This window comes from Necator americanus, chromosome IV (genome assembly GCF_031761385.1).
Source record: "Necator americanus strain Aroian chromosome IV, whole genome shotgun sequence".
Taxonomy (NCBI): Eukaryota; Metazoa; Nematoda; class Chromadorea; order Rhabditida; family Ancylostomatidae; genus Necator; species Necator americanus.
In genome coordinates, this window is record NC_087374.1 from 5996432 (window position 1) to 6054061 (window position 57630).

General features: G+C 40.6%; 5 protein-coding genes across 11 annotated transcripts; 2 read left to right on the forward strand and 3 right to left on the reverse strand.

Moving 5' to 3' along the window:
* Window positions 1–478: 478 nt before the first annotated feature.
* On the reverse strand, window positions 479–13101 carry RB195_000477 (uncharacterized protein; the record flags this gene model as incomplete). 2 transcript variants are annotated; one of them, XM_064196852.1, is made up of 15 exons in its annotated part: window positions 479–493; window positions 569–731; window positions 799–804; window positions 2275–2402; window positions 3218–3305; window positions 4188–4283; window positions 4337–4494; window positions 4573–4720; window positions 4884–4955; window positions 5949–6094; window positions 6165–6248; window positions 7996–8059; window positions 9166–9256; window positions 12936–12995; window positions 13050–13101. In XM_064196852.1, 15 exons carry the CDS (start codon window positions 13099–13101, stop codon window positions 479–481), a joined length of 1371 nt encoding a protein of 456 aa, XP_064052732.1. The 2 variants fall into 2 exon arrangements, with proteins under 2 accessions (XP_064052732.1, XP_064052733.1); XM_064196851.1 differs by lacking the exons at window positions 479–493; window positions 569–731; window positions 799–804; window positions 2275–2402 and having other exon boundaries at window positions 3134–3305.
* RB195_000478 (uncharacterized protein) lies at window positions 9712–10122 on the forward strand (the record flags this gene model as incomplete). Its single annotated transcript, XM_064196853.1, has 1 exon — window positions 9712–10122. The coding sequence occupies one exon, from the start codon at window positions 9712–9714 to the stop codon at window positions 10120–10122; it is 411 nt and encodes a 136-aa protein (XP_064052734.1).
* A 682-nt stretch (window positions 13102–13783) lies between the features above and the next one.
* RB195_000479 (uncharacterized protein) lies at window positions 13784–31360 on the reverse strand (the record flags this gene model as incomplete). 3 transcript variants are annotated; one of them, XM_064196855.1, is made up of 39 exons in its annotated part: window positions 13784–13973; window positions 14715–14884; window positions 15013–15109; window positions 15170–15258; window positions 15311–15433; window positions 15496–15588; window positions 15735–15815; window positions 15990–16157; window positions 16235–16333; window positions 16408–16523; window positions 17228–17335; window positions 17635–17713; window positions 17869–17973; window positions 18030–18098; window positions 19069–19161; window positions 19297–19384; window positions 20650–20774; window positions 20837–20953; window positions 21019–21218; window positions 21292–21454; window positions 21522–21580; window positions 21641–21753; window positions 22607–22759; window positions 22814–22936; window positions 22994–23155; window positions 23275–23421; window positions 23496–23598; window positions 24547–24655; window positions 24717–24863; window positions 24920–25081; window positions 25153–25323; window positions 25382–25459; window positions 25567–25707; window positions 27307–27392; window positions 27491–27641; window positions 27697–27807; window positions 28045–28136; window positions 30786–30826; window positions 31338–31360. In XM_064196855.1, 39 exons carry the CDS (start codon window positions 31358–31360, stop codon window positions 13784–13786), a joined length of 4545 nt encoding a protein of 1514 aa, XP_064052735.1. The 3 variants fall into 3 exon arrangements, with proteins under 3 accessions (XP_064052735.1, XP_064052736.1, XP_064052737.1); XM_064196856.1 differs by having other exon boundaries at window positions 19246–19384; XM_064196854.1 differs by lacking the exons at window positions 30786–30826; window positions 31338–31360 and having other exon boundaries at window positions 28045–28107.
* A 1080-nt stretch (window positions 31361–32440) lies between these two features.
* On the forward strand, window positions 32441–32797 carry RB195_000480 (uncharacterized protein; the record flags this gene model as incomplete). Its single annotated transcript, XM_064196857.1, has 1 exon — window positions 32441–32797. The coding sequence occupies one exon, from the start codon at window positions 32441–32443 to the stop codon at window positions 32795–32797; it is 357 nt and encodes a 118-aa protein (XP_064052738.1).
* A 3561-nt stretch (window positions 32798–36358) lies between these two features.
* RB195_000481 (uncharacterized protein) lies at window positions 36359–49255 on the reverse strand (the record flags this gene model as incomplete). Of its 4 annotated transcripts, none has more annotated exons than XM_064196860.1 (14): window positions 36359–36429; window positions 37244–37313; window positions 37981–38096; window positions 38168–38244; window positions 38356–38533; window positions 39300–39465; window positions 39598–39696; window positions 40552–40650; window positions 40713–40842; window positions 40904–41035; window positions 41273–41355; window positions 46687–46799; window positions 48767–48789; window positions 48854–48867. In XM_064196860.1, the coding sequence occupies 14 exons, from the start codon at window positions 48865–48867 to the stop codon at window positions 36359–36361; spliced, it is 1371 nt and encodes a 456-aa protein (XP_064052739.1). The 4 variants fall into 4 exon arrangements, with proteins under 4 accessions (XP_064052739.1, XP_064052740.1, XP_013300821.1 ...); XM_064196859.1 differs by having other exon boundaries at window positions 40904–41041; XM_013445367.2 differs by lacking the exons at window positions 48767–48789; window positions 48854–48867 and adding an exon at window positions 49237–49255 and having other exon boundaries at window positions 40904–41041.
* Window positions 49256–57630: the final 8375 nt, after the last annotated feature.

The window sequence follows — 57630 nt, forward strand, 5'->3', positions numbered from 1 at the left end:
TAACGGCAAGTTACAAGTCCACTGAATGGAAAAGTTATCGAGTCTGTCACTCATTCTGATAAAGTCAAACCGTTATGAATAATAGTTACCTTCCAATATTCTCCAGAACGCAGCATAAAACTTATGTCATGTACTGCAGTAGGCCTGCAATAGGAACCGCCATGACAATGATTTAGTACTTGTCTTCCAAAGTTGAGCCGGACACAATGTTGCTATAATCTATTATTACTGGCTTTACGTTTCGGCGAGTTCGCCTTCTTCAGGTCCTAAGAAGGTGAAATCGAACGTGATTTATCCGATCAAACGGGTTATCTACCCAAGAAATAAAATCCCAAGTCTATTGTTGAATCCCATAGCAAAAAATGGAATCAAAGATCGTACCTCAGGATCTGGGGGTTCTCCTCCCGGTGTTAGGTACTCGTAGGGAGATGACTAGCGCAGTCGAGGGCATTGGAGAAGTTCGAAGTGAGCTGTTACGCTAGTGTTTGAGCAGCTGAATTAATACTAGATTTAAGAACCGAGCGATCCTGCTTGTAGAACCTCTTACAAAGCTCATGATAGGTCTTACCGTGAACGTTGAAGGATCTTCAGAGGAAAGATCGCCAGCAGAGGTCAACTTTTGTGTTTTTCTTTGAAGATAAAAGACACAAACACACAGGTAACTCTGTTTTAATGCGAGTTTTGTCCAGAACGCGAAGTAACACTTAGTCCATGTACAACATTCCATAAACCTTGGCATGTAATGATGTAATGTGAGGGACTCGTCTAGATGACAAGAAATGACTACAAAGTCCCCACCTTAGCCTCAAGTAGATAATCTGATAGCTTTTGACTTGATAAGCTCACAAATTTCAGAGATTCTAAATCGTAACAGATTTTATTTAGCTCAGAGAGATTGAAATGAAAAGAAAACCAACTTTGATTGAAATTTGTTAGCAACTGGATTGACAAGAAAAAAATGAAAAGGACACCAACTAATTTGGTCGAACAACTTTATTTATGTGTCATCAATTGTGTGAATTATGTACACAACGTGTGGGGCACCGAGAAGAACATGGAAAAATTCCAGGAGTCAATTAATTACTTACTTTTCAATGATGAAAAAAATATTTATTTGTTACATAATGTAATACAATAAATCACAATGGTAACCCAACATACAACGTTCACTCGACAACGCTTGCTAGAAAACATGCCTTATTTTACTATTTCACGAGAGTAAGCCATTACAAATATATCCTTTTTTAAAATTTACTACAAAAACAGTATATTTCTCTTTTCTCAATATGGTCTCAATATGGTCGCCCTGCAATACACTCCGCCCGTAGTTGTACACGTTACGTGAAGCCCTCAGAAAAGAAACCCTTCACATAGGTAGGAAATTTTCTACGCATCAGCTTCCTAACTTCCCGGGCACCTCATCAACATCGCTCATTTTTTTTTTGGACCTTTGTTTTCCAATCTGTGGAAAAAAAATGAATTTTCAATCCAATTTTTTTCAGTCCATTCGTGCCCACTCCGTTCTCATCAGTTGAGATGTCTGCGACGGATTTTGGTGGTCAGTGTACTTCCAGAGAGCAAAACGATGGAAACGTACTTTTGAAACCTGTTCTCTCTTTTTTTTTTTGAAAGAGGGAGGGTGGAGCGGTCATAGTTGCTCAGTAACAGTAAAGCAACAAAAACAAAAAAAGAAGGGACAACAAAAGAGAAGGACAGGAGGGAATTTCAACGAATAAACCTTTTACAAGTGGAGACGAATACTGATATTCGTGTGCAAAAAAAGCACAGAACGACGCATACAACGTTTCTATTGAGTCTTTGCAAATCTTTTTCCTCACTTTTGAGGAAATTCACATTTTTTTTTAAATTTTATTGGTACACATTAAGAATCAAAAATGAACAATGAAGAACAATTATCAACATTATCAGCAACATCTAAACACATGGTGGACGAAGTCTCAATGTCCTTCTCCCAGGGGAAGAAGGGCTGCGACGATAAAAAGTCGTTGAGAGTTTGATTTTTCTTTAAAGGTTCTTTTTTAACGCAGATGTCATCTCAAGCCCCGGAACAGGTGATAGTCGGGTGTGCCGAGGTCCGGTCTATAGGGACAGCGGGGCGCGGCCGTCCAGTCCAAGTTCCCCAGGAATTGTCGTGTGAGGTCTCGGGTCTCATGGAGCAGTGGGTCTACGAGACGTTGTTCGACGTTTTTTGCGAAGTGCATCGGCCAACTTCTGGAGTTGCTCCAGGAAGAGATTGGCTGATTGTCTGATTACCCTTTAGCAGCTCCCAGAACCATACATGCAATAGTTAGAGCCTGTGCTCCAATCCTGTTCATTTTTGGACGGTTGGCGAAGGGACCTCCCTCACTTGTGGGCTGTTGGCGAAGGGACCCCTTCCACTTCTGAACGGTTTGCGGAGAGATTCTCATTGCTTGCGCTGGCCCCCCATAAGCTAGGCACTCCTCACATGAGAAGGGTCCGGCTCCTCCCTATCGCACTTATACCCAGAACAGAACATCTGCGAATCCCAAAAATAAATTTAAAAAAATCAAAAGTGGGGAAAAAGATATGCAAAGACCTTATAATTTACAAACCTACGAAGATAGGGAAGATAAGAGTAAAGATACTTATTGACTTATTCTCGTATCTACAAAACCTGCAAGTTGAAGTTTCTTCAGATTCGCTCTGCAACAATTGCAACAACGTCAAAACTTTACCTACTTACAGCTTTTACTCCTGCTACAAGAGTCACTGCTAGGAAAAATCACAAACAGAAATGCTACGAACCTCATACTATTTGAGGTTTGAAAAAATTTCCCTTACTTTTTGGGCATATGTACGACCGTACCCACCTTTTCCAAATAAACAACGGTTTTCCTAGCACTCACGAAGAACTACATCGAATGGTCTATACCTTGTCATCTATCAACATCTGCTAAAAAAAACTCCTTAAGATGTCTTCTTAATTCTCAGAGAGAATTAAGAAGACTTAGAATCTTAGAAGGTGTATACCCTCCGACGTTCCGACCAAGTCCCTTCCAAACAAGTGGAGAGCAAAATCGAAAACCACAGTACATAAATAATGCTTGCACTGAACGGAAAAATGACTGATAGAATTATACTACGATAAACTTTACAGTTTTTTGAATTTTTCTACCAATCCTCTCAAATACTGATTGAGATCGATAGATTCTCCGCTGACCTCCACAAAACGTACATGTCCACAGTCAAAAATTGAGATCACTAACGGAATGTCGCCGGAGAGCTGGTTGATCGTGGCGCAACTCATCGTACCGTAACGGGAACTGAACATAGACAATAAATACAAGAACATCATCTACAATAGTTGACAGTAAGAAATTGGAAGCAACGCAAAAAAAGGTTCACCAACTAAAAAAGGAAAAATAGCAAACAAAAAGCCAAAAAAAAAAACAGGATTAAAATTGAAACTGGAAGAGCAATAGACGTTACTACACAATCGACATGTAGACTGATCCATTTCCAAAAAAAAGCGGAAGACCCTTCCTGACCCAACCATCATGCCCAAAGCTTTATGTAATATAGCAAAAATATGGGAGGTTAGCTTAGGTTATAAGAGGATCTTCTCTCTACGCTCTGGAAAGTCAGCATTTGCATTCTGGGCTAAAATAGTCTAGAACCTCCACTGACTCCTGGAATTACGCTTTGCATAAACAGCACAAAAAAAAACTACATTTTTGACTACTAGCGCAGCACAATGCCTTAGAATTTTAGTAGACGACAGATCTGTGACATATCTACCTGTCCAGCCCTTTCAACTAGTAAAGTATTAAATAAGCAGTGTCTCTAATGGTACGAAAACTCCATTAAAGGCATCCACGAATCTGATGTGGTGAGGAATTCCGCGGGAAAAGCTTGAGATGGGGTTGTAGATTGCGAAATCCGGGGTAATTCCGCTCACCTCTTCCTGATCGTCGTATTATTAAGGAGAGAGGGGAGAAACCACACCGGATCCTGCAATTTGCAACACCATCTCTAGCTTTTCCTGCTGAATCCTTCACCATGTCAGATTCGTGATATGCTGATTTTAGTGAAAAGCGTATTAGATATTAGTAAATGGTCCACAACTCTCTGAAAACATTTTTCTCTTCCAATCTGTAATTAATAGTGTCAAGATACCCTTAAAAAACCACTGAAGAACAGCTTACTCGACACAATTGATCCAAAAAACAGGTTTAGAAGGTTGGCTATGTCGGAAATGGTCTGGCAAAAACACCTCAAAATCCGATTTATGTTCGTATTCGCTGGAATGAATTCATAACTAATACTGCCATTTGTAGAATCACAAAAAAGGAACCTCTTCGGGAAATTGTGAGGAGGTGGAGCTGTGCGTTTGGATTCGATGAGTTCTCTTTTGAGTCGACCAAAGTGTTGCCAAGTTGAAGCTGCGCTACGTATTTCATCAAACTCAGGCCAGTAGCGAGGTCTCATTGCTTTGTGAAAACTACGTTGGGGCTGCAATTTAAAAGAAAAATGTTGCAAGTAGGTACAGGGACCTGTTATAGCATGATGAGAGAAATTTTATTATCTTACCCGTCGTATCTTAGCGAAACCGCGATAGTTGATTTTGAAATCACGAAGATCTGGAATCGGAACGAACAATAGGTTACGGTGAAGATGAGGCATGAATAGTTGGCGGTGTTCCAATGAAGGGAAGCAGTCGAGCAGATGTTCAGGATACCTTAATCAACAAAAAAAAGTCACCTAATGAAGCCCTAAGAAAAACCAGATCAAGAATAGAATCGAAGCTTCGAGCCAAAAGCGGTGTTAGTTGGGCCGCTGGCAAATGATTTTTGACCCGTAGAACTTAAACACAAATTCAAACAAAAAGCTTAAAAGCTCACCTTTCACACTTGGATAATTGCTGTGGGACAGGCACTTTTTGGGTCAAGAGAAGAGAATGCACAGAAGCACGACTAAAGTGGAACAAACGAGTTCAACAGCTCTAGGTAATAGTAATAACTTATGTTTAATGGGAGCGTTATCACGAATCTGATGTACTGTGGAAACGTGATGGGAAACATAGAGTTCAGAGTGAATACTACAAACATGAACGTCGCTTCCCTCAATTTCCCTTAATCGTCCTTTAAAAAACGGTGCTCGTTCCTACGAGGTGAGTTGGAATGCGCCACCCTTATGCACGTGCTGCATCCACGAGCGAGCGGTTGAGATATCCTACACCGGAGCGTGTAAAATGGTGTGCGTTCTAACGTACCTCGTAGGTACAAACGTTTCCCACACCGATCCCTAGATATTCAGCACGGCAGGGAGAGAGAGAAATTGATCGGAACCACGCTCATACTCCTAATCTACATCCTGAACTCTAAATTTCCCACGAAGACTCCTACATCATCAGTTTCATGAGATGCTGCCTTTGTCCCCAAAATTCGAAAAGACCGACCTATGTCGATACGTATGCCCAGTTGTTAATATAGCGAACATTTGGAATAGGGGGGTTAATGTTTATTCGCTCATTTCATACATCATAAGATGTGCCATTTATTAATGAAGAAAAATATGCGGTATCGGAGTCAAAGCACGGTGAACCTCACAGGAATGTGAAAAGCAGACGAATCATGAGAACTGTGTGATCAATTTACGGGGCAAAGCAACTCCTTACACTCATAAGATTGTCATACCAAAACCGCGTGGAGTGAAATAGATGCAAAATCCCGCTATGAAGTAACTAATTATATTGCACAAGTAACGAGAATCCACTTTATGTGGTTTCTATTCGTCAATGCTATGACTTAAAGGCAGAGTATCACAAAAATGACGATCTTGCAGTTTCGCCACGATCGCCACTGATATCCAGGAGTGGTTCATGATTATTAGAAAGGTAACGCTTATATCCCCCAGTAATACAGAAAAAGGTGTTGCGCGGGCGGGAAAAAGGCAAACGAACTTACTTTGGACGTAGCACCACGAATCCTACTTGCCGAAGAGATGTGTACGCACGATAAACATGCATAGATATCCCACATTCACCGAGAATACGGTAACCATCGTGGAGAGTGAGCAGACGACCATCTTCGGTACCGCACGCATTACAGTGCTGAATAGAAATACAATAGAAATATAACAGAACAAGCAGAAAACAGGAATAAAAACGCTACTTCCCTCACCTCAATCAGAAAAACGGCCTCTTCCGGAAACAGAACGTGACCACCATTCTTTAAAGGCACACCCATGACAGCGAGATAGTTCTTCTGAAATCACAGACGCACATCTACAAAGTCGACATAGCGAATAAATAAGAAGATAACTCATCACGAATTACCACAGCTCATATTTCCTAAATGGTGACATTAAGTTACACTTGCTTAATCTTTACAAACTTCTAGTATTTCAATATACTGCCTTTGTCACAGCTATAATACATAGCTGCGTTCATGAGAAGAAACGTTAATATACTATGAAAAAGCAGCATTGGAGGAGAAGATCCATGAAGTTGTCTCGAAATCTTTCTTCTCCGCTTACGCCTACATAGTAGAGGGAGGGGGGATAGTTGTCTCAAAACGACATGAAGGACGTACGCAATTGCGTACGCCGCTCCTCTCGAGGCGCTTCGGTGGAGCGTTGCGGCTAGGAGCGTGGTGAAACCCTTGCTGGCACCGCACCACCTATCGCTGCAGTTTGCGACTTCCCAACTCAGTTCCAACTGCTGCCTCCACCGTCCCGTTTCGAGGGCGTAAATGTACCGCTAACACACGTGATTCATGTCGTTTTGACCCGACTAGACCGCAATGGTAGGAAGTCATCTCTAAGAAGTCTTTGGTGATGTCGATGGCTTGACATATTCATAGACCAACCTCTAATCTTCATCAAATTTTTCATCCTCTAGGACTTCGTACAAGTTTTGTCTAAGAGAGCAAAAAAAAACCCACTTTGATACATCAGGTGATCTCCGAAAGTCATTGTATAGGCTTCATCTCTGTTCATAAACTGGGATGTTTGTAAATTAAAGTAGAACGCATTAGTACATTACAAAGGAACCCCTTAACACCAATCGTTTATCAACACGTTTGCTGAATTAGTGCAGCATGGGCCAAATGGTCACAATCATTACTGAAAAAGCAGCAAAAAATTGTGACGGAGAGCTCTTTTTTATATTTTCTGGCGAGGAGTTACAGTGGGTACAGTAGGTTCCCGCTATTCCGAAAATTACGAAGCCAGCTGTGAATTTTCTGTTGAAATATCATGTTATTAACTTAACTAGCGTTACTAAAGGTTACATACACATAGGGGCATAATTTCGAGGCACTTACGACGGCAAAAAAGATCTCGTGGCCTAGAAATTCGGAGCGTAGTCGACAGTAACAGAAAACTATACCTGAACGTGCACTTCCATCCTCGTGTGCGTTACCGCAAACATTTCGGCGTCTATGTACTTGAGTAACAAAAAAAAATTAAGGAAAAGAGCGTCTTTTACTTGATTTCATGTTGGCTACAGCTCCCTTCTCGAAGCAGTTTCTTTACTCAATTTTGAAAAATTTGAACATGAAATACGCCTAAAAGACAGTTTTGTTCACAAAAGAGAAAACGTATCTATTTTTACTCGGTTCTTTAGGACATAAAAGGTGGAAAAAACACCCTCCCATTTTCTTCTTTGACTTGTGATTTGAAGAAAAAATAAGACTTCATCACAAGCCTTCCTGTCACTCGATAGAATGAACATTCAACACAGTTTTACAATTGTCTATCGAGTAAGTGGGTCTATCAAATTTAAAAAATGTTTTCATGTTTTTCATGTTTGTTTCTCAGTATGTTTTGTTGTTTCTCAATAGAATTTCAAGTAATACTTGATTCCTTTTCCAATTCAAAAAAGTTTGTTTGGGTATTTCACCAATCAATAATTCCCTAATGCAAACCGTCGAGTTTGTAATGCACCACCAATCAGCCAGGAATGGTCAATGTATGAAAAATTAGAGTAAGTAAATAGCATCAAATGCTCACACTTTTCTTTGTCACCTCGAATATGGAATGTTGTCGGTTGAAGACCATATGTATAAGACCAGCTCTGAAAAGTAGCTTATGATACGTACATGCAGTCGAAGAGTTCGAGTGAAATTAACACTAGAACCATTCGAAAACTTATGTTCCGGATATAAGCAGAGAGTTTGAACCAGCTGCCCAAATGGGATCCCAGTGAGGAGAGGCTAGGAGCGAGCCAAGCGACATAGCCTAGTTAATGAATTTTTCAGCTAGAAAACTAGACAATAGTGGTAGCATACTGGGTTTTCGCAGACATTCGGGTTCTCTTTCGATAACCTCTTTTTCTGCATTTTCTTTTTCTGCGTGTTTTTTGTTATGACCTGCTGACATCGGAATCTGGACGTTATCCAAGGCTTCAGTACATTTAACCTGGTGAAGATGAATTTCAATCAACAATGTCGACAGACTACGCCATAGGACAAATAATTCTTCTTTTGCGAACAGGAGCTATCGAGGTGGAAAGGAAAAATGGCAGGCATTATTACATGTATGATGTGTAATGTCTAACGAGAAGAATGAAGGGAGTTGAAGATTTGGATGGAGGGAGTAGAAGACGCAAATAATATGGATTGGAGGTGAAGAAGAGCTAGAGAAGAATTGTTTGAAGAAGTAAATATTATACATTAGAGAAGTGTTTCATTTTGTAGACTTCAAATGATATTTTGAGTGAAAGGGCAGATAATTTTGTACTTCCTAAAGTAGAACTGAAATATGTTCGTAACCTTCACATATGTCCTACCGGTAGTAAACTACTGAATAAACTGGTAGTTACACTAACTATCCTAGCAACCCAAACGTGAAGTTTACGAAAATATTTCAGTTCTGCTGTATAGAGTACGAAAATGACTGACCCTATGCTCAAATATCAATTCGAGACCAGAAAATGAGATAATTCACTTTTGCATCCTACCAATTCCACCCAGTTGTCAGCAAACTCAAAAAGTGACCGCTAAGCTCATGCGACACTGCGCTCGACATCTCTACTTGAAAAATATGAAGACAATTTTGACAATGGCTAGCTGAGGATGTAACATAGTATATCCGACATGTGGATTTCACAAGAGATGTGATAGTTCTCCGCTACAGAGATCAAAGGAGACAGAGGAGAAACTTTTATGAACTTAGACTTACGCCAGACGTCTGCATTCTCCCTTTGCTGAATGCTCGTCAGTATTTTTTCCTTTCGATTCCCTGCACGTGCTTTCATTAAGCTCACATTTTCCTGAAATGAAAGAAGCACCAATGCAGATCTACTTAAATAGGGATCTGGGTGAATAAACAAAAATACCGTTAGATGATGGTAGAGGTGGCTCACACTAATTACTCCAGGGAGCTCCATAGCATGCGTAGCGTCCTAGTACACGCAATAAATCCGTCCGGAGAACACCTTTGAGCCAACACACAAAATCCCAAGCAAATCGGGTTATTTGTGCAATTCTACTGCAGTCCTTCCAAAATTTGCACTTTGATTCATTTTCCGAAGTTCATACCTGCCTGCACGTGGTGGCTCTGCTTACATTACACACAGTTCAGCATCGGAACCTTGGGAGCATGCAAGCTATATAACTCGCACTGTTATATAGCGCAATTTCCCAAAATATTGCAAAAATGTGCTGTCCTGCAACACACTTCTAGAGTCCTTACCCTGGTAAGTCAAATTCTTAAGGAGAAGATGGAATGTTTGGCAGGGAACACCCGCCTCATAGCGTTGAACTACCTGTAGGTGTTGAGGGAATTTCAACAAAATCTTCTGTTCAGATTCCTATATGCACCGTTTGCACCATTGCAGGAAAGACACATCGAAGTTCGCTCCTTCACCAGTATCGAAAACTGCTACTCATCTACTGCGGCGATGCCGATGAGAAGAAAATAGAAACCTGCGTAGTGGCTGTGAGGAATGGTTACAACCTGGTAGAGGACCACGCCGCCAAAACGCACCTTCTGTACAATACGGAGTCGCAGATAACTCACACTCTAAATCTTGACTGCTCACGAACCGTTGAAGACTACGACACTGACGGCTTTTATGATGAACCTGATAAGTTGATATTCAATATGCCGAGCCATTCTCCTCGAACGAGACGGTGAAACGAAGAACCCGTATAGAATTATGATACAACAGCAACACCCACCAGGCGAACCTAATTAGTGTAAACACTACATGAATTATGATAGTAATACTGTGCAGAGGAATCCACAGCTAGAGCTGAACTAATTAGTGACAGTGATGTGGTGTAATTCCTATGGTGTCCTCCATTGGATGACTCCCACGTCCAACATAGAAAAGAGGTTTTTTGATATGTAATTTCATTTTTACTCCCAATATAATCCAGAAAGACACTCCCCTGCTCGTTCCATTGTAGGTCACGAGTCCCGATGAGGAAATCACCAGACGTTCTTCTGTATTCACTTGAATCAAAACCAGTGATCTTGTATAAAATACGGTCTTCTCTGTAGAACTCCTCCATGTCCATATGGTTTTGCTTCGACTTCTTCCTCTTCGTAACTTGATGTTGAAGCGTAAGCGTCTAGTCAAAGCTGGAGTAGAACAACATCTTCTCATCTCACTTCGATTCGGGTCGGAAATATATCTACAGAGAAATAGTTCTTGTTCTTTGACATATTTGTGCAAACAGCAACTCCACTAACTCCTCTGTCGCTTCCTAAGAACAATTCTTCTTTTGTTTCATATATGGTGTTCAGTGATTGACGTTTTCGCACCTCGGTCAGTCCGATGATGTTGTACTTGGTCTTCCTAACTTGCATCATCAAAACCCGCTTCCGGTGCAATCGTTCGTGTGTTGTATGTGCAAATCGCCATCCTACCTCACCTTTCGTGGCACTACCGTACCAGGATTTCCTCCGAAGTCAATAGAACCTCTCTTATTACTGCTCCCTGTGGATTATTTAAAAACCATTGGGGATGGAGATTGCTCGTCTCTAGTCTCACAGGATTTTGCGAGAATGTCACATTTCGGAGTGGACAAAATGAGCTTATTTGTTGGAACCCACTTCAAACCGTCTCCCTTACACTTCTCACTCACCTGATTGCAGGTTTTGGCCGGATAGACGTGCGCGATGCAAGTGTATCATGAGTCGGTTTTGGCACGACAGAAACAGGGAGTCCATTCCCTAAATCCACCTGCGCCTGAGGGCAGGCACAATGGAGCTTTCCGTCCGAGAACACCCCCTTAGAATGCCCTCTGCAGGCAGCCTTACCCGCCATTTGAGGATCGACCACACAGCCTCACAACTAGATCGCTGTGATCCATCTAATAAGAGAAATCCATGGCCGTAGAAATCTAAATGGTAACTAAATGTTCACTCAGTTCGATGTGATATTTTATCGGTATGGTTGCGACGTGTTCATCATTATTAACTAGCACAAGTTATGAAAGAAGCTTCATTCTCTACTTAGGCTACCCGCAGAGTCCCATCGGCACCAAAAAACATGCTCAAGTGTGTATCTAATTGACAAATCTCGGCAAGTGAGCCAGCGGCCAGGCCAAATAGGCAGGAGGACGAGTTTGCAGTTGTTCGTGGACGATGAGACAGAAATTTACGTATACACCGATTCTCTTAAGTTACGCTGTGCAGCTGTCAATTCTCTCATCGGCTGCAATGCACGTCGATTCCCCCCTTCCCCACGAACTGAAGGACTCGTGGGCTTGTTTCGCAGCGTTGGCGCCGTGGGTAGTCTTAAGAGAACAAATCCGAACTGCTACAGTTTCAAGGACTTGAGGTAGGAGGTCGGTTTCGAATGTATTCAATCTGTAATACTTCTTTCTTGTTAGGGAATGCAAAATCCTTGCCAGAAAGCTTGCCAGAAGCATTTTTCTGTTGCACGAAGCCAGACGTACCCTTTCAAATCAAATTATTAAACTGGGTCCACTTTTGCGCTGAATCAATCCGTTACGCCACGACAGCTACTTAATCAAATGTGATTAAATAATTCGTTTCCAAGTCAAAGAGCACTAGACTCCACGCCATTTCGACAAGCCAGTTATGGTATCAAACGGTCGTCTTAACAGAAGCTGCTGTCCATGATGCTACATCTCTTCAACAGGCTGCCATTGTCTGATTATGGTATGTATTAATCAGAGTTAGGTATCTTCATTAACATTAATTGTCACTTTTCATCTTTCATTGTTTCAGCAATGTCCCCGCAACTGTTTGCTGTCAAAGGGTTATAGGTGAAGCACAGAGTCGAACGTCAAATAATTCTTTCCGAACGACTAGATTATGGTAATTCTCTTCCTCCCCCACATTCTTTTAGTTGTCATGATGCACTCTTCAATCAATCGCTGTAATTCTATATCAATGCAGGATACTGCGTTGATATCCGAGCATCCACAACAACATTTTGGGCGTTGTGAAAACTATACCAAAGATTTTGAGATAGTAATAACAGAGCCCATCGATTATTTGGCGAGGTGTGTCCTGGAACATAGTTCTACTCAATCTTCTCAATCACCAAGAAGAGAAGAGCTTGGAGGAAATCTGTCCATTCCTCTCTGTTACAAAGGGTGCGAATTGTCTATCTACACCGGGTGACTGACGTGCCCTCAAATCGACAATATCAGCGTAATGAAACAGAGTTTCTACCAAACATTTCATGCTCTCTTTAAGTATTTGACCGATTTGTGTTAGGTTTTAGCTGTGCACTGAACTACAGCGCCTTTTTGCAAGGACTAGGTAACTTCCACGCAGAACTGTGCAAGTTATACAGCTCGTACGTGCCTAGGGCGTGCACGTATATGTACCGGACTCCATTTAGCACCAGCCGAGCCAGGTTGCAACCAGACTCGTAGACTCATCTTATCACAACAATTTTTTACATTTCTTGCATTTCGGTTCCCAGAAAAAAAAGTACGCCCGTAAACTTCACGTGAATAGCTTACGCGAATCTGTCACGGTGCTTGTGTCCAAATGTGGTTTCTTCGCCACATCTTCCAAAGAGCCTAAACACGGTCGTTTCAGCGGTGCTCCTGAAGAGTTCCTCTCTTGCGTCTCACAAGTAACGGAGTTGGGCTCCTCAGTAGTGCCCTGAGGTCCTCCCCACATCATCTCAGGAACAAGTACAAATCTTGTAGATTAAAGTGCGCCTGGATCTGAAATTCGGTGCTCTTCAAAGGGAAATCTAGTGCTCTAGTAAGAAATGTTGTTCCATAGAATTAAGATTTTAATTTTGTCCATTAGTTGTTAATTAATGTTCTAGTACAGCATAACGGCAAAAACGTTAGTGACCTGGCCGTCCAGAAAGCAATTTCATTCGTTTATCACAATAGAACTGGTACAAATAGAAAGATAAAGTGTAATAATAGCAACGGAAAGAAACTACTGGTAAGGAAGTGAAGATGAAGTCAAATTTGGAACAGAAACGACAACAAAACCACAACTATAAGAGACCAGAGAACTAAATCACAATATGACGGGAACATCTCCCTCTACCAAAATATTCCTGCGCAAAAATATGAAACACGCACTAGAATTAAGGACTAGGTGATTATTAAGACAATTGTGCAAGGAGAGGCTAGTCTAGCAGCATAAAAGTCATGCATTGGAAAGAGATTCACAAGATTGCATGAAAATGAAATCACAAGAAGAGAACCAGCACCATCACCAGTCAATCAATAACATGTATCATCAAATTATCAAATGTTCAGATCCTTTATGGAAAAGCCATAGAATCTAACGTGGCAACTGGTAAACCGTCAGCGGGCGGCTGTTGTTGGAAACCCGTAGAAAATTAAAACAGATCCAACGGAAGGAACACTTTTCGACATACACGTTGCACCAAAGTTTGCGGTCGGTCCTGGTTTGGCATAATGCACATAATACGCGGTGGTAGCTTGCTGTGCTCCTCAGCGTACTGCTTGTCGAGACTGTCTCGCAACAAGGCCCTGCCGAACATGTCCAAACTCGCAAACTGTATGTCCCTGGAAAAGATAACGGGCCTAGAAATCATTGATGCAGCAATTCTTTTCAATCAATTTTAACACTGTCCACGCTGTCGCGCAGAATATTACGAAAGCGCTTCTTAAAATTCACAAAACTTTGCACTTTTTGTCAGAAACAATGACGCGGGCACAAGACAACGACTTAGTCCGAAATTTTTCTCAAACAGGGACACTTCGTGCAGAAACTACTCTTTTGTATTTTTGGAAAAGAAATGCAAAAATGAATACACGAAATTGACAATTTGGGACCTCTCCACGAATAAGCAAGGCAGTAGTACACGAGTATGAGCGTGATCACACTCAATTCCCCTGGTAGTCCAGGTAGAGGGATTGTGACTCCCTCAATATAACTCAAATAAGATGAAGAAACTGCACTAATCGCAGCACGGTGGTACACGCGTTACCGATTGCCTTCTTCAATCATTGTGGAGGCGGTATTACACAAGACTGTTTTTCACACCTTTCTACAAATTCTTAAAGAGAATTGAGTTTAGTCACCTTCGTGCTCGTGAACAACACCCCTGCTCCTATCTATTAGTGGAGAGCTCAGAAAACCGTACGTTATTTTTAAGGAAGGATCCTGTTACAAATGTTTCACTGATATTCCATAGACTCAGTAAGCGCTATAGTAAATCAGAAACCACAGCCTTAGCAGCTTTCTGCACCAAGAAAAAGAGAACAGCACAGATCATATCAGAAAATGAAGAATATAGGCTTTACCTGAATACAGGAAAATGTGGTCCGAGAGCAATCTGGCCATTATCTGTAACTCTTCTACTATCATTAATAAGAGTTTGTATAGCAGTAAACAGCTTGTTGTCCTGTACAGATTGAGTTACCGTTCGCCAAACCCCCAAAGAGCGGCTTGAAACCTTCTCCGAGGATATGAACTAAAAGGGCAAGATGGGTTAATGTGGAAGAGGTAAATGAAAATTGGAAGAAAAGATTCCTCAATTCCGTTCTCGACTGAAGCGCTGTGAATTCCACAATCAGGAACAAAAATAAAATAAAAACTAACCCTGTGATTAGGATTAACAAGGTACAGTGGCGTGGGTCCACTGTGATCCAAAGGTCGATCGTATACACATCTCACATGGTTACGAGAAGATATCCAGCTGAAAACGAAACATTTACTTTGTTTCTGCAGAGAGTAAAGAATAGTGCAACTTTCGTACGTGTACAGATGGGTTGGCAAGGAAAGTCGTCGAAGGTAGTACACTAGATTCCAGAAAACCACTGGGTGTGTAGTCATAAGTTTAGGATCCTAGAGAAAATGGAGTTCTCCGATTCAGTAAATAAAAAAATCTTACTAGTACCTTCAGTGCGTATAAATCAGCCGCTAACAGAGTCTCCACTTCACGACGGAGTACTAAAGGGCTTACGTAAGAAACACAAACATCTTTTATTTCTGAATCTGAACCATTTGTAGTGTTTAGTCTCTGAAATAATACAAATATAGAGATTGTTTATTGTTTTTGTATAAGGATAGCAATCAAGTCACCTCTGAGTCACCGTCAAAAATAGTAGGGTTGTACCAACTTGCAGAAGGCCGATCTCTCCACTCCATATGAACCGTCAACCTAGGAGCGAACACCTGAATAAACACACAGATTAGACATTTTATTGTCTTATGATATCCTCCCTGTAAATCCCAATAATAATCTCCAACTTTAGCAATGAATGTAAGAAAAAAAGGAGATAACGAACATATTCTTTCAAAAACAATAACTGAAGTCTTACCCCTCTCCTTTCCGATTCATGATCTGGTTCCTCAGGAGAAAAGCAATAAGGACAGACCGTGTTCAAGTTCTGATCATCTACCTGGAAATTTCACCAGTAGATACGTAGTTTCTAGGTATGTGCACAATATCCCACATTTTTGCTGGAGAAACAACGAAAGTTTTCTTAAAGACAAACACAATTAGTATCGAAAAAAAGTCTATATAGCTCCTATCTAAGTAAGCCGCACTACTAGCCCAGATTTGTGAAACATACCTTCCAGCCAGACATTATCTCTTCGTCATAGATCATTGTTCGACAACTTGGGCAAGGGGTACAAGTGGAAAGTGTTACGTCCATAACCATGGATCCAGAAGCGAAAGGTGTTTTCGACGCATCTGTTTCAACTTTTCGCATCTCATTTCGACGTATTTGTAAGAAAACCTATCAAATATTACTTAGGTGAGGAGGAAAAGAAGAAACTAAGTTCGCTGTAAACAAAATAAATTTTTGAAGCGAACCTCCTTTAACCACCAATCATCACTAAGAATGGAGTCCGCTTTGCCACAATCGAGCTGATATGCAGGATCGTCTTCATCTATATCAACAGCTTCGTCATCCTAAATTAACGTTTTTTTACATTGAAAGTGTCAATTTTTTGCAACCAAAAGGCAAGAAGACGTGTAACACCTACAGAATCATCGCCGAAGAGCGTGCCACTGCCTTTTTCGCGATAAGATCGCGATAGGTTCAGACTTTTGACCTCTCGAACTAATGACGACACTCCCAATTTCAACTTCGAAGATACAGCTGAAAAAGGGAATGTCCGGTAAGGCGCTTTAAAAACTAATTCCGTAATTAGGGCATGCCACAACTATAAGGATACCTCAACCCCTAATCACAAGAACTCTTATAACATAGTTTCAAGAAAAAAAAAACTGAAGAACATCTGTACTCTCATAGGCATTTGTGCTCATCATCAACAGTTTTACAAGGAAAAGTTCACAAAAATTGGATTGTCAGTTGAAGGATTCATCTTTGTTTCCCGTCACCACAAATTACTCAGAAAAGGTACTGCAGGTGATTATGTTTAGCATTATGCAACTTATTGTTGTCATAGAAGCAACCGAAAAAATACTCTCCTCACAAGTTCCGATAGATTCAAATCTGTTTTGTAAACATGTCAATTCTAAATATGAACGTTTTGGTGCAATTCATTTGCCCCAAATTTACTGTGGGTCCTTTCCCTTGCAACTGAAAGCCCTTTGACATTCTCGAACCTACAACCGACCCTACCCATCCACATTCAGAACCACCCCACCTTTGCTAGTTGTTGAGGGCTTTGAAAAAAAGGGTTGCTTCCATTTTAGCCGAACAAAAAAATGAAAGGGGTTTTATGCACTTGATGAACTAAAAGCAGTTTCATCTTATGTTCGAAAACATATAACCTCCAAAGAAAGGGCATTTCTTACGCTTAGTTACAGTCATTGTTTGCTAGAAGTGTCAACACATACCATCCATGCGAACATCGTCGTACCCTTTCCAAACTTGATTGACCAACGAGTGAAGACTGGGACTCATCGCCAGATTTTGTGGATCATTCTCCATTGGTTTCGGAGTTTCTGAAAACAGATAGAAATGGAACAGAAAAAGAATCTTTTGAACACAATAAAAAATTAGACAAAAAGCATCAGTTCTCGCCATAAACGACTACATTATTTCCAGTCGAAACTAACTTTGCAGGAGGAATCTGCTTGTGGCAGTTCCATTTCCGCGTGATTGAAAAGCATGAGAGAAACAAAAAAGAGAATTGAAAACAAACACTAGCAACCAGCAAACAAGCAAAACATAAACAACGGACCCTTGCGAATACAAGATCGCTTATTCTTTTTTTTCAATGCTGCTCCATATATTAACTAACCAAAGGTTTGACTGCGGATCATCTTCATTATGGGGCTATTTGTTATACCCTTCAGCCATCCAAGTGACTTGTTTGGTGTCTGTAACCAAGAAAAGACTTCCACAAAAAAAGTCACACAAGAATAAAAAAAACAAGAAGAGAAATGTTAGTTGCAGTACAGAAATTAACAAGGAAAAATCTCACAATGAAATAAATGTCATACGTTAAGCTTAACGGAAATGAAGCAAAACTTACTTTGTTTTCAGTCTTTGAGTTGTATTCATTTGCAAATGGTGTCGATTCCAAATCTGCCATAAATTTTGCCCTACTAGGGCTCATTGGTAAGTGGTTAGGAGTAACCTAGAAGTTCATTCACTTATCTCACTCTCACTTATGTCACTCACTTAAGAATTTACCTTGGGAGTCTCGCATGAGGATAAAGCTCCGAGAGGATCCAGAGGATTGTTTTTGCTCAATGGATCTTCCTTAATAAATCAGATATTTAAGTCGAAAAAATAGTAGCACCAGAATGCATTATTGGACATTTCGACTAGAAAATTTCTCTGGATATTTGAATCTCTCACGTCTTCAAACCCAAATCTTCAAAAATATGTCGAAAGGTTGATCTACGTTAACCCTAGATGTCACTCAAGCAACCATCTTTGCAAGAAACGACACTGAATAACCACGTTAACGTTTCTCAATTAATCTTGACTCCTTTACCTCATGCAACAATTAAAAAATAAATGTTGAAATAATTACTTCAGGGGCGAAACCCGACCAGCGAAAAACCTGGTTGTGGTGGGTCAAAACGACGCGAAACACGGTGCAATTACCTAAGCGGCTGCGGTAGAAGCGGCGCGGAAAAGCTACCGGTCGGGATCGAGTTGGAACCATCAGGAATTACGACTGTAGGAGGCGTTTTCAAAGAACCTCCTCGATGTCCCCTTATGTCGTTTCGTCCCGACTATATAATAGCATTAGTTGCTGATAATCGAAGCTCTATAAGTAGGAGCTGCAGCGCGAGTTCTAAAACTAATCCAACTTTGAAACAACTCATAAAATCATTTTCCAAAATTCCTTTCCTTTTTAGAATTTATATTTGCTGGAACTTCCTTCGGGACTTAACAGTTTCACTACTTTCTAGTCATTTTTCTTCCATAAGAAGTAGAACCTCGTTTATTTCTATTTCTTCAACGCTTGAATTTTTTGAAATTCCACGTTTTCAGCATTTAAATCCCCAGGTATTTCAATTTTCGAGATTTCGAATCACTCGGCAGAAGCTTTCGATTGATCGGATGTCTGGCAACTGTTCAAATTTCATCGTTTGCTTTGCGTTTCCATACAGATCTCCAAGAAGCATTGTACAAAATTATATATATATATTTATATATACGCATATATACGTGTATATATATATATACGCATGTATAAGTACATATATAAAAACCTCACATCGTTCCCGGAAGAAAGTACATCCTTTTCGCTGTTATCCTGGAGAGCATGGTACGAGATTACATAAGGTTTCGTTTCCAATTCCAATGCTTCCTTAAAAATGAACCTAATTTCATAACACCGGACTCAGTTCCAGAGAATAGTTTGAGGTGCGCAACAAATGCAGGTACAGCCCACCATGCGTTTTTCCTCAGCAGTTTTATCACTGTGATATCCACCGTCGCTTACCGAATGAGAATCTGTTGATACAGGGCACAGATTCCTGGAATCCGTCCGTAAAGATGCTTTGAGTTTGGCAAGAGCATGTACGAAAAGCCTGGAATGAGAGCAGTACACACAGATTTAATGCTTTCTGTTTCATTCCGCTAATTAACCAATGTTTGTATTTGGAGATAAGTCTGAGCAAACATTGATGAATCCTTTCAGTGGTGCGAGCATTGGAAGATATAAACTCTCATGAATAAATGAACAATTTCATGGAAAATTTCTAGATGCTTTGCAAAAAGACTTCAAAAGTACGAAAATTATGAGTAGATTCATGAGTAGATTTTGCAAAACGAGCAAAAAAGCATTTCTTACCAGAAAATTCGAAAGCTGCTTGGAAACCAGCAAAATAGCTAGAACTGAGGATAAAGAAGAAGGACTCAAAAGGAACTCCAAACATTTCTTCCACAATTCACAACAAATGCAGCATAAATGCTCTGTAACACTATCGAGAAGTAGAGAGAAATACCTATAGATCCCCTTTTCAGGGCGCTTTAAGGAATCTTACGTGAAGATACTTCTAGTGCTCTGCAAAGGTTTCGAAATGCCCGATGATGGTTTGCTACACGACTGCTATAGTAGGGTCAAAACGACATGAAGCTTGGCACAGTTGCGTAAATGGCTGCGCTCGAAGCGGTGCGTTGGAGTGTAGCGGCAGTGTAGGGACGACCTTTGCTAGAGGTTCGCGGTGGTCTCACTTCGATTCCAACCGCTAGCTTCACCGCGCCGCTTCAGGCGTAGGCAGTTACGTAGGCTTACGTAACTGCACCGAGTTCATGTAATTTCGACCCTTGTCATTCTTTCAAAATCTGTTCTACTTGTTCACAACAATAGCGTTATTAAAAGAGTAATATTCGGAAGAACCAAGACATCTCAATTTCCCACTCAAAAATGTGGTGCAAAATAAGGGGTTTTAAAATTTTATGCACTTTCTAGCGAGACTATTCACTGTCATATTTTTTTTTTTAATTTTAGCCTATGCGGTCCATCCATTTTCCGTCATATTCCTTACGCTGGTAGGACCATATGTATTATTTGAAAACGGAGTGAATGTAAGTGGGACCTCGTACTAATGTGCCTATTATCGGAACAATTCTTGACGAAGATTGCGGGAAACTAAGGAAAGACGAATGACATAAGGAGCGGCCCAGGTATCTGTGGGCAGATGGTGTCCTCACTTCATATAAGCAAAACAAAATATTGAAAAATCGATTCGAAAAGGTAAGAATTAAGCCCTGCATTCAGCTTTAGCTCCAATATTGCGTATAAAACAATGTGAACCCCTGCAACTGCGCATTATACAATAACATAATGTACCTCAGCTGGGACCATGCTTCAATTGCTCGTTGTCTGGATGGAGTTGGCCATTTCGCGTTCAACACAGCACGATGGTAAATTCCGTATGTTACCGCGTTTTGCTCAACACCAGCACGATGCATAGCCTGTAAAACAACATTTCCTAAGGGAAACAAAAATCAAAATAACATGAAGGAACATAACAAACCTGCAGCACTTTCACTGCCAACGAAGGTTCGCCGCATTCACCACACAACTCAATGAGAATACGGTAGCAGACTTGATCTAGAGGGAACACTTCTGTATGTTCCATGCGATCGAGAATCTGAAAAGAAATTCATGACGAACTAACATTGAACAACATGGAGTGTTCAGGTAGAGTTAACCAACATGAAATGCCAAAAGAAGTATTTTCTTCTTGTTTGGAGCGATAGCAATGAGACTAGGCAATTGCATGAACCATAATGAATAAGAATAGAACAGAAGTGTTTTCGGCCACTGTAAAGGGTTAGTTCGTACGGAGTTAGTGGCAGCAAGCATCGATGATCTGATTTCGGGCTTTGTTCGAACCGCAGCGCAACGGTTATTCTCTAAAACCAAACGAGATTTAATAAGAACCAGATGCTAAGCAAAGAACTGAACAAATGAATGAATAAAACATGCCATACTGAACCGGAACAGATTGTTGATCAGTGTTTCGGTTCAGACTTAAATGATCCATCTGGAATAAGGAAGAGTCCAGATGACGAGGAAAACGGTCATACTTGAACTCCCTTTCATGCCCCGTAGCTGAGTCAATGATCGGCTCAGGTGGAGCGATGAATACCTGAAACTAATGTGCGTCCAAGTAACGATTTCTTCAAAACTTATACGTTTACTGGTGAAAAGCTTACAGAGGTGTTATTAAGATGCGCAGTGCCGTCAATTTCAAGAAGAGACACATCGCTGCCATCTAAAAATAGACGAAAATACTACGAAAGAACAAAAGTTGTTAGCACTTGCAGATACTAACCATTACTATCCACTTTCGCGATGCAGTCATCAAAAAACGCATTGTATGTGTTCTTATCAGAAATAAAACTCCGTTCCTCAATAAAGCGGATGAAAGATTGCGTTGCGCAAAACCTGAAAGAAGGTTAAACTGGAGATCAGCTCTGTTACAACATTCTTTATCTACTGCTTTAGATTCTTATTTTACGAAATTCTATGCTGTTCATTGACTAAAACGCTCAATGAGTTCCCCGGAACAACGCATATATGGGAGCGAAGGGTAGCATAAGTATGAAATAAAACGAACAGACCCTGACTCTTCATCAATTCTGATGACTGCGGATACGCAGGAGTATGAAATTGTTCCAACTGAAATGCGAAACACTCGGATGGATAAGGAACACTGAGACTGATAGTTTACCGGACAGGGCAATATTTCACACAACTCACATCTCGAGTGAAAGGATGAAAGCGCGTAAAGTGCGTCTCATCACTCGTGGGTATAAAAATTTACTTAATCAAATCAACTGATCATGCTGGGTGCTACTGACCTATCTGATTTCTCGACTTGTAGTGGGTGTTCGTCTTTCCTTCATGGTACATTTGAACTACGTCCTGACTCTTTCTCTAATGATGAGCACTTAAAATTCCTGTCTTTAAATTACTGCTAGCATGGGGATCAGAATCCGTACGAATCTCAGGATTGGTTACGTCCGAGGGTCTGGATATTAACTCTTGTGTTTCCATAGATTTTCTTTAATAGGAAGACACAGATGCAACAGCTTATTTAAAGTGGAAGAGTTATAAGTCCCTACTCTCATTATTATTTTCCTACATTTCAAATCTGTAGACAGTAGAGACGAAGATGAAGAACAATAATATGTATACGACGTTGCTATAGAGAAAGTAGAACGTAACTGTTTTATAGAAACAGAGAGAGAGAAAACACAGAAACAAAAAGCTAAAAAAATGAACTAATGCAACGCACCTCCTAAAGAACTCAGTGCCTGATTTATCCCTTGATTTCAAAAAGCCTTCCAAATCAAATAGATTTCCGGTATCAGTTGCGTTAATACTAGCGGGCGCACTTTTGATTGGCTTGAGATAAGACTGATATCCACGCATCAAGTTTGCCATAAACCTAAAAAGTGTAAAAATGGAACAGGAGCACTAAGAGGACTGCTTTCTTAATAACCTTAGGAAAGCATCATGAATTGCCATTTCTAACTCTTTACGCTTTTTCTGAATAACCATTTCACGATCAACAGGGACGTAGTCAGCCTTTTTACTTCCGAGATCGAAAGCCTCCTTGTTTAACCTGAAAAGAGAATAACAAAATAATTCTCTCCTTTCTTAAAATTAAATACCTCATTACCTCCTAAATAAGTCGTCCAGTGTAGCCTTCAGTTGTTTCGTCGGTTTCTTCGGCAAAATAGATAACTTGAGAGTCAGGCGATTCAATGATTGACTTATCGTGGCGGTATCCAAATCGAAGCAGGTGACATCAGCAGGTGGATCCTCGTAAAGATCAAAATACCTAAACTGTGATGATAAAATTGAAAATCACAAATTGCAAAGCTACCACAATTTCCTGACCAATATTTTTGGAAGTGAGATTCGTAGCTATAAAGCAACAAAACCAAATAAAATTTTTACCTGGAGTCAACGCCAGCAATGAAAGGCAAAGGAGCATGGAGCACTCCCGCAAGTCCTAGTGGACATTGCGGCACATAAGGGCACTGCCAGTGAAACGGGAACATTAGAGCGCAAACACTCTCGGACACAGCAGTGAGCATCCATGATCTAAAAATTTCCACTCCAAAAAAAAGCAACAAAGCAGTAACCAAGAATTGTACAATACAATTCTACTAACGTACCTCAAAGAATGGACAAGAATCTTCTGTTCTAATAATGCCAGCATCATCAGATAAATTAGGTTGTCGGTGCCAAGAGCTCTCAAGGTGTCACACAATTGGGCTCCTTAATCAACATTGATAATCGTGAAATAAATACTAGATTACATAATTGCAGTGGATAACGATATTTTCGTCTAGTAGACCGATTTCAACTTTCATTTATATTAAGGACCACACCTATTTAGGGTTAATCAACGAATAGAAAGACAGCTAGTTCTGAATCGGAGGCAATAATGACATCACTGAAGAGCAGCAAAATGTCCTATTTGCAATGAAGGACGACGACATTTCAGCAATGTAGGAAAAAGTTGCAGTAAAGCTTTTTATTTTCAAAGTTGAAGTGAAATATTGTTTAGGAATTTGCATAAGGAGTGAGTTCGATTACAATTATTTATTAGCAGCTATATAGATGGAACAATACTTAATGGAAGGACGCGTATTAATACGCGGATACGATGTTCGGAGTGTCTATAGTGTCTGTTTCTCCCGCGTCTGCTTTTGAGTTGTGGTATTTGATGTTATGGCTTTGTTACCTAGTTACTTAAGACGTTGCAGAAGACTGATCGTCTGGTCACCTTTTTTTCTGTACTGCGTTCTGCATCTCGTAGAACCCAGTCATAGCTCTTCTTGAACGCCTGTAGTTAAGAGCCACAATGCGTCTGGCTCAGTTAAGGCCGTTTTTTGGTGAACGCAGTCTCATCCTCAATCATTGATCGTTGACATAGCGTGAATCTCCCAATGCGGATCCAACCAATTATTTTTCAATTTTTCAATGCACATGAATGAAGAGATCGGAGAAGAATTAGGCCGGATATTAGGAATAAAAAAGTCTTCTTCGAAAGTTCCAAACATCGATAACGAAACAACGTACATGGAAAGGACTTTGAAGAATGTCGCTGTTAAAACTACCATAACAGCCTTTAATCAGAAAAGCACCAACGTAAACTTCTCCGAAGTAATGAGTCCACAATGACTTCAAAGAGTTATTGGTCAATGTAGTAAAACAACAAACCATTTAGTGGTAATTGGCTTTCGTCATGTGAATCAAAGCTGATTGTCTCGGAACCAAGCTGCATAAGGACATGAGGACGACGAGGAGTGGGAAATGATACTTCATACATCTGAAATGTATTAAAGCCGCAACAAAATGTGGAGCACAAGGAAAAACAACGAAAAACTGACTAAATGTGAAATATATCGCTCTATAGGAACAGCATGCACGCCACCACCCACAGATATTCTATGTATATAATATAGAAATCTTTTGAACGAATTGAAGAATGGATATCGTGATATTATGCAGATGGCAAGATTTGTATAGAAGGTCATCTGAAATAAGGTTCTATGCTATTGATTCAAAAAGAGAACTTCAAAGAACTACGCACCTCGTCCGCAGGGTCATTGTTGCTAGAGCTATCTTCCACAGCTCCAGCTTCCTCGATGCGACCAGAAGAGCTAAGTTCCAGCTGTTCCAACTGTTCTTCCGTCAACTTTTCATCGTATTTTTCGAAGAACGATACAGATGCGCCATAAAATTTAGTGCCATTCTAAATAAATTATGCATTAATTAAATGCGAAAAAAAGAAATAGGAGCGTAGAATTAGCAAACTGTACAAACTTCGTCAGTAAGAACGAAAGTGGAGAATACTCTGTCTGGTGGCTGACATTTGACTGGCCAACACTCTATTAGAGCTCCCATGGGAAGACAGAAGAGAGCAATATTCTGTGCCAATTTGAAATCTTCTCCAGCGCTTTCGCTGCCTTTTGCCTTGGGGAAATAGTCCAGCACCTACGAAAAGACGTCAATAAAAAAAGAATAAAAGAAAGGAAATGAATGCAAGTCTAACCGTCGGTTTATAGGCGAGCCGTTTTGTCGAGCACTGCGACTTTTTATAACAGATATACACATCTGATCCAACCATTCCCTGAAATAAAGAGGAAATATGGGTACAAACACAAAGATAGCCGTAATTAACTCCGTAGAAAAAATAAAGTAAAATAAAAAGGGAACATTTAGATTAGAAAAACTCACCTTGTTCAAGTTTTTGGGGATTTTGTAATATGTGTGAAGAGGTATTTCTCCTTTGTTGGCAAGAATCACGCAAATGTCGGTTACAACGAATTGACTGGGTGCGCTGCTCGGAACAGCTCTTCGATACGTCAGAAAAATGTTCTTAAAGAGAATTCCAATACAATCTACAACATTTTGGTGGATCTAAGTAAAGGAAAAGAGGAACTATGTTACCAATTGAAATTATAAAACCAAGTCGTACAGAAATTATCACTAAGGCAGCAGGATTACTATGTTCCGTCTGCTTCAGCTTCTAGGACCTTACTGGAAAAAAAAACATAGTAACACTGAAATAATCCAAAAGCCAACATAATATACACTTGTAAATTTTTTTTTTTTTTTTTTTCTTTTAAAAAAAAAACTAAAACTCTGCTCCATTCGCTGAGCAATGGTCCTACAGCGCTGCTTCATTACGATTCAGATCATTTTGACTGCAATTTCAAAGACATGTGAGTTAATTTGTTGCAACAATGATTTGGGTAAGGCAATTCCATGTTAATCAAAAAGAACTCACTCAACAAACATTTCAACAAAAACTTTTAGGTACTGCACAAATGGTGTGTACCGTCATGTTGCATGCACAGCCTTTGTCTGGGACCACGGTGTTATTTCAGGCGTTATAATGCACAAATAGCAGTGCACTCTAAACGGCATATGTTTGAACAATCTGTGCAACGTAGACAATGCACAAAAACAGCTATACTCGAGTCAAAACGACGTGAAGCTCGGTGCACTTGCGTAAACGACTGCGCTCGAGGCGATGCGGTGGACTGTAGCGGATAGGATTGAGGGGATACTTGCTAGCACCACTCTTCGCAGCAGTTCGCAATGATCCCACGTCGTAAACTTCGAGCGCAGACGTCTATGCAACTACACAGAGCTTCGTATCCAGGCTATGATGCGGCTTTACCTGCCTCCAACTACGTTCAAGCAAATGGCAGCAGGGCAGAGGTGTTCCATTCAAATTAGTTACAAGCCAAAGTCTCTTTGTTAATTATTTGACCTCTGCTTAAAACAATTCGTCACGACACCAACGTTCCTAAGCAAAATCGTTGACACCCAGCGCAGATGTACGTGCACAACCATAGGACATTACCAACTGTATACTATGAAACAATCTCCAGATTGAATAGTCCACATCGCAAGAAAACTTGAAAACTAATCAATTAATTATTTGTGACCCGACACCTCCATATTTAGAGTGAAATCCTAAAGTCCATCCTAGAGTTCTAGATAAAGGATAAAAATACACAGTTACACAAAAAGGGGAACAGAAATTCAATTCCCACGAATTAGAATTTTCGAACAGATGACCAGGAGTCAGGAAAAACTATCAAACTTCCGAAAAGGGTTATTTTAGTATTACGACCACCAAAAATGTCAATCATGCTTAGTTACATAGAAATAGAACAGAAATCTCTACCAGACTCCTACAAAATAAGAAAAGAGGTCTCCTGAGAACAAAACAGCCAACAAAAGTAATGGGAAAGGACGTTATAAGGACTATGCAGACCTATTCACCCAATATTACGCAAAAAATTATGGAAAGTAAAAAAAACGGAAGAAAGCTCGGATCCTTTCTGCAAAGAGAGCTCTGTGCTTCTTCACCGAGACGCGTCGTGTCGATGAACATGTTTTACGCGAACATATATCACGTGAACAGAAAGCAACTTAGATAAGATATGAGCAGGAAGAACTAACCTGCGAAGCATTGTTGACATTGGCAGGTCTTCCAAATGGTGTCGTCTGTACAATGTTAGTGTCTACCATCGGTTTTTCTCCACGTCCTTCAAAGGAATACTCAACAAAGATTTCAGTGTCCCCAATTGTACCAAAACAACAAATTACAGCGGAGTTATAAGAATTAAAGGTTATTGGCTCTCACCATGTTCAATCAATCCTATATCCAGCAGCGGTGGTTTGTGATAGCCTCTTCGGTAGCAAAGAAACACGCTTGGCATTCGTATTGAACCATGGTTCAGGTCTGCCGGATATCCTAACTGGGTGGTCTCGATAATTTCGTATCCTTCTGGTGCCTAAAGATAAAACCAAATGTTCGGTTGAATAAAACTCAGAGAAATAATTACGTACCGTCTCTCCGAGACTAGGGAAGATCACACAAATGTCTGTGATTGGGGCCAGAGGTGAGCTGTTTCGATAGCCGAATTCTTGAGTTGATGGGGCAGCCTGCTGTGGTGCTTCCTGAATATTAGGGTCTTCGAGAAAAATTCGAAGCTTCACAAACTAAAATTTGTCTGCTGAATCTGCTTACAGTTATTCTGCGGTTCCACTATAATTAAGACCGTAATAAGCGACACCAGCAATTCTTAAAACAACAGCCCAAGCACCTTGAAAGTCTCACGCATCCCGTACTAATGGTAAAAGCTATTAACTGGACCTGGTTTCTATCCAACCGAAAAGTTCGCTTTCAAATCGTACCTGTGAGAGGCCGGCAATGACAAAGTGCTCGAAAAGACGTCGGTCATCGTCTCGAGAAGACATAGACGATCTGAGTGACGGAAAATGAGAACCTGGAGGTAATTCATACGCAATGCACTGCAACATTAACAAAAATAATCACTTAGAAGTGGGACATGACAAGAAGAAACGAACTACTGCGCCTTGAACGCACAGAACCTCAGAAACTCCGCCCCACTGCGGGCTCTGACAAAGCATGAACTCGTCCACGTCGTCCCCTTTAAAGAAATTCGAGCGCGAAAATTCGTAAAAGGCGCTGCTAGTTGGTTAAATGCTATCAGTAACAATAATAACGGGTTTATTCTGTCACAAATGAAACGAAAAAACGAAACTGAAACGAAAATGCAACCAAATTCTAGAAAGCAGTGAGATGGATTCCACGGTGTTGAGTCGATGCCGCGGGGTCAGAGTTTGGGATTAGCAGGGTTGATGGTGCACCAACGTAATAATTTCAAGTAGTTTTGTCATGGCTTAGCCCTCGCAATGATTTAAGGCGTAGGTCGCGTAAGCCCACAGATGGGTTTGCTAATCTCTGCTGTGCTGAATTGAAGTCGAAAGCATTGATAGGATCAGAAGATGTCACTAGTCATCAAAAGAAAGACGGATTGGATCAAAAGGAAAAAAGTTCGGGTAGCACCGTAGTCCAGACTTTCTCTGGTGCTCGCTTCGCTCGCATTAAGTGACCAATAAAGACTTGAACCAGGAACGTCTTTTGTAAATTTCAAACACAGTATTAAAGATATTTTTCTAACAACGCTTTTTCTCCGCTCCTGTTTTAGAAATATGACCATGAAGGGATTTCGTTGTTTTCTTAGTTAAAATGTCAGTGTTACATTGAGAGAATATAAGGACTTGATTTTACACATATTTCTTCGACGCCACTACAACCGGAAGTATTATTTCAAATTTTAGTTCTTCTCCTCTTTTTTTGCAGCAGTTGACATAAAATGATGTGCTAGCATGAAATTATGATGACGTGAACGCTAAATTAAAAGCATTACTCCTCGAATCTGACGTGGCATGGATTTTCGGGGGCCAAAGAGTCTACGGAGGCGTACATTGCAAAAACGGGTGGTACCTCGCTCCTCTCTCCCTGCATCACTGTAAACAAACGTCTTCGGAATGCGGTTCTTTACGACGTTCTCTATTTCTACAACGCGCCATCTTTGCCCACCGCTCCCGCCTGCGATTCGTGAAATGAAATGAACTGCCCATCGGGTGGGTAGCGCGCAAGGATGGCGCATTGCAATAGAGGACGTCGTAAGGAACCGCTTTCCGAAGCCGTCTGTTTACAGCGATGCAGGGAGAGATGAGCGAGATCCCACCTGTTTTTGCAATCTACGCCCCCCCCCCCTCGTATTTGGCCCTCGAAAATCCAAACCACGTCAGATTCGTGGGGTGATGCCTTTAAGTAAAGTGGCAACTACTATTTAAGCATCTATCTGCATGCGTTTGGCTATTTCCTGAAGAAAGCATCTGGCAAATATGATGAATAACACGTACAAGAATTCCGGAGGACGAAATGCTATGCATGTATTTGTCAAGGCATGAAACGGTCCACAAACTGTCGAACTTTTTGAAAAATTCACTTGGAATTATTGCGCGGTGTGGTGCACCAATAACTTTGATTCCAGTTTCTTGCGTTGTCGCACCAATTCCGCAACATGGAATCCTCTCAGTTCTTTCTGGCGTACGCGCACCAACGTACATCGACGACGTGAGATTTGTTTCACTGCTTTCTGGAATTTCGTTACAGATATATGTATGTACATGTATATAGTTGGGTCAGAACGACATGAAGCACGATGCAGTTGCGTAGGCGGCTGCGCTCTAAGCGGTGCGGTGGAGCGTAGCGGTTAGGACCCTGCTACCCACCGCTCATTGCTGTACTTCGCGGTGGTCCCACCTTGACTCCAACGGCTGTCTCCACCGCGCCGCTTCGAGCGCAACCGCTTACGCAGCTGCACTGTGTTTCATGTCGTTTTGAATCTATTATGCTCACACACACCTCACAGAATAAGTCCATTATTATATAGCATGATCCTCTATATAACCATTCGAGTTCTCGTATTGAAAAGGCTGGTGCCTTTTTTTCCAACCTCATAAGCCTCAGAAAATAGTGCTCAAACAGAAACTGCGTAGCACTGTTATCTACTGTTCAGTTTTCTTCATTGATAAAGAGATATGATTGGTCAACTTATATTTGAGCGCTTTTTCCATACTTATATTTTTCGAACGATCAAACTCTTCGAGTATATCAATTTTATATTTAGCAATTTGGATTGACAGATAAAAGGATAAGACGCTTAATGTTGTTGAACATGCCTCCCTTGGAACTCCAACTACGAGTTTTACTTCGAAAACCACTGGAAGGAATTTCGTACATTTGTACTTTTCATATTCTCAAACTCTTGGTCAAGCCCTAACTAGTCAGGTACCAATTTTTTTAAAAAATTGATGAAAGTAGTCAGCGATCCTCATGTAATTAAATCAATCTGAGTGTGTATCAAGAGAATTTAATGCAATTAAAAAAGACTATTAGGACTAAAGAGGGATATATCTTTAAGGCTTCTAAGTCATGAAGATTCCCTTGCACTCGTATAACTGAAGGACTTGAAGGAAGAACTGAATAGAAAGATGAGAGCAGCGTATCCGGTCGTTAAGGAATTTACGGAACAGTCTGTAGAAAAGACTTTGCTGACCTGTCCGACCATCCAATGCTCTGCTAGCGAAGACATGGGCCCTAGACTGCTGTCACGTCTAAGAAGTTACTTATCGCACATAGAGCGCTGAAAACATGACTTCTACAGTTTGATATGTGCACTCGAAATCAGTCCGCAGCTCGCAGTTCCAATTCAAAGAGAATGCAGGTTATACATTGAAAACCAGATAGGATTGTCACATTGTGAGAAGAAACGATGGTAGTTAAATAAAAGTTGGTAAAATAAATTGAACAACGTTTCAGCAGATCCCAGGAAATGTAGAATGTATTCGAGAGAAGTCGTCAACGGGATGGGCCGTTTATTGCGTCAGGGAGTAAACAGTCGAGAGCTCAGCCGGCTATGGTTGAAAAATCTGAATGTTTACAATCTCATTATATCATCGACCCCGATGATGTATAAGGGGCGTGGTATAAAGGACCGTTCGCGGTCATGGTTATGCTAGGATTACGACTTGTACGGTCAAAGAGTGCGGCAGACTACGCTCTGCCCACCTTTTCATCCAACTCTACTGCTGACAATTGTTCTACTCACCTGTACTCACATAATAAAGACATTCCACTGAACCACCTCTTTTTGGTCTGTTCAAATAGGGTTATAAAATACCCTAAAGTCTCTAGTCACCCACTCACACACATTATCTGCGAATCTAATCTACTTTTTTGTAGGAAAGAAACGGGCGAACAGGAAACTTGGTGTTTATGGTATGATTCATACAATCAGTGAGGACCGGAGATCCTAGTATTCTAAAAGTTAGAGGTGGGGAAGTTCCAACACAGGTAGTAATTGAAATAAAGCAAGTACGCTGAATGAAAACAAACCGTAATGAATAAATAAAATACTGGTAATGATAATAAAATCTTTCTTTTTATCCAATGCGGGGATAGGATTTAATTGGGCTTTAAAGGGACTCTTGATGAAACTTTTAAAAGCGCATTTTCCTCTTCTACTTGTTGCTTCTCAGAGACAAAGAAATTCGCTTGGATTCCTCTGGAATTTCGTGTGTTATATTCAACTGTACCTCCAAAACGTTTCGCCGACTCATAGTGACGTGGAAATGACTCAGGGCGTCTAATTGCGATGCCAGAGCAGGGTCAGGTATGTGATGGGATTTTCCCATCGGAGGACGTAAAAGGAGGGGAAGCAAGGAAGGAGGAGGGGTAGGGGTCACGGGTCATAAGGGAGGGTGCGGTGTGTTTCCAGCAAGTGGATTCAAAAGAATTTAAAAGCCAAAAAAGCTGAGATTCTCTGCATACTGTCGGATCTGGAAGATCGCAAATAACTTCGTGATAAGAGGAAATAGAGAAATATCTTGGAATGCTTTCTATAGAGGAAGGTTTACCCAACAAAATAGTCATACCACTGTTTTTTTTGCGACCTCGTGGTTTTTTTTTTTTTGGAATTTAGATGGGAAAAGATGAGCAATCAAATCTCAGGTCGCTCAGGGCGTCTTTGTTTATGGAGAAAGGTGACACGTGAATGACTTGCTACAGACTCTGTCTTAGACTTTGCTCATACACGCCAGAACAGCATCCACAAGCGCTGGCATACACACCCTTCTTGAAACCGCAGATAGCATCGAATTCCACGTGTTTGAGAATAGCAAGAAAAAGAGCAGAAGCAGCGACGTGTGACAGATGAATGAGAGCACATTGGTCATTCGAGGAGGAAAGACTCCATTGCGAAATGTTGACAGTGTTGGATATGTCGAGAAGAACCCATCTGTAATCCATCTAGTCCACTTTCACAAGATCTTGTCAGTTCCTCCGGCCATCCTTCACCTCCGTCCTCTGCGCCAAAAATTCGAAAGCGTCACGAACTGTTGCTCACCAGCATCAGCAGCTGAATTGGTCGCACTGTGTGAAGGGCTGGAGAAAGTGAGCCGCAACGAAAAGTTCTTCTACAAATTCTTTGTCGGAGGCTTAAACGCAAAACTAGGAAAGGTCAGGAAGATGAATACAGTATCAGAAGATTTGGACTGGGGATCGCTATGAAGACGTAAATTGCCTCGCTGTACTCTTTCCCTACGCTCGCCTCTTTTATAAGAATTCTCCTTTCTGAAGAAAGATCATCGTCAGTGGGTATGGGAATCCGCCAATGGCACGACTCGTGCGGAGATAGACCAAATGCTCATCAATTAGAGGCAGTATCTACTAGACGTGCGACCTTCCTTTTGTAGTGGTCCGTCGCCTTTCAGCAAAAATATGACTCAACCCTAATATGGAAAGGAACATCTGCGGCAATGCAGGAGTAAGAAATCGTAAACGACGACTACACACTCGAGGACTCATTGTCCCAAAGTGATTGGCACATCGAAGAGGACCGAAACGTGGACTAACACCTTCTCCTCATAGGATTATATAGGATTACAGGCCTATGATAAACGCCTCGAAGCCGCTAAATTGAAACTTGGATCGAATTTCGAAAACCACCGAGGAATTGTAGGAAACAAGGGCTTTGGGGCTTGACTCGACTTATGGAAACAAATGGAGCGGTTAATAGCAACACAGGATGCAGAAAAGCATTGCAGGAGAATCTTTTGGAATACAGGCAGAAGAAAATTCTGGAAACAGCATAGAGAACGGCAATTCTGAAGAAGCGTCATAGAGAACTCCACGAATATATTATACCGCTAGCAACCTTGCTTGAGCAAAGACGGGATTCACATTTATTCGCGTCGTGAAATAGAAAGGATCACGGTAAAGTTCTATTCGAATCACCTATTTTCGAAGCCTGTATCAAGCACAGTCATCCACGCTGGGGAATCTCCAGCTCCCTTATTCTTCATTCAAAATTGCAAGATGCAATAAAGAGAATGGATTCTAGCTCAGCTGGAAGTGTCCATTCTATATCAACAGACTTTCTTCAGATTGGTGGACATCCTTTTTATGTAATTCTAGTTGCAGACATGACTTCCTATTATCAGAAGTTACCAGACCAGTGAAAGACATCGCGAATCGTTCTTATCTCACTTTCACTTCCATTCAGTATTCACTAAGATCATGCTCACGCGTATATCTAGGACGCTAGATGAAACCCAGTCTCAAAAACAAGCTGGATTCCGTCGGGGGTTCAGCTGTTTGAACCACATTTACTCCGAATCGAAAGTAAAAGAAGTTTGCCGGAAAAACCGCCTGCCCCTTGCCCTGACCGAAGTCAACTATGAGAAAACCTTCGACAGCGAAAAAGTAGATGTAATACAATCAGCGCTTGTCGATCAAAGTGTGAACACGTCGTATGTGAGGACATTAGCCGCTTGCAACGATCGACGCACAACTAAGATACAGTTTTTCCATCGCCTCTCACCATACCCATTGGAAGAGGGTACGAAAGGTTGATACTATAATGTCGAAGCTCTTCACGCTGCATTACAGTCAGTAATGAAATTACGGGAAGAAAGGGGATACGTGTTGACGAGAGATTCCTGTCAAATCTACGTTCGACGACATCTGAGAAGACGGCATCCGCCCTCTTCTTAGAAGTACCTCTGAAGTAGAGATGATGCTCATGGAATGGAATGGAACAAGAAAGAGAATAGGATTGCAAATGAAGTGAAAGAAGACCGGTTCATGAACAGAACCGGTTGCTGCAACTACTTCACTACTACTGAGTATTCCGGTTACTGAGGACGGAACACAACTTGAAGGCTCCTGAATCGTGGAAACTCCACCATACCTGTACTTCGGACGCTCCATGGTCAGGGATGCAGAGCAACTGACGGACCAAAAGCACCATATCCACCTGTTCGACAAATCTCTTACGCAACTGATAAGCGGACAGACACCATTACCATGCTAAGAAATTATTTACTTCTCACAGAACCCTTGAGAAGTGTCTTCTGGAGTTTAACCTGCGTACAAAACACTTAAACGGTCTTCGTAGATCCGATTTATAAGCAGCGCATCACAATTTTGACTTGGTGCGCATTCCGCAGCGAAAGTGTAAGGTTCGGGTAGTAGATTGCGGAACCCGACGTGATTCTGCTCATCCTTCCCTAATCGTCTTGAAAAACGGCATGAGAACCGCGTCAGTTCTTACGAGATACGTTAAAACGTTCCTCCATGTATACGTTCCGGTCCCCTCAGCAGCCTAGACATTGGTTTCACTTGAATAGGCTTATGAGAACGCATCAGTGATCTTGGACCGTTCGCTCGTCGACGTGGTTCGTGCTCAATGATGGGGCGTTGCAACTGAAGTCGTAGTGAAAAACGGCCCCTTCCACGCCGATTTTTTTTACGACAATTAGGGAAAGATGGGCCGAACAACGCTTTTTTCTGCAATCTACAGGCCAAACTCTATGCTTTCGCAATGGGTTTCGCACAGCGTCGAAATCGTGATGCGGTGCCTTCAAGAGAAAAGTCACGTCATCGCGAAAATTGTATCGAAGGCAAAGCACATATGGGCCGGTAACATTGTGAGAAGAATAAACGATAGATTGACTAAGAGAATGTTAGAGTGGATCTCATAAAATGATTAACTCCTCGAAGGAGGCTATCAACGAGATGGGATGATGTGTTCACGTCGCCCACGAAACTTCCGCACCTCCCAGATGACGGCTGTACGGGAAGGAAGCGACTGGAATGGATACTGGGGTTTTTATCTTAGTATCAACGTATTTCCTTTAGATGTGTTAGTTCGGAAACCGATCACATGAGCCTCCCTCGTTCCCGATTGTTCATTCCATTTCCCTTTTCCGTTGGATGTCTTGTCTCTAAGTGCTATCTGGGTATTTGGAGTCACAGTGTATTTTATTTGACGCTACAAATGAGATACAAATACGTTTTATTCACAAGTGTCTGCTATGAATAGCCCTCGTGAAAATTAAAGAGGAGGTCCAAGGACAAAACTACCGCCCTAGCGCCACCAAAGCCCTTCATCCATCCGAGGTCGATAAATTAGTGCCAGACTTGCATGGAAGGACTGAATTGAAGCCGAACACATAGGTGCATCCTCACAAGGATTGATCAGTGCCGCGCATCTTATCTTTTTGGCAATCAAAGACTACTCATATAGCAGAACTAACAAAGAAAAATGTGCTCACCTAGTCGAATGAATCATACACATCGGAAATAGAATTAAACCTAATCAGAACTTCAGTAATGACTTTTCACATAGCCTCATATACTGATAGGATCAAAAACTGTTACGAATTAAGACATAAAATCTTTATTGAAGGCAACAGTACGAAAAACGCGACATATGTCAGGGAAAGTTATTCTCTTTGAGGAACGAAATTGCGAGGAACACACATGACAGAACCAGGACTAATAAAGTAAAGCTGATCATGGCCGTAATCACAGAGCTATTTTGAGACGGGAATTGATAAGTTAACAGAAGCATAATATATTTCAGGTGCCATGTATAATATGAAATGTCATCGCAGCAATTATTAATTTTAAAAAATGAGCTATAAATTAAGGCTCAAAGGTGAACTCTCGCACCTCATTAGAAGGGTTCTGCGAAAACAATGAAACAATCCAAAGAAAACGCAAAAAGAGTTCCTGCTCGATTGAAAACTTGTTATATGAGGCGAAAACAAGAGCAAATTAACCCGTCTATCGGCGCATTCCAACACCGTACACGTCGTGCGTCCTATAGTAGTTCTGCAACTCGGCGAATAGCATAGCTAAAAGTATACCTCAGTGGAAATATATTATTTAAAAATCACACTTCAATGATTATCATTGCTCATAGGTGATGTTATACAATAGATAACAGAAAACTACTGTCTATAAGCAAACTAGCAGCACTATCTGTAGAACTGAGGATTTTGGGACAGAAGTTTAGGATGTGCTCTTACACAATCACACATTTTTAGCGGTTCATGAATGCTACGCTTTCGAGATGTTATTCGATGAAAAAGAACAAAAAAAAACAAAAAAGCTGTTTAAAGAACTGTTTTCACACTTCATAATTTCACGAATTTGAAAGGGATACGAAGTTGCAGTATGCCATTTCACAAAACAATGCATCGTTATTTATTGCTCAAGAGTCAGAGTAAAATGACTTTGTTCTTATCTACCTGTAAAGCCATAACAAACTAGGTCCTTTTTTCACTTCCCTCGACACATGACTAAATAAATGGACGGTGTTACTACCTAATATGTGAAGTATAGCATTACTCCGCATCCCACCTATTCTAAATGCATAAACACTCGGAAAAATCGGCGAAACATAGGGAAAAAGGGAAAGACATTCAGTATGCGATAGAGTGTGATATCCTCGAATGTAGTTTAACATACGCAAGCGAATCGGACGAAAAAAAAGAGGCTGGGCCCTTGGAATCTAGTACTCCAATGTCTGAATTCTAATGACATTTAATTTTTAATTCAGTGGAAAACAAATAGATATGTCAATGATTTTGGAGCCATAATTTGCTGTTAGGACAGAAAGGCCTTCTGTTTCCACTACTCTATAGAATGTGTTTAGAGGTGCCTCACCTCTCCACTCTTCAACCGTATGTTCACCATCTACAGAGGGATCGTACTGGCCAGGAGGAGGAGCATGAACCTGAAATAATATTCTATCACACTTTCAATACTCGCAGTGCATGCCTTAGCACGAAACAATTTTGTCGATAGTGGACGCCTATACAGGAACACAGAGTGGAAGATCAACTGCTAGGAAAAAATATGTTAAGGATGTTTGATGTTTGCTGTAGGAACTAATTAAGCATTTGCTGAGAAGATCTGCATTTGTCTGAGATCCTAAGAACAACCTTCACTCTTTACCCGTGCCTTTTTCCTGTCTTCTCTTTTCATTGGTTAGACAACCTTTACTTCGAAAACACAAAACCAGCACAATCTTAATGTGAAAACGAGTGCCACTGACATTCCTCCTTTGGAAATTGGAGTACAAAAAATGCAAAAAAAAAACAATGCTCGTTTCTGGTGATCGAAGATAAGAGACACAGAGAGGTGGATTGGTTTCACTTTTATGAGAATGATTAACGCGATGAAGTGATCAATCTAACCGAATGTTAGTGGTCCGCAGAAAATAGAACCCAGGAAATAAGGGTAGTAACCAACAGCACAGTTGTTTAGCGGCACAGTAGTGTGTCAAAAGGAACACAAAAGTAATCGCAGATGATAATTACTATTTTTACATCTATTAATTAGCACATTCCAAACTTTTGGTGAAAAAAAACATGTGAAAGAAGAAATAGAAGTTCGCCAACCTCAGAAGCATCGTACCAAACGTTCACATATTCATGAGCAAGAGCATCGTCGACAGATATTCTTTTCTCGGGGTCGATTACCAACATTCGTGAAAGAAGATCCCGCGCTTTAGCAGCTAAAATTGGGTTAATTTAACCGGCTCTATTGAGTTCCAAACATTTAGGAACTGGTCAATTAAAAGAGTACCTGTTAGACGTGCATTATCAGCACCCGGAGGGAACATGTTATCAGCAAATAGCGTTTCAAATGGAACTGGTTGGTATCTGCAAAACTTACGTCATTAGAGAAAGAAAATCTTCATTACTACATGATGAAGCTATGGTTATATAACAAGAACGTAAGCAGCGAAAACAAAACATATCGCATCCACTTACTTCTGCCGGTTTTCGACATAATTTCGTACAGTTGTCTGCAGTCTGGCAAGGAACTGTGGCTCAGGAGTTCCTAACAGCTCAATAATTCTCGTCCACTGGTCTATATGATCGGCTCCAGGAAACAATACTCGTCCTCTGATGAGCTCACCAAATATACAACCAACAGACCAAACATCAACTGAAAAGTGAAAGATATACAAGGAATAAAAATACAAAGAGAATCTTATACGAAAAACGTGAAAAAAGTAAAATAAGGAGGAAATGAAAAGTGTCGATAGACATGGATGGACGCAAGCAGAAAATTTTCCGAAAATGATGTGGAACCGCCTTTTGAAAGCACTTGAGATTCACTAAGAGTATGAACTTTCGTAATGAAGCCTAAGAAACTACAAATGTCATGCAATTTAACATCTCTAATTCTAGGACTGTCCTTCAGAGTATGAATAAATTAAATACGAGTACACTAAGAACAAGAGACGACTAATATTCAGTTCTTTTCAAAGGTTAAATAGATTAAGTAACTGTAGCTACACAAAATAGTTGACTCAGTATGCATCTCTACACGACACCGACGCAGCAAAGCATGCATTTTCTCTTCTTGGTATAGATTAATTTTGCTCTCAGAAGCGAAACGCTCCACTCTAACTTGCACCGATCGATCAGGGCAAACTTAAACAACGATATCTATACGTGTTAACTGAATGAATGCAAACCAGAACCAGGTCTTTTGAGTAAAAGGGACTATTTTTGGTCGAACAAATGTTAACCTCTCTGCGAATTAAAAAAGTAGAAATGCTTTAGATTCGAACTACACGAATATGTGCTCCGGGATTGGAAACGAATTTAGCGAGACAATCACCATAAAACAATTGAAAGGGATTATAAGAAAAATACCGTTGAAAGTGCATATTCTCAAAAAATAGCAAGTAGACAAAACAACAAACCATTTTCTCCATATCCCATCCCAAGAATGACCTCAGGAGCGCGGTAATATCGTGTGACTACATAAGGAGTCATCATAAAAGCTTCAACGGCGGTCCGAGCGAGCCCGAAGTCCAAAATTTTTAGAGTACAATCACTTTTAACAACAATATTCGAAGGTTTCAAGTCCTAAAAGGTAATTTTATTGTTTATGTTCATAATAAAGAAATAAAATAAGGAGAAAGAAATGCTAAATTTTTAAAATGGGGGAAATTTTAACAACAAAAAAACAGATTAGAAATAAGTATTAATGAAACGAACCCTATGAATAATTCCAGCGCTATGTAAATGTTTAATTCCACATAACATCTGATATAATAGATAGGATAACCGTTCATGATCCAAGTCCATTTGTATGACCTGGAAAAAAGAAGAGTGAGTGAAAACCAGATATTATATATTCCATGAGGGCGTGATGGCGCAACATTGCGTTTGAAAGATTTAGAAAAGTAAAACGAGATTTGGGGCATCTGAGAATCATAAAATCGTTCTGTTTAAAGTCGTCCTCTTGAACTCAATATCTTAAAGGCATCACCCCACGAATCTGAGGTGGTACGGATTTCAGGTGGAGTATTCGTATGCGGGATAGTAGATAATGGAGAGGTGATTGGTGACGGTGTGATTCCGTCCATTTCTTATCAATTCCCGTAAAAAAACGGCCTAGAAGATGCGGCGCCGCACAAGGCTCCAATCGAACTCCTTGTAGAAAATAGTGCGCTAGAACGCCTGAAGCCGTATCTTCCGGCCATTTTCTACGGTGATTAGGAAGAAGTGAACGGAATCACCCTTCTCTCAATAATCTACGATCACGTATACGAATACTCCACCGGAAATCCGTACCACCTCAGATTCGTGGAGTGATGCTTTTAATCCCGCCAACCTTGAAATTTTACATCAAAATACCTATCCCATCTTCAACCTTGAGGTTCTTCATTCGGAAAATTGAATGTTTCAAGTGTCCGAACTTTCAGCTCAATCTGAGTATCCAGCGAGAGAAATGTGGCATTTTCGGGCCGGGAGCATTGAATCTCCTAAATCTCTAATATCGCTCCGAAAAAAAATTCGAACGATAAGATCATCTTCACTGGAGACTCACGAAAGGAAAATCTCACCCTCTGACCCTAGCGAAGAGCAAGCTATGAAGTAAACAGACGCTCAGAGAGACTAACGAACACAAAATAATTATATGAAAAAGTAGGTAAAGTGGACAGTAACCTGGCATAAATTAGCATCCATAAGTTCCATAACAATATACAGATCATTAAATTCTTCTACTTCTCTTTGTGGAGAAAATGCATTTAACAAGCCGATAATCTGCAACATCCAAAGAATACAAGCGTAACGTAAGAAAAGGTACAAAGCTAACCAAAACCTACATTTTTATGATTGACAAGATTCATAAGAATAAATTCTCTATACGCTCGTTTCGCATGTGTAACATTTTGGAATGGGCGAGACAACTTCTTTATAGCAACCGGCTTGTTAGTTACCGTATCCGTAGCAGCGCTGAAAAAAGGGAATGAAAGCAGTACTTAACGACGAGTCTTGGAAGAAATGACACACGTACCAAACAATTCCCTGAGCTCCTGACCCAATCAATCGAAGATTTTCATATCGCTTTAGAATCACCATCTGAGTCTCTCCTATGGGGACAACGTAGTAGTTCTCCGGTACTGATGTAGATGCCATCGAGAACGTACTACAACTGCAAATATCAATGCGACGACTTAAAACAGGAAATAATTGCAAATTCATTGTTAAAATGTGATGTCCTAATATAATATGCTATTGGAGGAATAGCAAATAAGCAGCAGGAACATTTACAGCGCTGCTGAAAGCATTTTAAAAAAAAACCGAATCGAAAAGTAATTTCTAAAAATGGTTAAACGAGAACAAATTAGATGAACAAATAGACCGAACTCGCTTTACAACTTACTTTCTAGGCACGGGACTGAACGCACTGTGGCAGCTATCGAGCGAGAGCTCGTCCTCACGAGCTCCTGAAGTTGTCGCCAGCCACTAAACAGCAGGTTTGGTATTGTTCCCAGATTTATATATAAGGCGACATCTCCGCAACTGTCCCCGTAGTGAACTGTGAGAAATTAAGAGATGCCACGAACTGGGCCAGGAACGGCCCACAAATCTAGACATTTAACAATCCAAGAAGATATAAGATAACAGAATAAGCTGCAAGACGCGGAATCTAGAAAAAAGAAAATTTTGATTCCCCAAGGTTGTATAGTATGGTAAGCACAAAGATTTCGCTACGCTTCTATAAAAACAAAAGCCACAGCAACAGAAACTATGAGTATTGTTTACTAAGCTGAGCATTCGGCTGAGGTTTCACTTCTTTCCTCCGATGGTGTTTTTTGAGCACACATTAAATGACGTACAGAAGTTTGAAGAATCAAATTAAAATCAAAACAGTTGTGACTAATCACGTTTTTTCTTCGCTTCAGGTAATCAGGAACATACAGACATTTTGTAGTTCCCCTAGTAAAAATGCTGCACTAAAACTTCAAGAAAAAAATATTCAGTATTGATTTTACATCTACATTCATCCGACATTTGGGAAGTACATCAGGAGTATTGGACAAAACGCTCTTTTTCGGTCTTGAACTATACATCATTAAGTAAACATCTAGCGAACATTGAAGCAGCCGCAACCACGTATGTAATATTTCAACGATTTTGTTGATGCAAGCCGAAAAGGAACAAGGAGTAGGGAGAGAACAAAAATGAGAGAAACGTGGAGTCATAGGGAGAAAAATATGAGATCAGATACTACCGTAGAATTACGATGGCTTCAATTCAACCATAAGATAATTCTTTGTATATATAATTTTGTAGAAAAAATACAATCAAGAAATTTGTTTCGAACTACTGATTGGAAAATTACTGGTCAGTGATCAGTTATCACCAAAAATCTGCGTCTTCGTATATTTTAGTGCAGTCCTTAGTTTGTTTAATGTTACACCTTAATCTTTAATTTTATTTTAGAGGCTTGATGAACGGGCCCGTCACTTGAGCCATTGGTGCCGCGTGAAGGTGGGATTTTTGGATAATCGTCTTTAGCCACCCAGTCTTCCAAACAAAATCTGTCGTGGCACATCTAAGCTGAATGCGCTTACACTCTCACGTAAAATGTAAAATGCATTGTTGTTGCTACGTGAAAAAAACAGTGGACGTTCATCATAAAGTAGAATTTGAGAAGCTAAAGATTCTTCGTGTGTTTCGAAACTAAATCGAAGAATTGATATTGATGAGATTTTTCACGAAATCGAAAAAGTTGAATCGAGAAATAAACTCTCAAGAAACCAGTGTTGCAGTTGATGTTTTTAAATGCACAGCAAGGAGTTCACTTTAGGAGCACATCTTAGCTATTTAAATTTGTTCATTTATACAGCAGTTTCAACGTCAAGAAATCTTGCGGCTTATGATCAGTTTCTGTACTTTGCCGGAAAATGAGAAACTAAACCGAAGTCATCAAACTGGAAAAGAGAAGCAATTCTAGAACAATACCAAAGAGTTAATGAAGATAATCAAAAGATGAATGTAGGTGGGGATAGACGACAAAATTTTTAATACAGAAACTTTCAATTAGAACGTCTAGGCTAAGAATTATCATTGACTGTGGAAAAGATACGTTCATCGAGAATGCATGAAGAGTCAAGCTATGACTGTGGGCGCTTCTTCACCAACTATTGCGTAGGCGGAAGGGAAAACCGAACAAATACATGAGTGGGCACAGATTTTGCAGCTGACTCATCACAACATGACTTCTGTTCTTGTCACATATGATAAGCTGAGATCATTAGATTAGCGACGGAGCTACATGGAACAACGAAGGCTATGTTGGAACTACTCACCAAAAACGTGGGCCACAACGAAAAAAGCGAGAACAGATTTTAACTACTAATGAACCATGTCGCATGTTAGAAACCTCTCAAACTGTATAGACACACAATTGTTAGACATACTTTGATTACCTTACAGATTCAAATGGACTATATCATATGAACAACCGCACGAAGGCCCCTCCATTGACAGCAAAGAGTAAAAAGGACAAAAAAGTATTTCCGAAGAGCAAGCATTGATTTGCTTGAATTTCGCAGACCGCGGCGCGGGTACCGCCGCACCGCCTCGTCGAAAGGCCGTTCTATGGGCGCACGAATAGTGGACATCCATCCGTGGATGAAAATAAAATGAAAGCCACTTTACATCCACTGTTTGCTTAAGACATCATAAGAAGAAGTCAGCACACTACAAGGTACGGCTGCGCCGTTCGTTCTTTTCTTGTTCACCTCAGGTCCTCACATTTCTCATTCTTATGGTAACAATGGGTCAAAATAATCGCTCGCACTAGAATCAAAATGTTTCGATTCAATGCAAATGTTTGCAGCAATCCGCAAATTAACTACAGCACCCACAGTGTTGCTGTGTGTGATCTTAGCATTCGACGCGAATTTCAGGCCCTTTTATACTTCTGCAGATGCAACATAGAGTTTTTGTTGATCAAAAAAACTGAATCGGACGTAAACTAGTCCTTTAACAGTCGAAAGTAGAACGACTGCACATTACTTGAAAATCAATAAGACGGAAGCAACGAGTAAATGAAACGTTAAGCGCGACGTTACAAACGTGTCTAGTAGAGACCGATAAAGGATTAGTCGATCAATCGACTGGGATTACTCGGAAAGTTGGGTGTCAAAAGTGCTGCTATTCGAAAATTTCAAAAAACTCGAATAACTCAGATTTTTCTAGTATAAATCAAGAAAGTTCCAGTTTTAAGACAAGGTCTAAACTTTCGATCAGTGAGGAACAAGGGCAACTATAAGAGTCAGATGGTTCCTTAAAATATTGTTCATTAATAACTTGTGGTGGCGCATGAAAAATCTCTGCTAGAACTTTTTTAGTTGGTTTCGTTAGGGATAGTTGAATCACTTTGTATCTCAAATTGAATTCCATCTGCTTAAAGGCATCACCCACGAATCTGAGGTGGTATGGATTTCAGTTGGGGTATTTGTATGTGGGATCGTAGATTATGGAGAGAATTGTGATTCCTTCCTTTTCTTCCTAACTGCCGTAAAAAAATGGCCCGGAAAATACGGCTTCGAGCGTTTCGATGCGCTGTTTTCTACAACGAGCTCGATTGGAGCGCGCCAGCCTTGTGCACGATCCGCATCTTCCGGACCGTTTTTTACGCCAATTAGGAAGAAATGGACGGAATAACCCCCCCCCCCCTCCTCTCTCTCTACATCCGTATATGAATGGACTCCACCTAAAGTCCGTACCACCTCAGATTCGTGGGGCGATGCCTTTAAAAGAAAGGCTAAATAGGGAAGCTCTAAGATGAAACAGGAAGTAGCTGAGGGAAGCTCAAAAGATCAAGGAAGGATCCTAGCAGTGAATGAAACGATACAATAAACACATGGATACATCTCAGATAATAACAATGACAGTAGAAGGTGCTTAGCACACTAACGAAAGGTGCAGGGCTCACAGTTTCGCATCTTTTTTTCCAGTATTCTCTGGAGAACGCTCGGTTCTGCATAAGTCATGATATAATGACGACAATTGTCCCCAGTGGTGCAGATAGGAAGTAACCTATTCATTGTCTAACCGCTAGAGCATCGTCTTGGTCCTGTGATCGTTGCGCTGCCCGCGTCGCTCAAGCTTATGTATGATGATCCTTTAGGCGATTTTTAAGGGAAAATTCTGTTAGTTACAGACTTCTAAATAATTATATCATATCTGCACGAATGTCAAAGTGTGTGGTCGGGCCCTTCGAGACAGACCCTTCTCAGGTGAAGGGGGTCTAGGTCATGGAGTGGGGCCCAAGTGATGAGGATCCTTTCGCCAATCGTCCAAAAATGAAGGGGTCCCTTCTCAAACCGTCTAAAAGAGAAGGAGGTCCCTCCTCCAACCATCCAAAAGTGAAGGGGGTCAGAGCATCGGGCCCTACTATCGCATCTATGATTTACAGTATTTTTGTGGGTAAAAGATTGTTGGAGAGGCACTCGACACTGCTGTAATCGAACACTCGAGCTGCGCTTGGAGCTCAAAAATCGCTGCTATACCACAAAAACCGTTCGTAAGTCTCAAATGTGGATTCCAGAGAAGCCATAACCTGGGTCATTTCTGGTTCTCTTTTGTCGTTGAAAGTATTACACGGTAAGACTTACCCATTCATTTCCGATAAACCGTTTGATGAAGTTAAAGCATCAATAGTTCCAAATCTATTTTCCTTTTCCTCTTAGTAGCTATAGTCTACATGTCTTAGATCTTCTCAGACTAAATCCTCAGGTTTTTGAGCCCCAACTGACTCAGCTATTCACTTCTAGTGACGAACTGTCGATCAATGAACTATCGCCTTTCTACATGAGAATCATTTGACACTTAAGGACGGTTTTTGTGCTTTAGGAGCGATTTTGGCGCTCTAATGTGCGGTTCGATTAGAGCCGCGTTGAGTGCTCCCACAACTACCTTTTGCCGAGTTTAATTTTGAAAAATTTTGCAAAATAAAACTATAGGAGTCTATTCAGTAGTGAAGTACGTCGATGCTGATAGTTTTCTCTAGATTTTTGTGATTATCAACCTCAATTGCTTTTCATCGTCATGCAGCATCTCCTCTGAATACTTTTTTTCTAAATATGGTTACATCGCAATCTACTGGACGCAATCACACATACCGCAAACCTTGATTGTCGTTTTTTCAATTATTCGATATATTCGTTATGGCGCAGTGAACAAAAAAAAAGTGCAATTTAATTCAATTGCTTATTATTATTAAAAGAGCGCTAACACATATGTGTATGTTCTCCTCAATTATTAATTTTACCAATGCTTAGGATGTACAGAAGAATGTTCGAATCTCTTCGAATAATACGTGACTATTCCAAAGCTCTCGTTAGTTTTTAACATTAGAGGTGATGTCACGCAAATCTCTTGTAAGAGATATTCAAAATATGCTCGACCAAAAGAAAGGGAGGAGAGTTCCCACTATCATTCATGTCACGTTCGTGTTGCAAACAATATCGCTTATGGACCTTGGGGAATTCGTAGCTGATCGATTCTTTCGAGAGCACGCCGACTAACATGCGATATCCGCCCGAGAAACAGAAACATCAGTACATCCACAAAATAAGAGAACCGGAAATACAATAGAAACACAACTAATCACTGACAAACTTCATTTGAATAAATTCCCAGAGAGCTATTGCTACTGGGGAACCGAGGATTTTGCGGGGAGACAAAATGACTCTTGAGTAACATTAATCACGGTTCCTCTAGGGATTCAATAAAAGTAAGAATGCAAGTTGTCAAAAACCAATGAACATTTGTCAGTACCTGACTAACGCTGTCGATAAAGCTGGACAAGTGCCCCCGAGTACCTCGGATGATGGAACCAAACGACGAATTGCCTAGCACGGTTTGTTCTTCTTCTCCTCTTTGTTGCACCACTAGAACAATCAATCGTTTCCATTTCATTTGATTTACTAATAGATGATTGTTTTTCACAAAACACTACGATTATTGACAGCGTTGCCCTTGGAAAACTCACATTACAACTCTCTAGTCAATACCTCACTCTAATTCGTTTCTACTTGACATATTTCCATAGGTATTGTTATAGGAGACTTGAGAGAGAATTACTACCAGCATTGCGAGCCTTATCGTTACGTTAAAGTATAGAAATCGTTTTTTTTTTTACAATGACAACGTCTACTGTTTGTATCCTTCTATTTGTATGTTTCTCCTCATTACAATTATTTGTTAGAAACAACATCCCCTACAATGCTACATATTTTCCCTTTTACGCTCTTCTATATTGGTTTATGCGTCTTAAACGTTCTGCAGAAGGCTCGGTCCCATAGACATCCTCAAATGTAAACCACTGGGGAAATGACATTGAATCAATCGTAGCGGTCCTAAAATTCATTGGAAAAAGAAATGAACGACTCTCAGAGGATATGGCCTCACTCCAGCAGTACTAGAAAACAGAACAGAAAGTCAAATTGCGGTTTATTGGACTTCACTGGAAGGAAGAAAGGAAAAATATATGAGGATGATGTAGGTTTCATAGTGTTATAGGCAATTCCCAGGTAATAATAATCGTTTCGAAGTTGTCAGTTCCTGTGCGGAAAAGGTTTCCGTTGTGTTGCAAAACAATAAAACATGCAAGAAGCGCCGGCAGCCATGATGGCAGGAATGAGGAGTATAATTAGTAGTTTCCAGCTGTCTCATCTGAATCTAGTAGACATAAGGGAGGGGATGCAAATGAAATTATTTTCTAGTACTTTACTGAAACTTTTAAACGAAATTTCATAGTATCAGCATCAGAATAGCATCTCGAAACCTACACCACAGTTTTTGTAAAGAAATAGATCTTGGTAGACACATCAGACACCATGATGTTGTCAATGAAACAAATTAGCAGTAGGGGAAAGTGAACTTGTGTTCTTGGGCTCACATTAATTAAAGGACCTTATACATACGTGAAAGGGTTCGCCAATTTTCAATGAAAAAAAAAACACGAAATGTTTGATTTTCGCCAGCAGCATCACATCGATGCACTTGAAATTTCTTTTTCCTAGCAGTGTAGTGGTCACACAAAAGAAACAAAAAGCATGTCCGCGGTCATTCCGCACGCGGTCATTATACAGACAAAGGGAGAAATGGCATTTTCGGAAAGATGCTGGACGATGCCCGCCGGTGGGTTGGCAGTAATTTTATTTCCCGTCGTTTATCTGTAACTAAGATGATCCGTACGAAGCACCTCATGACGCAGTGAAACGTTTGAATCTGAGGATAAGAAGCATTAAGCAAAAGGTACTCCCACGCAAAGCAAAACGTATGACACGGCGAATAAGATAGCGTAACTCGCCGAGGAGGTGGAATATGCAAAAATTGCTTTACTACCAATACTTCCGGCTCCTTATTTCGTGCGCCGAAGACAAAACCAGCAATTTTTTTCGGTGCAGGTTCTCAAATATGGAGGAAAACATTACATTAAAGTATTAAGTTACAAAAGAGTTACTTGTAACGAGTTTAATTTACTATTTGTGCCAACATAGTGGGGTTGAGGATCTATAATATTACATAATGGACAGCGGATCTCCGATACCGCAATAACACTAGGAATCCATATCGCGCACATCTCCAGAGTATGCACTGATGAGAAGGCGAGAAAAAATCGCTGATATTTGCGAAGCAACACCATTTAATCGGTTGTATCTTCGGTTCGATACGAATAATTCAAGAGATACATCTTTTAGATTGTTAGTGGTTAGCATTTCTTAATTTCCACGAGTTCCAATCTGTCATCCTCTAATTAACACAAATCCATACGGGCTCGAATTTCATGACGGATGACGATCGATCAGGTTTATGGTGAATAAAAATGTATAAGAATCATATAGAAAAGTACCAGAATAGTTCTTCAGCGACAAACTGTTGACATGTGCGAAGGAGAAGGCACAAAATCAATCGCAGAGGCTTAGCGCCGCAGGCTTACTTCGGAAAAGCCATTGAGACGAAGGGAAGCGGCAAAGCGAAATGAGGTTAAAAGGGCGTAATCGATTGGGCCGCCTAGGCTCCGGGGGGAGGGGGAGAGGGAGAGGAGGAATGGAGGACACAATATCGACTTCTAGGAAGAAAAGCCGTGAAAATCCCAAGTCTAGAGATGTTGTTTCTAAAATAGAACACGATAAAATCCTTCTCTTCCCTTTCAGACGTCTGAAGACAGCCTTAAGATCTGAGCAAGGTTTTCAAACCTAATTGTGCTTCCTAGCCTCAATTCAACATTTCTCGTACCCTTTGTCGTTAAAAAAAAAAACTTCTGTCTACACTATAACATATTTCTGGAACTTTTCTACGAAACTTATGAGGGAAAATTACTTGGATAAGTATGCTCCATGAGAAGGCGACAGATTGAGGTGCGCTTGTTCCCTCAGATGTCGACGTGCGTGTCACCTCGTGTCCAATTCGATGTCCCTACTGAGTTGTTTGATGAAGACCCTCCTCAAGAGGGAGAACCTGGAATTAAATATTCCATAGATCGCATCAGAAAGTCATGGAGAAAAAGTCATGAAAGCGCATTCCCACAAAAAAAAGTACATACAATTGAAAAATGATTCAATAAGAACAGAAATAGCCACAGCTTTAACAATAGAATAACAATGGAATAACGTAAAGTCAGTTTAAAACGACACGGTCACGGAGCACGGTCCAGGTGCGTAAGCGGCTGCGCTCGAAGCTGCGCGGTGGAGATGGCGGTTGGAATCGATATGGGACCGTCGCGAAATACAACGCGGAATGGTGTCAGCAAGGGTCCCCTCGGATTCTTACCACTACGTTCGGCCACACAGCTTCAAACGCAACCGCTTACGCAATTGCTCTGAGCTTCATGTCGTTGCGACCCGACTCTATTCGTCCAAGGAAATCCGTAGCATCAAATTATGAAGTTGAAATTACAAACCAGTTATGAAGAAGCGGATGTAAATTGTACACACACGGTTGAAGACAGCTGTTGAAATTGTGGAAATTTGGGGGTAGTAAGGATTAGCCGGAAAAGGCGGGCATATGAACTTTTTGAGCACGTTGCTAAGAGCAATTTTTGTGCTTTCTGGAAGTAAGTCACAATAGAGAGAGAGAGAGAAAGAATGGGGAAAAGAGAGAGTACGGTGGAATAAAGACTTAGGAGTAGGAATGGGAAAGTCACGATTCCGAAAGTGAGAAGTTTGTGAACGGGGAAAGAAAGCTTCATTCCTTCTCCTTTTCCATAATTACTTCCTTTGTTGGAAAGCATGGTAGAGGAGGAAATTAAATCGGAAAAATAATGTCCCTCGAAATTTCCCTTTAATTTTCGGTTTCAATTTTCTGTTTTCTTTGAATTATCCGCTTCTAGCTGATTCGGAAGTTCGGAACAGATGTTGATAAGATTTAACGTGTCAACAGCACCATTTGACATGTTCACGCAATGAAATCGCGCGTAATGGCCACGTCACATCAGTTCGGGGACTTTATCTTTGCAAACTAGTCTGAACGGTGCGGAGAGGTTGCAGGTGGCAAAGTTATGTTAGCCATAATTCGAGCAAAATATGGGTCAGAAAGAATGATGAGTAAGAAAAAAGTCTCGGCTAGCAAGTCGTGGCCCCAAATATGCAGTTGTCTTGCATGATTCCCATGCGGTCATTTCTAATTTTCTAAAAAAAAAAAAACTAATGAAATTATACCTAAGTGTCATTCCACTTTCAAGTGGGAAAAAAACTGAACCATTGGGTTTCATTAATGTTTTTCTACCATAGGCTGTATTGGCATCACCGCAATCTTACACCCAAACCCCGCAGAAAATGGGGAAATTTGAGAATTTTCTCAGCATTTAACGGGTACCATCTTTATATTTTGTAATTCGTAGAAAACATTGAAGAGGTCGCAATCTTAGAGCCAGTTGAATAAATAACAGTTTCTAGCAATTTCTGTAGTGAATTTCTGAAATAAAGAAGAAATGAGTAGTCAATTTGTTGTCTCAGCCTGCTGTTCCAGTCGTTGTTGAAAGTGGTGATCAAAACCATATCCATTGAATTCTGTACGTTTCTGGATTTCCAAGGATGCTTTAATGCTGGCCTTAATTTCTATAGTGGTATCTTTCACCAATGTTTTCACGGTAAAAGAGTCAAAATTTCTTCTTTTTTTCGTTCAGTCTACTCTACAGGGAACATTCATTCTTGTACACCACAGTTATATTGGAATTTTCAAAATATGTGGAGACTAAAAAAAAAATTAATGAAGGAGGAATAGATTGTGAAGAAAACGTTAGGAGAAGAAGAACGAAGCGAGCTCTGGAGGATTCCATTTGTCGACGAACGCCCTGCCCTGACTGGGCGCTCTTCTCACTCGAAGAATTAAAGAGGCGCAGTGGACAGAGTACAGAGCAGAACAGATATAATCCTTTGACGGGAGCGGGAGTTACGAACGGAAATTGCCTTCGGAGTTCTTCGCCGGCGACGAAGCTGCACTATTTTTCACGAGATACTCGGGGCTAACGCAGTAATCGATATGTATACTTAAGGCTACAGTAAGCTCCACATGTGGTGATAGTCCTGGTACCATCGGTATTGGCAGCGACACCGCTCCTGACAATCTCGGGACTTTTTTCTTTTTTTTCGGGAGCAGATCACCATGGATACTGCTACAATACAGTTACAATAATATTAATAATAATGATATTAATAATAGTAGTAATAGTAATAATAATAAAACAACATTATAGGTAAGATAGGGCGAGTGTATCGCAGTCAGTTAGGGGACCAATGGTTCGGACCCGCCCTAGTGCAAACTAAGCCTTTCATCCTTCCGCGGTCGATCAATTGGTACCAGACGGGTATGATATAAAATATGATTTAAAATCTAAACTCTTAAATTTAAAGGCATCATCCCACGAATTTGACGTGGTACGGATTTCAGGTGGAGTATTCGTATACGGAATTCCAGTAAAACACGTTGGCGCATCCGAAGTGGATTGATACGCCAGTGACTTCGTCTTTATAAGCAAGGCCACGGAATTATTTAAAGTCCTGCACTAGCTATTGCGAGTTTATGGTAGTGGTTGTTGTTGTGGCGGAAAATTTGGTTCCGTTCGATGAAAAAGTCCAGATTTTTTGTGCAATATTGCGTGAACAGTTATGTATAGTCGGGTCAAAACGACATGAATCACGAGTGTAGTTGCGGTGCAATTGCGTACGCGCTCGAAACGGCGCGGTGGAGGCGGCAGTTGGAACCGAGGTGGGACCGTCGCAAACTGCAGCGATGGGTGATGTCAGCAAGGGTTCCACTACGCTCCCAGCCGCTACGCCCCACCGAAGCGCTTCGAGAGAAGCCGCGTACGCAATTGCGTACGTGTTCCATGTCGTTTTGACCCTACTATATAATGTTAAATGGTGATCAATTTTGCTTCTTCGTGACTATAGATAATTTTTCCATGAGTACGTTCAATCAAGTATTTGTCAATAATTATCATTTTGTATTTGTGGTCGTTGTTCACTGCGCTTAACAGAGAGACATGCGACAGCGGGACGTAGGACAGTAGCAAATATGTGATCGGATTGATCTTTCTGTTTAAAATCTTACCACCCGAAGAGAACAAAATAAAATTAGTCTTTAGGAATGGTCAGTACTTTTAATTTAAATTTTTGTGCATGTATTCGAATATAATGGACGTATTGTATCGTGCTGAAATACTACGTCGTCGGCGGAGGCGAGCACCAATACCGTCTTCTCTTACGACCAGTTGATGGAGCGGCGGTTATTAATGTTAGCGAAGCTAGATTTTATCACTACATCTTTGAAGTAATCCTAATCAGGAATAGTTACAGCAAAGAACGACGACATATTATCAAAAACAAGGGAAAAGGAAGCTTTGATGGCGTCGTTTATCGATTATCGGCGCATTGATCGGGGTATAAGTGCTCGGAACCACCGCGGACGCATCGCATGGTTACATTGCTCCGGGTGTAGTCGAATTCATGTACAGGATTTGAGGGTAAAAAATGGTTCCTCTCCTTTCTAAAAAAAATTGAAACGTAAATGATACCTTAGTAATGAACTGAGCAAGTAAGATTTTAGAGTGTTTTTCTAAACAGTAAAAATAGTCTTCGATAAAGTATGCTCTTATTTTTGTTTGTTTTTCTCCTCGAAACTGCAGGAGACTGTAAAAGCGCGATTTGGTCTTATATCGGTTCGACTGAATCTGATTTTTTAGGAAGGTCAAATTTTTAAGCAAAATATTTACAAATACAAAAATTACATAACAGATGCTTTTCTCTTCAAGAATTACTATTTGAAAGTGTCTGACGTTAATTGTAAATAGATTTTAATTTCTTTAAATGTAATGGAAAAATTTGTATCCCCGCTCAACCAGGAATGGACGCATAACCAGCGCTAGTGTTGCGAAAGCGGAAATCCATTCACGGCAAAAACTCTGTTTCCTGACTTTTTTACCTACCGGCGGCAAGAGACTCCAAAGAAGATTTTTCCATCAAATAAACGATGTGTCGGTTTTGACGGAGCTGACGGAAATGATTTCTGACTCGCTATAGCTTCAGGGTGATGTCACTGTGGTCTAAATTTTGATAAGATTCGAAAATGCATTGAGTGTAAGCCACTTTCTCAAGCTCACTTTGACTCTTGAAGTTTGCTGACGATAATTCTGCAGAATTATTAAATAAAAAAATATTAAAAACAGAAATAGTACAATAATGAATAAAATACTAGGCAAATTTTAAATTCTCTTAACTAATTTCTTTCTCAATTCTGTGCCTCTTAAGTGTTATTGAACTTCTGTATCGTTTAGAGGAAGGTATGATAAATAGTTAGTGCTTGCCCCAGCTAATTTTTCTTAATATATTGTTAAATTGTGCATCTCTTGCTCTGGCAATTCGATGCGTTGGGACCATCCGATGTGTTTCCTGGTCACATATATGTTCCCTTTAAGTAATCAGAACAAATAAGCGCAACTGAAGTGGTTTTTCTCTTGAGAGAGGTACTCAGATCCTGATTCTCAGCTGCTCCTGGATGACTGCTTATTATGATGTGCAGCCTATGTAGGTAAACCGGAGTCAGTGACTCAGAAATGGTTTTCAAGTAAGAATTTCTTCTTCTTCCTCCTCCTCCTAATTTATCCAAATAGTTTAAGATCTGCCGGAAACGAAATTCTGTGAGTTTTTTTAATAGCTTTTGTAGGACTTTCAAATAACAGAATTTACGCTCCATAGCGGTTCGAAGTGGGACAGGGACTCGAGCGATAGAGTGCATGAAGGAAAATATGTACATAGTTATAGCGGGTGTTCTTCGGTCATCCGAACCGAGTACCAGGAAGAAATTCGGGTGTACTGTAAAAGGTTACAAAATATGTGGATATATAGGTTTTTTTATTGACAAAATGAAGAAATTTTTTTAGGATGAAAAACAGTTTTTTTCAGGTGCTATCCAAAAAGTATATGTGTGAGGTTTAGAGTAATGCGTGAGGTTAAGGCTTATTTAATTTGACTTCTCATTCTTATTTATTCTCTTATACTATTATTACTACTTATTCTTTGACTTTCAGAAAAAAATGAAAAAATTGTCTGATTATTTTAACGTGTGCAAAATGAGAATAGAAAAGCTTAGGCATTCAAATTGATCTGAGGAAAACATAAAAACAAACATGCTCGACGAAAGCGGAGCAAGACCCATCCATACGAGAGAATCTCGAGAAGTAGAAGAGATTCTCGGTATTGCAGAGAAGCAGACGAAGGCGACATTCGCGTTTGGTCGGTCATAAACAAATCGCTCCCACTAATCATTACTGCTGTGAAAACTGCGAGGAATAGGAGCGAATGAGCGCTACCACCACACACATACGCGTTAAAGTCATCCCCCCACGAATCTGAGGTGGTACGAATTTCCGGTGGAGTATTCGTATACGGGATCGTAGAGTATTGAGAGAAGGGTGATTCCGTCCATTTCTTCCTAATTGCCGTAAAAAAAACGGCCCGGAAGATGCGGCTTCGAGCGTTCCGGCGCGCTATTTCCACAACGAGTTCGATTGGAGCGCTCCAGCCTTGTAGCACGCGCCGTATATTCCGGGCCGGTTTTTACAGTAATTAGGAAGAAATGGACGGAATCACTCCCCTCTCCATAATCTACTAAGCCGTATACGAATACTCCACCTGAAATCCGTACCATCTCAAATTCGTGGGGTGATGCCTTTAAGTCCACACATAGCCAGAATTCTCTCTGATGTACTTTTACCTTGAATAGCCGAGAATTTACGTGTCCGGCCCACCTAATTTACAAATAAAGAATAAATAAAGAGAATTGCAGGAGGGACGTTGTCATAAGCGCGTCATTGTAGATATGGAAAATCGAGCTTTGAAAAGACGTATGTCTTTTTGCCATCATACGCCGGCATCAAAGCATTCTTGGAAATCCAGAAACGTACAAAGCGAAGCTATGGTAATGGATATGGTTTTGATCACCGCTTTACAACAGATTAACTACTTATTTCTTCTTAATTTCAATTTCAACATAATTCTTCTTGGAATCCGGCAGAACTCCGTTGTTTCCTAGTTTTTTTTTTTCTGGTGGATAACTATGGAAAGAAATACCGGTGCCCCTGACTGGTAAATGAGCCAGTACACCATATTTTTGAGAAGCGTTCGGGTAAACAATCATTAAGATTTCAGATGAGGTAGTAAATGAGTCATTACCGGTGCTTTCCCCCGCCAACTGGAGCAGATTCAGTTCATAAAGATCGCTGGAAGGTGCGAAACAGAGGATTATTCGGAATTAGAACCCCAATGGGGATGTATCTGACTGCTATGAAAGCCGAGAACCCAAAAAGTGCTGCTCAGACCGCGTCACTCTACATCTTCAAATTACGTAAATGGTTGTTTTCGGCGACCAACAGAAGTAAACTGGAGGATATCAAATTTCGTGGATTTTTCAGTCGCCCAATTGAATTTATCGGAAAAGGTTCTACGCAAACTTTTCAAAGATCATAGGTTCATAGGTGGCTGTCTGAGGCACAAATGTGAAAAACGAGAAGGAAAAGATGATAGCATTGCACAACTGAAGAAGAAAATTTATTTCTCCTGGATCTTCTGGACCCGCATCTTGAAGAAATAAAAAGTACTTGCATGAGGAGGCTACTATTCTTTTTCAGTTTTCAAAGAAACATGAGACATGGTTTTGATTATCGCTTTTTACGAACTAATTACTTCGCATTTCTTCTTCTCGGAAGAAAGTAGGACCTGGTTGTTTCTTGGTTTCCTTCTTTCATTATCTAATCTCTCATGTAGTCGCCCAACAAATTAAAATTTAACGCTATATTTGACTGTCCTCGAATCTTCGCATTTTAAATGCCGTAACTTTTGGATAATTTTTAATTTAATTTTTGATTTGAAAGGGTAAGATGTAAAGTATACGATTAAATTAGTCTCTGTCCCTTTCTTCTGATATTTAAAAATCCCTTGTAAGAATCCTACATGAGTTGTTTAGGATATGAAAAAGCGAATACGGTAATACACATGTATTATTACAAAAATTTTACAGCTAGATCCATCCTATTAATCTCTAATCTGAATTTCAGAATTAGAATTATTTAATTACTATTATTGATCTGATTATTTATCGATTATTTATTACCTTTATTAATGAATAAAATTGCTGAAAATCAAACTGAAAATCAATGAAGTTATGATTTGTTTTAACAGATTTGAAGCTCTTATCTGAGGCAGCAGATTTCTGATGCTGATGAAGTTTTGGGAATTCTTGTGAAAAAAAAGAAGTTCGTTGATTAGTGTCGGAGGAAAAAAACGATCCTAGATTTTTCCTATCGACAGGAACACCAGGCTGCTGTAGAGAGACTACCATGGAAGGACAGCGGCGCAAAGACATAATGAGACCACCATGGTGTAAGTAGGAAATGCCCGGGCACAAAACCCTATTCAAAAGCGGCGTGAAAGTGCTAAGCAGAACAAATTGTATGCTCCGTGCTCGTTTAAATAAGTTCCCATTCGAGTATTGGTCCTGCAGTGAAAAAAAGGAGGAGAGGAAAAGAAATCGTCTGCACTTACCAGGTTACGATTATCCGCAGGTATTGCGCTGTAACATAAATTCATAGACTATGTCATTCAAAGCTAGGTTATCTTCAAAAAAAAAAAACTGGTAAAATAGGCATGCCATTCAGAAAAAGCTATATGAAATGTTCTGCAGATTTTATCAACTCTCAAGAAAATTGCTTTTGAAAAAATTGTGAATGAGAAGTCTAAAAAATTATATCCTGTTTAGATCTATCGGCGGCTCAACCCGTCGAGCCGCCGAGACATCTACATGCCGGTCACTCACCGTCGAGAGTGTATAGTCGGGTCAAAACGACATGCAAGAACGGTGCAGTTAAGCGGTTGCGCTCGAAGCGACGCGGTGGAGCTCAGCGGTTGAAATCGAGGTGGGACCATCGCGATGAATGTGCGGAGCTAGCGAGGGTCTCCTCTTCTCCATTCCGCTACGTTCAACTGCACCGTTTCTGGCGTAGTTGCTTACGCAACTGCACCGGGTTTCATTTCGTTTTGAAATTACTACTGTATGCACTACCGTTTCGGGGGGCTATTTTCTACGACGAGTTCGATTGGAGCGCGCCAGCCTTGTGCACGCGCCGCATCTTCCGGGCTGTTTTTTTTACGGCAATTAGGAAGAAATGGACAGAATCACCCACCAGAGTAGCCGTTTGCAGAAGCGATAACTATGTTAGAA